We start from the raw sequence: 71,919 nt of genomic DNA, 5'->3' as shown, positions 1-71,919 counted from the left end.
AGGCAGACCTGACAAAAATGGCAGGATTGTGGCAGGTGGGGAAAAGAAGGAAATGCACGGGTTGGAGGAAGAATGTACGTGACTTGTTGCCCTGCAGGAGATGGGGAGAAACAAAGGTGAAACAGCTGTAGGTAAGCAGGAGATAGCTGAGTCGGAAAGTTCGGCTTTGGACAAGTTAAGTCTGAAGTGACCAAGGGACAGTATGACAGGCCTAGGCTGCTGACCTACTCCAGGATCCACTCCTCCCTTCATTTTAGTAACAGAAGCCACCCTGTTCTAGCTGGACAAATGGCTACCCAACTAGAGATGACATCTGGTCACTTTCCTGGCAGGCAGCTGTGGCCAGATGACCAACCTTTAGCTAATGAGATGTGAGCAGAAGTGATGTATGCTACTCCCAGATCATTTTTTTAAACAGAAAGCTGCTTGCCTTTCAATCTATCTTTCTCCCTTGCTGTTGGCTGAGGGATCAGCAGTCATAGATCCAGAGATGGAAGTCACATGCTGAAGATGCTAGAGTCACCCACCAGCCTGAGTCTGGAATGACCTTGTGGCACTGAGATGGCCCCCATTCTGGTCCACCTGCCCACATTGAGATTGGCACAAATTAATCTCAACCTTGTTGAACAACTCTGGAACTCTCTCTGCTACAGCTGTTGTAACCTGTACTCAGACTGGTACAGTATTAGGCTAGCTTTTGTGAATTTGGGGAGTACATTATATTATTAGGTCAATAATTAACATAATTTCATCTCAAGATTTTAAATAATTTTAAAATTAAAATAAGTTTCCCTTATTAGGCAGAAAAAAAAAAACCACCTAAGACAGAATCTGTCAAAGCCACCTCCTCTGTCAATCTTGGGCTTCATGGGCTTGCTTCATGAGGGCAAGAGAAAGAACCCCAAACCAAACTAAGAAAGCATGTAATTTAGCTATTAATGAAATCAACTCTCTCTTGAGATTGTATTTCAACAAAATGGACCTCAACCTGGTTTCAGAAGACAATTTACAAATTGAGAGGTGTTAAGAATTCTTCATGCAACCACATTACCAACACATTAAGAATTCTTCATGCAAACCACATTACCAACACACAGAAGGTGCAGTCCCTGCCTTAACTTCCCTCACCAGAAGATGCTGGTTCCTCACCTCGGTTCCCAGCAGTGGGACTCAGTGCCTACCGTGTTCACTGTCACTCAGCTTCTGCAGGTCTGCCTCTGCCTCCCTCTGCCAGGTCAGGAGCTCCTCAAAAGCAGCGAGGGCCTGTCTTCCCTCTCATGAGACATTGTTCAATGCCCACCAATTTTCCACTGAAAAAGCTCCTAGAAGAACACACTCTGCTCCTACAGACCTAACTGTGGTGAGTGGGTGCCTTGAGGTTAGGAATTGGCACGGCCTTTGCTAAAGGCATCTGGCTCATGTCCACACTCTCCCCACTTACCATGCTGCTTTGATGAATGCTTGTTTAATGAAATGCTCTAATCGAAAATCTCTATTTCTCCAAGACTGGAGACCTGTAAAATCTACCCACTCTATAAATAAACATTGGGCAGGAGAAACATTCCTACCTGTTTAGAGCCTAGAGTAAGAAATGCTTCAAAAATTTTTTCTCTACCTCTAGTATTCTAAATATAAGCAATTCAGGTACTATAAATATTAAATCTGATTAACTTTTCTAAATAGAAAAATTAGCTCTAACTACAGTTTTACATAGTTATAAAATTTTAAAGTGGGAAAGAACAGTGGAGAGCATACAGTCTGAGTCTTGTGGGGATGACAGCTACCATTTACTGAGTTCTCCTAACAAACTTCTGACGGCCTCCTGTATGCCAAGCATGAGGTAGCAGCTGTCAATGGAGTACTAATTGGATAGTCCCTTCCCTCAAACCACCAACTGAATATTTATCACACCACGTAGGAGGTGTCCTAGGGGAATGCACAGGCTGCATGGCAGAAGCCCAGCAGAGTAGTGTCCAGAGGGCAGAGTGAGAGAACAAGTGGAATGTGTGAGTGAGAGATGGATGTAAAGGAAGGCTTCCTGGAGGAGGCAAGACCTGCGTGCAAGTTAAGTATCAACCTAGGTGTGACGAAACAGGTACTTTCACACATGATGGTGAGAACTATAAATTGATAAAACATTTTTTGGAAGCAAAATAGGTAATACCTAAGGAAAAATTTAAATGCACAAGACTCCTAACCTGGCAACTACAATTCTATAAATGTATCTGACAAATACATGTGTACAAATATTCAAAGATATTTGTGCAAGGATGTTTGTAGCACTGCTTGTAATAGGCAAAAAACTAGAAATAACCTAAAAAGTACCCTTGGAATGACTGAATAAATTACGGCACAAAAGCATAATAAAGCCATTAAAAACAATGCAGGGACTTTATGCATTGATATGGAAAGATGTCTAAGATATATAAGGAAATAAAGCAAGTTAAAGAAGAGTGCATACAGTAAATTCCAATGTATGGAAAAATACACAAACACATGCACACACACACACACACAATATGCTAGCAAGTGCAGAGAAACAGTGGGAAATGAGACTTTCATTCTTGCCATTATAACTTTCTGTTCTTTTTTTTAAAACTATGCACATATTTCACATTTTAAAAACTAAACAAACACTTTTAAATGAAAAGCTGCAAAATGGTCACTCTGACACCTTTACAGAGAATGGATTTGAGGCAGATGAGACTAGAGGCAGGAAGGCAAGTGGGCCAGGCTCTGAGTACACAGTTATACACCTTCTCCTAACAGCCTGTGAGGTGCGTGGTACTGTCCTCACTCTGCAAATGAGGAAACAACTCGGAGACAGTAAGGAACTTGCCCAAATTCTCAGCTGGAAAGTGGCACGGCCTGGATTTGAATTGAGGTGTATTTGACTACTATATCCATGTTTTTCCCAATATATTACTGTAATATCTCTAATTTTACTTAGAAAGTAAAGTGACTGTCCAAGGGCTGGTCAAGACCAGGCCAGAATAACACAGATCTTCACATCTCATCTTGCTGTCTTCACCCCACTAAGACACTTTCTTCTGATGATGAAGATAATTCAGTGATCCATAAACTCAAACCTTTAATCACACTGATGTTTCAGAATACCCAGGACATTCAATATTTAAATTAACTGACTGCTGTGATTAAAAGCAGATTTTCACAATCACCCTCTTTGTTTCAATGCTTGCTGCTGAAAGTTTTAATCAAATTGTTTTTTTCTACTTTAATTCATATTAAAAATAGCATAGCACAACAACTTAATCTTTCTTGGATAACCAAAATCTTCACAGCACCTCAGGGCCATTCTTCTGAACATCAGTTCTTAAGTTACAGTACATACTATGATACAGAATTGGTTATTATGTCACTCACAGGGACGTGAGTGACTCCAACAAGGATTCTTCCTGCCGGCTCCTTGTAGTCGTCAGTCTCCCCATCTCCAGGCCCGATGCCCGATACCCAGTGTTGTGAGTAAAGGCCTCATTGCTCCCCAGACATACCAATAGCCAAAGTGCTCTCCCAGCCTCCATTCCTGATACCTCCAAACCAATGTATATATACCACATTAGAAAGAAAGATCTGTCCACTTGAAAACCTTTACATGAATGCTTATAGCAGCTATATTTGTAATAGTTCAAAACTGGAAACAATCCAGATGTCCTTCAGTGGGTGGGTGGTTAAACAAATTGCTGTATGTCAATACCATGGACCATCACCCAGCAATAAAAATGATCGAACTACTGATATACATTACAACTTGGGTGGGTCATAAGGGTATTATGGAATGATAGTGACAATTTTTAGTGATAAAAGCCAATTTCACAAGGTCCATAGGATATAATTCCATTTATACAACATTCTTGAAATGAAAATTCTCTATATTATAGAGATATAGAACAGGTTAGTGGTCACCAGGGGTTATGGATGGTGGGGGGCAAGGCGGGTGGTGTGGTTATAAACGGGTAGTACAAGGGAGATCTTTGGGATGATGAAATAGTTCTGTATCTTGATGGCGAAGGTGGTGATTATATGAACCTCCACATGTGATAAAATGACATAGAACTGTACAAGCATTGTACCAATGCTAACTGCCTGATGCTGGTATTATACTATAGTTACATAAATATACAACCATTGGTGGAAACTGGGTGAAGAGTGTACAGGACCTCTCTGCTATTTTTGCAACCTCTTGTGAATCTATAATTATTTCAAAATAAGGAATTAAAAGAGATTTGTTGAAAATATGCAGTGATCATACTGCTCTCCTGTTTAAACTCCTTCAGTAGTGACCGACTGCCTTGACAGTAAAATTCTAATTCTTATAACAGCAGAGGAGTTCTGCAGGGCCTCTGGCCCACTCTTCGGCACTATCAAACCACCTGGGAGCAGCAGACCCCAGCTACTGCATACCTCAGGCCTCTGCCTGAGCTGTCCCATCTGCCTGAGATGACTTCCCTCCCCCTTTTGCTCTCCTGGCCAAATTTCATCCTCCAAAGTCTAGTGCAAGCACCTGCTTCTCCTGCAAGTTCTCCTCTATAGCCTTTCCTTTCAAACTGTGCAGGGCATGTCCCTTTTTTGGCACCACATCATGTATTCATTTGCATTGCAAGTCTATCTCTACTTCTACCTGTGAGCTCCTCAAGGGCAGAAAATTGTCTGATCTATTTCTCAATCCTTTACTAAGTACACAGTGGGTGCCCAGGAAATATATGTTAAGGCAAAACTAAGCAGGAGAGTAAATGTGGTAAGGCAGCTTCGTGCAATGGCTAAGATTAGGACTCTGGAGTCAGAGAGCAGTGGGTCTGCCATTTATCTGGGTGAGTGAACTTGGGCAAGCAATTACACTCATGTGTAGAACGGGAATAACTGAAGAATCAACCTCAGAGGAAAACTAGCACAGTGCCTAGCACAGGGCAAGGTCTCAACGTCAGCTGACCTTAAGACACCCATTCTACTTATCCCAACAAATGTCTGCATTCTGCAAATATGAATTAAAATCTGGTAAGTGCAAAAGCTGATGACATGGTTAATACTGGTGAGCACCTCAGTGAAAGACACAATAGACAGGAGGCAATGCACAGAATTTACTTTTCATTCTAGCGTGTGGTAGGCAGATGATGTTTCAGGAAATTTTTGAATTTTTTTTTTATACAGCAGGTTCTTATTAGTTATCTATTTTATATATATTAGTATATATATGTCAATCACAATCTTCCAGTTCATCCCACAACCATCACTCCCCCTTCCCTGCTTTCCCCCCTTGGTGTCCATATATTTGTTCTCTACATCTGTGTCTCTATTTCTGTCTTGCAAACGGGTTCATCTGTACCATTTTTCTAGATTCCACATATATGTGTTAATATACGATATTTGTTTTCCTCTTTCTCACTTACTTCACTCTGTACGACAGTCCCTATGTCCATCCATGTCTCTACAAATGACACAATTTCGTTCCTTCCATTGTATATATGTACCACATCTTCTTTAACCATTCGTCTGTCAATGGGCATTTAGGTTGCTTCAATGACCTGGCTATTGTAAATAGTGCTGGAATAAACATTGAGGTGCATGTGTCTTTTTGAATTATGTTTTTCTCTGGGTATATGCCCAGTAGTGGGACTGCTGGGTCATATGGTAATTCTATTTTTAGTTTGTTAAGGAACCTCCATACTGCTCTCCATAGTGGCTGTATCAATTGACATTCCCACCAACAGTACAAGAGGGTTCCCTTTTCTACACACCCTCTCCAGCATTTGTTGCTTGTAAATTTTCTGATGATGCCCATTCTAACTGGTGTGAGGTGATACTTTATCGTAGTATTGATTTGCATTTCTCTAATAATTAGTGATGTTGAGCACCCTTTCATGTGTTTGTTGGCAATTTGTTTATTTTCTTTGGAGAAATGTCTACTTAGGTCCTCTGCCTATTTTTTTATTGTGTTGTTTGTTTTTTTAATATTGAGCTGCATGAGCTGTTTATATATTTTGGAGAATAATCCTTTGTTGATTCGTTTGCAAATATTTTCTCCCATTCTGAGGGTTGTCTTTTCGTCTTGTTTATAGTTTCCTTTGCTGTGCAAAAGCTTTTAAATTTCATTTGGTCCCATTTGTTTATTTTTGTTTTTATTTCCATTAATCTGGGAGGTTGGTCAGAAAAGGTCTTGCTGTGATTTAAGTCAAAGAGTATTCTGCCTATGTTTTTCTCTAAGAGTTTCATAGTGCCTGGTCTTACATTTAGGTCTTTAATCCATTTTGAGTTTATTTTTGTGTATGGTGTTAGGGGGTGTTCTAATTTCATTCTTTTACATGTAGCTGTCCAGTTTGCCCAGAACCACTTATTGAACAGGCTGTCTATTCTCCATTGTATATTCTTGCCTCCTTTATCAAAGATAAGGTGACCATATGTGTGTGGGTTTATCTCTGGGCTTTCTATCCTGTTCCATTGATCTATATTTCTGTTTTGGTGCCAGTACCATACTGTCTTGATTACTGTAGCTTTGTAGTATAGTCTGAAGTCAGGGAGCCTGATTCCTCCAGCTCTGTTTTTCCTTCTCAAGATTGCTTTGGCTATTCAGGGTCTTTTGTGTTTCCATACAAATTGTGAAATTTTTTGTTCTGGTTTTGTGAAAAATGCCAGTGGTAGTTTGATAGGGATTGCATGGAATCTGTAGGTAGCTTTGGGTAGCATAGTCATTTTCACAATATTGATTCTTCCCATCCAAGAACATGGTATATCTCTCCATTTGTTTGTGTCATCTTTGATTTCTTTCATCAGTGTTTTACAGTTTTCTGAGTACAGGTCTTTTACCTCCTTAGGTAGGTTTATTCCTAGGTATTTTACTCTTTTTGTTGCAATGGTGAATGGGGCTACTTCCTTAATTTCTTTCTTATCTTTCATTGTTAGTGTATAGAAATGCAAGAGATTTCTGTGCATTAATTTTGTATCCTGCAACTTTACCAAATTCATTGATTAGCTCTAGTAGAGTTCTGGCGGCATCTTTAGGGTTCTCTACATATAGTATCATGTCATCTGCAAACAATGACAGTTTTACTTCTTTTCCAACTTGTATTCCTTTTATTTCTTTTTCCTCTCTGATTGCTGTGGCTAGGACTTCCAAAACTATGTTGAATAAAAGTGGCGAGAGTGGATATCCTTGTCTTGTTCCTGATCTTAGAGGAAATGCTTTCAGTTTTTCACCATTGAGAATGATGTTTGCTGTGAGTTTGTCCCCTATGCCCTTTATTATGTTGAGGTAGGTTCCCTCTATGCCCACTTTCTGGAGAGTTTTTTTTATCATAAATTGGTGTTGAATTTTGGCGAAAGCTTTCTCTGCATCTATTGAGATGATCATATGGTTTTTATTCTTTAATTTGTTAATATAGTGTATCACATTGACTTGCATATATTGAAGAATCCTTGCATCCCTGGGATAAATCCCACTTGATCATGGTGTATGATCCTTTTAACTGCTGTTGGATTTGGTTTGCTAGTATTTTGTTGAGGATTTTTGCATCTATATTCATCAGTGATATTGGTCTGTAATTTTCTTTTTTTGTAGTACCTTAGTCTAGTTTTGGTATCAGGATGATGGTGGCCTAATAGAATGAGTTTGGGATTGTTCCTTCCTCTGCATTTTTTTGGAAGAGTTTGAGAAGGATGGGTGTTAGCTCTTCTCTAAATGTTTGATAGAATTCACGTGTGAAGCCATCTGGTCCTCGACTTTTGTCTGTTGGAAGATTTTTTTTTTTTTTTTTTGCAGTACGCAGGCCTCTCACTGCCGTGGCCTCTCCCGTTGCGGAGCAACAGGCTCCGGACACGCAGCCTCAGTGGCCATGGCTCACGGGCGCAGCCGCTCCGTGGCATGTGGGATCTTCCCGGACCAGGGCACGAGCCCGTGTCCCCTGCATCAGCAGGCAGACTCTCAACCACTGCGCCACCAGGGAAGCCCTGTTGGAAGATTTTTACTCAGTTTCAATTTCATTACTTGTGATTGGTCTGTTCATATTTTCTATTTCTTCCTGGTTCAGTCTTGGAAGGTTATACCTTTCTAAGAATTTGTCCACTTCTTCCAGGTTGTCCATTTTATTGGCATAGAGTTGCTTGTAGTAGTCTCTTATGATGCTTTGCATTTCTGCGATGCCTGTTGTAACTTCTCCTTTTTCATTTCTAATTTTATTGCTTTCAGTCCTCTCCCTCTTTTTCTTGATGACTCTGGCTAAAGGTTTATCAATTTTGTTTATCTTCTCAAAGAACCAGCTTTTAGTTTCATTGATTTTTTGCAATTGTTTTCTTCATTTCTATTTCATTTATTTCTGCTTTGATTTTTATGATTTCTTTCCTTCTACTAACTTTGGGTTCTGTTTGTTCTTCTTTAATTGCTTTAGGTGTAAGGTTAGGTTGTTTATTTGAGATGTTTCTTGTTTCTTGAGGTAGGATTGTATTGCTATAAACTTCCCTCTTAGAACTGCTTTTGCTGCATCCCATAGGTTTTGGATCGTTGTATTTTCATTGTCATTTGTTTCTGGGTATTTTTTGATTTCTTCAGTTATCTCTTGGTTATTTAGTAACGTATTGTTTAGCCTCCATGTGTTTGTGTTTTTTACGTTTTTTTCCCTGTAATTTATTTCTAATCTCATATTGTTGTGGTCAGAAAAGATGCTTGATATGATTTCAGTTTTTTTAATTTACCAAGGCTTGATTTGTGAACCAATATATGATCTATCCTGGAGAATGCTCTGTGTGCACTTGAGAAGAAGTGTAATCTGCTGTTTTAGATGCAATGTCTTATAAATATCAATTAAATCTATCTGGTCTATTGTGTCATTTAAAGCTTGTGTTTCCGTATTCATTTTCTGTCTGGATGATCTGCCCATTGGTGTAAGTGAGGCGCTAAAGGCCCCCACTATTATTGTCTTCCTGTTGATTTCCTCTTTCATAGCTGTTAGCATTTGCCTTATGTATTGAGGTGCTCCAATGTTGGGTGTATATGTAATTGTTATACCTTCTTCTTGGATTGATCCCTTGATCATTATGTAGTGTCCTTCCTTGTCTCTTATAACATGCTTCATTTTAAAGTCTATTTTATCTGATATGAGTATTGCTACTCCAGGTTTCTTTTGATTTCCATCTGCATGGAACATCTTTTTCCACCCCCTCACTTTCAGTCTGTATGTGTCCCTAGGTCTGAAGTGGTTCTCTTGTAGACAGCATATATATGGGTCTTGTTTTTGTATCCATTCAGCGAGACTGTGTCTTTTGGTTGGGGCATTTAATCCATTCACATTTAAGGTAATTATCGATATGTATGCTCCTATTACCATTTTCTTAACCGTTTTGGGTTTGTTTTTGTAGGTCCTTTTCTTATCTTGTGTTTCCCAGTTAGAGGAGTTACTTTAGCATCTGTTACAAAGCTGGTCTGGTGGTGCTGAATTCTCTTAGCTTTTGCTTGTCTGTAAAGTTTTTGATTTCTCCATCAAATCTGAATGAGATCCTTGCTGGGTAGAGTAATCTTGGTTGTAGGTTCTTCCGTTTCATCACTTTAAATATATTGTGCCACTCCCTTCTGGCTTGTAGAGTTTCTGCTGAGAAATCAGCTGTTAACCTTATGGGAGTTCCCTTATATGTTATTTGTCGTTTTTTCCTTGTTGCTTTTAATAATTTTTCTTGTCTTTAATTTTTGTCAGTTTGATTACTATGTGTCTCAGTGTGTTTCTCCTTGGGTTTACCCTGCCTGGGACTCTCTGCACTTCCTGGACTTGGATGGCTATTTCCTTTCCCATGTTCGGGAAGTTTTTGACTATAATCTCTTCAAATATTTTCTCAGGTCCTTTCCCTCTTTCTTCCCCTTCTGGGACCCCTATAATGCGAATGTTGGTGCGTTTAATGTCCCAGAGGTCTCTTAGGCTGTCTTCATTTATTTTCATTCTCTTTTCTTCATTCTGTTCTGCAGCAGTGAATTCCATCATTCTATCTTTCAGGTCACCGATCCATTCTACTGCCTTAGTTTTCTGCTATTGATTCCTTCTAGTGCATTTTTCATTTCAGTTACTGTATTGTTCATCTCTGTTTGTTTGTTCTTTAATTCTTCAAGGTGTTTGCTCTTTAATTCTTCTAGGTCTTTGTTACACATTTCTTGCATCTTCTCGATCTTTGCCTCCATTCTTTTTCAGAGCTCCTGGATCATCTTCACTATCGTTATTCTGATTTCTTTTTCTGGAAGTTGCCTATCTCCACTTTACTTAGTTGTTTTTCTGGGGTTTTACCTTGTTCCTTCACCTGGTACACAGTCCTCTGCCTTTTCATTTTGTCTGCCTTTCTGTGAATGTGGTTTATGTTCCACAGGCTGCAGGATTGTAGTTCTTCTTGCTTCTGCTGTCTGCCCTCTGGTGGATGAGATTATCTAAGAGGCTTGTGCAAGCTTCCTGATGGGAGGGACTGGTGGTGGGTAGAGCTGGGTGTTGCTCTGGTGGGCAGAGCTCAGTAAAACTTTAATCTGCTTGATGGATGGGGCTGAGTTCCCTCCCTATTAGTTGTTTGGCCTGAGGCAACCCAGCACTGGAACCTACAGGCTTGAACTTCTGCTGCCAGGTCCTTGTCCCTGTGGTGAGCCAAAGCTGCTCACTGCCTCTGCAGGAGACCCTCCAACACTAGCAGGTAGGTCTCGTTCAGTCTGCTATAGGGTCATTGCTTCTTCCCCCTGGGTCTTGATGCACACACTACTTTGTGTGTGTCCTCCAAGAGTGGAGTCTCTGCTTCCCCCAGTCCTGTTGAAGTGCTGCAATCAAATCCCGGTAGCCTTCAAAGTCTGATTCTCTGGGAATTCCTCCTCCTGTTGCCGGACCACCAGGTTAGAAAGAAAGCCTGATGTTGGGCTCAGAACCTTCACTCCCGTGGGTGGACTTCTGTGGTATAATTGTCCTCCAGTTTGTGAGTCACCCACCCAGCAGTTACGGGATTTGATTTTATTGTGATTGCACCCCTCCTACCATCTCACTGTGGCTTCTCCTTTGTCTTCGGATGTGGGGTATCTTTTTTGGTGAGTTCCACTGTCTTCCTGTCAATGACTGTTCAGCAGTTAGTTGTGATGCCAGTGCTCTCGCTAGAGGGAGTGAGCACACGTCCTTCTACTCTGCCATCTTCTCAGGAAATTTTTAGAAGACACCCACTTTCCAACATATAATAGTAGTTATGTTTCTGAGAGTTAAGAATTGGAAAAATGGATTTTCTTTCTTTCAGTATGCGGGCCTCTCACTGTTGTGGCCTCTCCCGTTGCGGAGCACAGGCTCTGGACGCGCAGGCTCAGCAGCCATGGCTCACGGGCCCAGCCGCTCCGCGGCATGTGGGATTTTCCCAGACCGGGGCACGAACCTGTGTCCCCTGCATCAGCAGGCGGACTCTCAACCACTGCGCCACCAGGGAAACCCGGAAAAATGGATTTGATTCTAGAATCAGAGCTGGAGGATTTACTACCTGGGTTGCACCCTCATGCTTAGATATGCTGAAATCAAACTAGTAGCAGCATCAGTTTAGATATACAATATTTAAATAGGCAAACAAATTAAATCATTTACAGTTCTGTAGAAATACATGTGTGTGTATGTTTATGTGTGTGTATATATATATTTTTTTCTTTTTTAAGGAAAAGGAGTTTTTTAAAAGCAATCATTCTCAATTATTCTTTCTCTTAAAATCATTGTAGGGGAGTGGAGATATGTTTTTTAAACAAATTGTTCTAAAAAAACCATATGTTTTTAAAACGAATCCCCAAGTTTTTCCTACACTGGCCTATGGAAAGACAAAGTAACAGGTGGTTTTCACACTGTTCATTCTCCTAATAGCCAAATAATTCAGTTATAGAAATATTCAAATAACAACTTCACAACAGGCAAGAACCCATTTTTTTTTTTTTTTTTTTTGCAGTACGTGGGCCTCTCATTGCCGTGGCCTCTCCCGTTGCGGAGCACAGGCTCCGGATGCGCAGGCTCAGCGGCCACGGCTCACGGGCCCAGCCGCTCTGCGGCATGTGGGATCCTCCCAGACCAGGGCATGAACCCATGTCCCCTGCATCGGCAGGCGGACTCTCAATGACTGTTGCACCACCAGGGAAGCCCAATGCCTCTCTTTTAAGGGGGAAAAAAAACTGCCTCACTTGTAATCCATATATCCTTAGAATCTATTTTTACTATTCCTGAAATGTTTCAGTGTATGTAGTCTTTGCTTAAGAAAGGGTCTAAGGCAAAATTAGCTGGGGAGAAAAAAAGGAGTAGAATACTTTATAGAATCCAAAAACAAAAAAAGAACCAAGAAACCAAATGACATTAAATAAAATCAAATCTGTTGAATTTCACCATCAAATGTTTAGTAAATTTCCTTAGCTGTAAGGAATTCCTATGCTAAAATGGAGACAATTCTTGCTCTTTTGTTTTTTTTTTTTTTTGCAGTATGCAGGCCTCTCACTGCTGTGGCCTCTCCCGTTGCGGAGCACAGGCTTCCAGACACGCAGGCTCAGTGGCCATGTGAGATCCTCCTGGACCAGGGCACGAACCCGTGTCCCCTGCATCGGCAGGCGGACTCTCAACCACTGCGCCACCAGGGAAGCCCTGCTCATTATTTTTATATCTATTAATTTACACCCCAACATTTTCCAAAGAGGATTTGAGGCACCTTTTAACAATACTTTAACTGGCAATCCAAAGGCCAATAAAAAATGTGAAAAGATCCACAGTCCTTTCTAAAAAATGAGTTCTTGCTGGGCAAAAGATATACAAACTTGTCCCCGAAATAATATGCCCTCTTAATGAATCAATGGGTCCAGGCACTGAGCATCAACAGCGGCTAACATCATAGTGTAAGCCAACCAGGACTACTTGCCTCTAGAGGAAGCGTGTACCCCCTTAGGAAGGCACCCTGGATCCAACCAAACCTCACCTAGATCCAACTACAACTTTTCAAGAAATACAGAGAAACAAGAAATTACATTGGAGAGGTACAATCAGTAAAATCCCAATAATGGAAAAGCTATTGCTTCAACAAATAAACTACAAGGAAAAGAAAAAAAGAAATAAAGGGGGATCTACAGATTAAAAGAAATTTAAAAGACATATGAACTTATCATAATGTATTGACCTTATCTGGATCCTGATTCCAATGAAGAAATTATTAAAGAAACTATAAAATTTATGAGACAACTAGAAATTTGAATGCTGACTGGCTATTTGATGATATTAAGGAATTATTGCTTTTCAAAGTTTAAAAGACTCCTTATCCTTTAGAACATAAACTGAAAAATTCATGGATGAAATGACATCATAGTTAGGATTTGCTTGAAAATAATAGGTGAGGTGAGGTGTATGGATGGGATTAGGGACAAACAAGATTGGCCATGAGTTGGTAATCGTTAAAGCCAGATACTACTCTGTCTACTTCTGTATATGTTTGAAATTCCTCATAATAAACAGTTAAAATAAAGACTGATGTTGAAACTAGTTCATACAATCACAGAAGGCCAAATACAAATTTAATTTTCCTTAATTCTTAGGGAAAATTATGTAAAAATGTCACCTTCTTAACCAAGTATAACTACATATTTAGATTGGAAATAGCTGCCCTACTGCCAAATCAATAGTCTTAAGAAAAAAATGTGGTTTTGTTTTACCTTAGGCATCATGAAATAAATTGGTTTACTCACTGTTAATTGCTTCATCTGGCACTTTTCTCTATCCAGAAAATTAAGAAATTTGATTTTAAATAGACAAATTGAGGTGTATCCTCTAACATTTATTTAGGGAGGCCAAATAAACACATTTTAATCTGTCAACAAATTATTTAAAGTGGTATCCTGAAAATTAAATCCTCAGGAGTGGATTCTCCTCAGGAGACTCAGGAGAATCAAAACTTTTCAGAGAAGACTATGCCAGAATAGTATTATTTTTAACCCTGCAGAATCCTTTTGAAGGGGAAAAAAAAGGGTTAAATGAAGGGAAACATCTAAATTGGATGTTGTTCTTCCAGAACAAATGAAGAGCCAAAAGAGAATACTCAGAGCTGAGGGACCCAGGAAAGAATGCTGATCTGGGGGATACCTGGGTTCAAATTTCACTTTCCAGCTGCTTGCTATGAAACAAGACTGCTGAAACTCTGGGAGCCTCTGTTTCCTCCTCTGCAGAAATGGGCTTCATAGCTGCTATCACAGAGCTCCAGTGACAATTAAATGAGAGTACCTGGACAAATAGGGCCTAGCTCCTCTGGCCTTGGGCTACCTTTCCAGCTCATTGCAACTCTTCCCTCCTATACAACCTGCACTGGAGGTCGACAATCCTGCAACAAAGCTGAATGAGGTCTGTATTTTACTTGTTTCACAGCATTTAAAACATTTTAAAATTAGCTACTGCCAACATTTCAAAATCAAGAGAGTGTAGATACAAATGTCGAGTCCTGACTTCTTTCTAAAAATTGCTGGGTGAGCTGGGTCTGGTTCTCCAGGGTCCCCACTACTCCAAGCTCTCTTACACCTGGCCCAACAGGCTGATTTTGACCCCACATTGATCTAAAGTTCTTCCTTCACCCTGCCCTTTCCCACTTCTTGCCTCCCCCACCTGACAAGTTTCTCATCACCATTCAAGGCTCAACTCCAGCACCAGCCATCACCTCCTCCAAGTTTCCAAGGCACAGCCCCCCCTCTACAGCCAGCTGTCCTAATACTCTCTACATGTCTGCCTTCCCTACTGGGCTCTTGGGCTCTCTAGAGGAAGGGACCCTGTTGCTATTGCCTTTGTGTCCCCAGGGCCGAGCAGAAAGCCTGACCTAGATAATGTAGAATTCAGTAAATGTCTCCTGAATGTGTGGAAGGAAGTTACAGCTAAAACATTACAAAAATGTAAGATTTTATATCACAGCTTGTTCTGACAGTTACCAAATAAAGGGGTCAAGGACATTAAAATGTTTCACAAAATGAAAGCAAGTTTCCATCTGCATACTAGTTTCACAAGTTAGTCAGAAGTCACTAAACAAACATAAAGGAAAAGCAACAGGCGGGCAGGGTCATTCATTCATTCACTGGACTGATATTACTGAGTACTTACTGTGTGCTTTCTAAGCACTGGGGATAAAGCAGTGGACAAATCAGACAACTACCTGTTTTCATAAGCTACATCCTAGTGGGAGAGACAGAAAATAAACAGGCAAATCAATAGAATAGTTTCAAACCAGATACTAGGAAGAAAATTAAACAATTACTAAGGGAAGAAAGAGGGTGGTCAAGGAAGGCATTGTGTAAAGTGAGACATCTGACCAGAAGAAGAACCAGAAGGAATCAGCTGTGCAAAGATCCGGGAGACAACTCCAATCACTGGACACAGCAAGTGCAAAGGTCCTGAGGTAAACAGAACGTTCAAGGCAAGTAAGGTGGGTGGGACAGGAGAACGGTGCTCTGGGTTGGGGGGGTGCTGGGGGGTTGGCGGGGTGGGTTGGGCAGGGCCTGCTCTGGCGTTGCTGGGCACTGAGTGTGCAATGACAAGGCATTGGAGCAGCGTTAGTATGGGGGACTATGGGCGAATGGGGAGGGGGTTCCTGCCACACTCAAACCAGCAAGGAGCAGTATGCCGCCCAATTTTTCACAAATGTGCACTGGGCTCCTGCCCAGGCGCTTTCACACACATTCATATAGCCTGACAACAACACTGTCCCAAAGGGCAGGCATTTCTCCCACTTTGCTGAGAGGAAAACCGAGAAACATCAAGTGTCAGTGCCTTTGCTAAGGTCGCAGGAACCAAATCCCAGGCTTCTGAGCATCCCGGAGCAGGTGTGCTGCTGTGTGCCAAACAATCGGGGGGGGGGGGGCGCCCACAGACCCTACGGTAGGTCTGCCAAGGCCAGACTAGGGAGCGGGCCCTCAGCTTTGGGGTGCTGACAGCCGGGCGGGAGGGGTGACTGCGGCAGCCCGGGGGACGAGGGGCTGCGGCCGGGGTCACCAGCACCCCGCAGACCCCGGTCGGCCCCACAGAACCCGGTCCTCCAGCCCCGCGCTCCCCCTTCCCCGCGGATCCCGGCCGCGCGGCCCTCCCGCCGTCCCTCCCCAGCGAGGCTCGGCCCGAGAGTCCCCGCTGGGCCTAACCCGCCCGCCGGGCTCACCTCGCCTCCCCGCCGCCGCGCCAAGAGGAGAGGGCAGGCGGGCGGACTGGCGGCGCTGCGTGCTGGCGGCTCGCGGCTCCGCTGCCCGGGGCTCGGCCGGCCGCCCCGCCCCGCTCTGCTCCGCTCCGCCCCGCCCCGCCGCCGCCGCCGCCGCCGCCGCCGCCGCCGCCGCCGCCGCCGCCGCCGCCGCCGTCGTCGTCGTCGTCGTCGTCGTCGCCGCCGCAGCCGCCGCCGCCGCCGCCGCCGCCACCGCCCGCAGTGGGTGTGAGGGGCGCCGGAGCGCTTAGATCCCTTCCGGTCTGGCTCCCTTCTCCTCCGCCGCCGCCGCCGCAGCGGCGCTCGGCCTGACCGACCCGCGCGCCGACCAATCGGCGCGCGGTAAGCCGGACTGGTGCAGCCAATCGCGCGCGGGGTGGTGGGGACGAACTACTGCCGGGCGGCTCGGGCGGGGCGGCCGGCGGAGCCAGGGCCCTCAGTGACTGGTGAGCGGCGCTCGAAGGTAGCGCAGCAGATCGGATCCGCGCCTTATTGACGCAGGCACCGTTGGGCGAGCTAGCTGAGCTCGTTGCCCCCACAGGGGCCCACGGCGCGGCGGCCGAACACGGAGCCGGGAGACGGCGGAGAGGGCGGGCTGGCGGGACCGAAAACCAGGCCACAGGGCTGCAGGTGCAGACTGGCAGCGGCGAGTCGGCCTGGAGGGAGACGGAGCCGGTCCACTTGGGGGAAACCCGGGGTGAGGGTGAGGGTGAGGGCGAGGGCCAGGGCGAGGGGAAGCTGGAGCCTTGGCGTCCAGGACCGGGAGGCGGAGGCGGCGAGGGAGTGGGGACGAGAGGAGAGGACCTTGGATTCCTCTGCTCACCGTGAACGAGTTTGTAGGGGTGCTCCCAGAAGTCGGGGACGGAGATGCGAGGAGGTGGCCATGTGCAGACAAGTATCCTCGGCAGGTCAGCGACAGGGCAGGAGAGGACAGGCTGGTGCGCCTGGGGCAGAGTTCAAGCTTCTGTCTCAGAGGAGAATGGCAGAGTCGTAAATGGAGGGAAGGGAATGCAGTGCTGAGGGCCCCTAGGACCTGGGGTTTGTTGACACTGACCTTTTTTTTTTCCTTATCCTGATCACTTCATTTATTTATTTTTTAAACATCTTTATTGGAGTATAATTGCTTTACAATGTTGTGTTAGTTTCTGCTGTATAACAAAGTGAATGGAATCTTTAAAAAAAAATGGTTCTGATGAACCTAGGGGCGGGACAGGATTAAACACGCAGACGTAGAGAATGGACTTGAGGACACGGGGAGGAGGAAGGGTAAGCTGGGACGAAGAGAGAGAGTAGCATTGACATATAGACACTGACCTTCTTTTGAGGCATCTCCCACAGCCCTCTAGCCTCTGGATCTGGTTCCAGCATGTCTGGAGTCATGTGAAATGATGGGAGAGGTGTTGTCGGATCTGTGTTTGGATGAGCAAGGCTGGAAGTGAGGCAAGGACGCTGGACACAGTGGGGAAAAGCTCAGAGGTCCGTGGATGGGGTGAGGGGAATTGGACTTTGCGGATGGGGAGACTGGTGGACTGTGAAGGAGGAACAGCCCTCACAGCGTGGCCAGGACCACAGGGTGGCCAGGGCAGGGGCCAAACTTGGGGGAAGGAGCAGGACTCTGCAGGGGGGGAGGTTAAGGGGCTGAAGGGCATGGAGCAGGGTGGCAGAACTGGGGGAAGCTGGCAAGCCTGTGACCCATGGCCAGGCTGGGGGCACCAGGACCTCAGAAGAGAGGTAGGGTAGAGGAAGGGATCCAGGTGCGGTGCCCCCCTTAGGCCACCCCTACCTTGGGTACCAGAACAAGTTTTCTAAAACTGAGTATGGCCCATCCCTGCTTGAAATTGTAACTCCTGAGTGTTGCCTGATTGAGGAGGGCCCACCTGATAGGCTCATGCCCACACTCAATCTTACTGCCACCTGCCCCAGGTGCACAACAGAAAACAGGGAGCAAAAATTGCCACCATCAAGGATTATGGGAGACCATCGGAGCTGTGGTTTTACGATGGAGCACTCATGGGTGCTTCTCCTCAGATTAGGAAGGAGCACCCATTCTCACACACACTCCAGCCCTGACTTTGCAGCACTCACCCCATGGAAAGTGAGTACCAAAAATCATTGTACACACATACAAACCTATATGTATTTCCTGCTGAGTTTTCTGAAAGGATTCTGCTTTTTCTGGCTTATGAAGTACAGGGAACATTTATGGACATAGAGCTGAGGTTACAGGGTGGGGGCCAGGGAGCTATTCTGTGCTTGGAAGAGTGCACAGGATTCCGGTTGAAGCCAACAAGAGAGATCCTGTCACAAGTGTGGTGAGAACTGCAGGGGTGGGGGAAGGGGGAACACATGAGCACTGACAGCTGATCTAGCCTGCCAGGTGGAGAGGAGCAGTTGAAGAAGGCCTCCTGGACAGGAGGAAGCCCCAGCTGAGGCTGGAAAGCCAGCAGGAATGTTCTGGGCCAGTGCTTTAGGCAGAAAGTGCACTCAGACTCAGGGGTTCAGAAGTGAGGACATGCATGCTATATTCAGGAACATATATCACCTAGTCTTGCTGGAGATGGAGAAGGGGGACTGGAGAGTTTTGAGGGCTTTGAGGTGCGTGGACTGGCACAGCTGACCGGAGGCCCATAGGCTGGTTTCAGCTCACTGATATGCCTTGTTTAACCCTGAGAGTTGTTTGTTTCTTTGTTTTTTAAGTTTTTTAGTTGCCAACATTTAAAAATTGGGAGCTTTCACCTTGGAAACACTCAATTGTTGGTTTCTCTTGAATAGTTAAAGCTCTGGCAACATGGGGCCCACATTCGCATAGTAGTCAGCTGGAACTGAGTGGCAGCTGCCCCTTTAGGTGAGACCCCTAGTTCACCACAGTCTCCACAACTCCCTATTATCCACATCTGCCTGCAACTTCACTCACCCCTTACCTAATAGGCCTTGAGGCATCGCAGGGTGGAGACCTGGCTGTGGAGGTAAAGGGCAGCTGTTGTGGAGTATTAAGAAAGGAAGTGAGCAGAGTGATTAGATGTTTATTTTGGAAAGATCACTAGGGCACATGAAGTTTCAGGGATGAGGGACTTAAGACCACAAGACCAATTAGGGAGCTATTGCAAAGGTCCCTGTAAGAGAAGATGAAGTCTGGTCTGGGGCCAAGGCAGCAGGTGTCAAAAGGAAAGATCTGATTTTAAAACTGTTTCAAGACTTTAGGGAAATTCAAATTAAATTACAACCCACTATCACTACACACCGCACTAGGATGGCTGTATGAAAAAAGACAATAGCAAGTGTTGATGGTGATGTGGAGCAAATGGAACTCCCAGACACTGCTGGTGGAAAAGCAAAATGGTTTATCCACTTTGGAAACAGTTTGATAGTTTCAGATAACAAACACATAGCTGTCATACCACCCAGCAATCCCATTCCTCGATATATACCCTAGAGAAATAAAAGCATGTTCACACAAAGAGCTTACGTGAATGTTCATACCAGCCTTACTCAAAACAGTTAAAAACTAGAAACAACCCATGTGTCCATAATTCAGTGAATGGAAAGACAAACTGTGGTACATCCATGCAACAGGATATTACCTGACACAGAAAGGACTGGCCTGGTGGCGAGTGCACAGCACAGCATGGATAAGTATTAAAAACATGGTAAGTGAAAGAAGCCAAACATAAAACTATACATGATTCCATTTATATGACCTTCTGGAAAAAGGAGAGTCACATCAGTGGTTGCCAAAGGTCAAGTGTGGGGAGGGGAATGACTCCCAGGGGCCACGAGTGAATTTTTTGGGATGATGGGCATACTCTGTTGTATTTTAATTATGGTGGTCCTCATATGACTATATATGTGTCAAAACTCAGAATTGTGCACCTAAGAAAGGATGACTTTTTTTTTTTTTTTTTTTTTTTTTTTTTTTTTTTTTTTTAATGCGTTACGCGGGCCTCTCACTGTTGTGGCCTCTCCCGTTGCGGAGGACAGGCTCCGGACGCGCAGGCTCAGCGGCCATGGCTCACGGGCCCAGCCGCTCCGCGGCATGTGGGATCTTCCCAGACCGGGGCACGAACCCGTGTCCCCTGCATCGGCAGGCGGACTCTCAACCACTGCGCCACCAGGGAAGCCCTAGGATGACTTTTAATGTGTGTAAATTATACAAAACAAACTTGATGTAAAGGAAAAAAAAAAACTGTTCAAGAGGTGGAATTGTCAGGTCTTACAGGTAGGATGTAGGGGTGAGAGAGGAGGAGTAGTCAGAGAGAAAAACCTGGCTTGGTTCTTGGCTGGGGACTTCTGCCCTTGGCCTGCTCGTGCTTCTGCCAAGGCTCATTAGAGCGTTTCTGGCTGCCCTTCCCTGCCCTTGATGCTGCTGCTGGCAGACACTGCCCACCTCCGCATCCCATGTGGGCCTCTTCACCTGGGTTCCAGTCAGGCTCTCCACTTAGTTGTGCTCCTCTGGGCAAGGGATTAGGCTCAGAGAGCCTCAGTTCAATGGGGAATGGGCATCGGTGGTGACCCCAACCTGATGGGGGCGCTGCGAGGACTCAAGGAGCAAAGTACCAAACGCGGGCTGCCGACCTTACACATGGGGTATGTGAGTGTTCTCATTCTGGCTGCTTTCGCCCCCTCCCTCGACTTTGCCTGCTCTCCCCACAGTCCTTTAACCCCTCCTCTCTCTTCTCCCTAGCCCTTACCAGGACCAGAGATGTGCCAAAGGATTCAAGTTAGGACTGTTTTAGTTGTGTGTTATAGAAAGCCACATTGCACTTAAACCAATGGGGACAATTTGGGGGAGTTTCCTGCATTGTTGCACCTGAGGGAGAGCAGGGGTAGAGCTGGCTTCAGTACTGCAGGCTTGAGAGCCAGGCTGAGGCCTTGAAAGCCAGAGGCAAGCTCTCTACCCATCCCATTCCTCTGTGTCAGCTTCCTTCTCTCCATGTCACCTTCTTCTCTTCCACCACCCAAGGGGAGTGACCCTCTGTCTCAAGTCAAGTTTGAAAACCCCCATAGGAGGACTCTGATGGCGCCCCCTTGCAGGGCTCCCACCCTTTGCTGGTCAGTCAGGCTCATGTGAGGACATGGCAGGCAAAAGGACAGAAAACAGCTGGGAAAGACAGAAGTCTGGGTTTTATTCTCTGGTAATAAGAAACAGGGTGTCTTATATACACTACCAAATGTAAAATAGATAGCTAGTGGGAAGCAGCCACATAGCACAGGGAGATCAGCTCATGCTTTGTGACCACCTAGAGGGGTGGGATAGGGAAGGTGGGAGGTAGACACAAGAGGGAGGGGATATGGGGATATATGTATACATACAGCTGATTCACTTTGTTATACAGCAGCAACTAACACAACAATGTAAAGTAATTATACTCCAATAAAGGTGTTAAAGAAAAAAAAACAGCATGTCTGAGCTGGGGGCACAGCTGAAGACATGGGAGCTGTATGAAAATGGGGTTGATCCGTGACTATATGACTGAATGCAGTGACCCTCAGCCCTCCTCTTCCAGGTTTCTCCCAGAGCACCAGCCATTGGACCCTTGCTCAAAGGCAAGGGACTGGAAAGCTCTTCTCTGGGAGTCTGACCAGCCCTGAAGCCTAAAGTAAAGGCCTGACCTCCATCCCCCCCACAAGCCCCCTTCCAGATTGACTGGCAGTGAATCTTGGCATCAAAATAAGCCCCACTGTGTGCTCAGGACTTTCCACCTACCTTGAATCTGACTGGACAGCCCAAGGTCACATGGCAAAGAAAATTAAGACAATCAAACAGAAAACTGCATCTTGAAAGAAACAGAGACTACGTAGAGAAGAAAATTCCAAAGGCAAAAAAAATCATTGCAGGCTTCAAAGAGTATGAAAAAATATTGCATCCTAGTAACAAGAACCACCATTAAAAAATTCAGCACACAAGTTATGTCTTGCTCTCTCAGCTGAGATGGCCTAGAAGCAGTGACATCCCAGGAGTGAAAACACAGCCAGAGCCCAGGTCTTGTTTTTTAATGCCATTCTCAAATAAAGGAAACCAGGGGTCCTTGGAGCAATGGCTGATTCTAGGGCAGGGGCAGGGAATATACAAGATGAGCCTAGCGCAAGTTGTAGTGCAAGAAAGGGAAGTGCTTACAAAGTACACACATAAACGAGGGGTCATGTCACAAGAGCCAACTGAAAGAGCTCCCAATAGCCATAGCTGGAACAATTCAAACAACAAAATAAGTAACATAGCACTGGATTATGACTCAAAGTGTAAAATAAATATCCATGAGTTTCATAGTAACAGAAATAAATGATTTAACAAAAAGATGGAGAACAGACAAATCTGTACTGAGTTCCAAATAATTTATGTGGATACTCCCCTCATGGAGGTGAAGCATAACTCCCTACTCTTTAAGTGTGGGATAGGCATGATGGCTTCCCTCCAAAAAGTTCAGTACGGAAAGGGGGGAAAAATAGAGTACCCGACAAACACTACCTCAGTCAGGGGTCACCTGACATAACCGTGATAAGACATGTTGATAGTATGTACCCTTGATATGAAGTGATGAGAATGGCATTTTACTTCTGGGGTCTTCCTCCCCAAAACACAGAGCGCCAGTCTAACCACAATAGCACCAGGCAAATCCAAATGCAGGGCATTCTATCAATACAAAATACCCAGCAACAGTCCTTAAAACTGTCAAGGTGGGCTTCCCTGGTGGCGCAGTGGTTGAGAGTCCGCCTGATGATGCAGGGGACACGGGTTCGTGCCCCGGTTCGGGAAGATCCCACATGCCGCGGAGCGGCTGGGCCCGTGAGCCATGGCCGCTGAGCCTGCGCATCCGGAGCCTGTGCTCCGCAACGGGAGAGGCCACAACAGTGAGAGGCCCGCGTATTGCAAAAAAAAAAAAAAAAACAAACTGTCAAGGTAATCGAAAACAAGGAAGATCTGAGAAACTGGCACAGCCAAAAGGAGCCCAAGGAGACATGTGATGTCCTTGAATAGGAAAAGGGAATTAGATACAAATTAAGAAGATATGAATAAATTATGGGCTTTAGTTAATTTAAAATATTTTATATATATATATATATATATTCAGAGCCAAAAAAAGAGTTCTTGGAAATTAAATCATTTGGCAGAAATGGAAAATCTTGATAGTAGACAGGTTGGGAGAGAAAATTGAAGAAATCTCCCAATTAGTAGAGAAAAAAGATAAGATGAACAATAGAAAGGATAAGAAATTACAGGCCATTCCAGCAGCTTCACCTCTGCAGTCAAATGCTCTACCCCTGAGCTATAACCCTCAGCAGCTTCACCTCTGAATAACGGAGAGGCTAGAGAAACAAAAAGAAATCCATAAAAAAGTAACTCAAGAAAACATCCCAGACTTGAAGATCATGAGTAACCAGACTGAAATCAACACGAAATGAAAAGAGATCCAAGGCACCTTTGTTGTGATATTTCAGAACACAGGGAACAAAAAGAAGGAAATAAAGAGGTCACTGACAAAGGCACACCAGAGTGACTTTGGACTCCTCAACTGCAATACTGGGAACAAGGTAAGGGAGCATTACCTTTATGATTCTGAAAGAAACATTTTTATCTGACCTAGAATTCTATAATTAGCTAAACCCTCAATCAAGTGTGAGTCATAAAGTCATTTCCAGACATGCAAGGTCTCAAAACATTTATCTCCCAGCATCTTTACTCAAGAAGTATGTGCTCCACCAAAACAAAAAAGGAAACTCAGAAGAAGGAAGACACAGAGACAGGAAGCAAGAGACATGAGAGATGAGGAATCCCCTGGAGGATGGTGAAAGGTGATCCCAAGGTGACAGCTCTGCAGCAGTTGTGGAGGGCAACTGAGCCACACTGCAGCAGTGTGACCTGGCACATAGACTGTCATCACCAAGACTCCCCTTTCATCAGTCCATCTTCTTAACCTGAGGACAGAAAGCCCAGGAGAACTTGGCCCAGATTCTCATCAGTACTTGGCTTGTCTTGACCATGTGCTGATGAGGGTCTCTCCCCTCAGGCTCTGATGAGGACACGCATATAACTCACAGAAGTTTCCAACTTTTCCCTGAGAGCGGGAGGTAGACCACGATGGGCTCAGATATAGAAAGGACAGAGCAGCCCACTCTCACTGACTGGACTTCTGCTGCATGTCCAGCTCCTGGTCTACACTTCAGTCTTGCCAGGCTCCTGACTGTGGAGAGCCCAGTGTTTTCCAAGACTCACTTGTGACCTTGCTCGTGAGTTCCCCAGAAAGGGCCTTGTCACCTCCCAGAGAAGCGGAGGTCAGACCATGACCGAAGACTGCTCCACTCACCTCCTCCTGGAGCCTCTGCCCAGCGGGGACAGTGCTGCCCACTCCTTGCATGAATGGTGTGTGCTTGCCCTCCGATTTCAAGACTAGGCAGTATTATTGTTTGAGTATTATTGTATGGGATAGATACACAGGTAGAACTATAAAGAAAAGCAAAGGAACAATGAGCACAGAAGCCAGGATGGTCATCACCTCTCAGGTGTTAAGGATGAAATACATTTTTCTGGTTCTTGTTCAGATAAAAATGTTCTGGCTAGTTTGTAGTCTCCTAACCTGAAGTTGTATTGGTCATTGTTTGGTCAGGAAGACAGAAACCAGAGCAGGCATTTCCAACAAGACTTACACACTTGTTAATTTGTGAGAAGGGCAGGAGGAAGGTCAGAGAATGCCATCACAGCCCCTTGGGTTCCTGCCAACTCTCCAGAATTAGGATTTTGGAGGAGCCACAGGAAAGCTCTGCTGGTGGCCACCACAGCCTGGAGCACTGAGTGATGGGTAAGTTGTAGGGAGCCCCACCATAGAGGATATTTTGGTGCCAAGGGCCACAACAGGACCTCCTGTCTGCCTCTGCCAGCACAGAAATAAGTTATATGAATAAGTGATACGAATTTCTCATTGAATAATATAATTTCTAAACTGTCTTTCAAATCTACCAGAAGTGTCTCTCACTGGTGGAATTTAACCTGGAAATGTAGTTCCCAGGTTTCCAACCCCTGTGATACAGAGGAGAGCATAGAATAGGATGAAAAAGTTCACTGAATAGCCCACGGGTAATCCAGAACAAAGATCTGATGGGATTCTAGAGCTACACATACCAATTAGTTGCCATGAAGACACCACTCGAGCTGTCTGGGGTAGCACTTTCATAGGGAGCCAAACTCCAACTCCACAAGAATTCTGTCTCTGGCTTTCTATCTTCCTGCCTGATTCTATTAATAAAATTGGTGACTTTATAGGCTTACTGGGGGAAAAAAGTACAAATTTGAGTTTCACCTCTGTATGCTTCATTCAGGCTCTGGGCAACCCCCTCCAACAGCTATTCAGTGGATTCTCATTCCAGAGTCCCAAATCTCCTGCATTTTGTTCCATTCTGTTAAAATAGTCCTCATTTTCATCCTAGAAGCACATAGGTCACGGGTGTGGCTACCAACAAACAGGGCTGCCCCCACGAGACACTGCTGAGTTTGTTTTGAGGAGCCCTCAAAAGCATGCGAAAAAAATGAGATTAACAAAAATCCACACACACAAGACAAAAAAATTGTACTGTATTTATTGTCTTAAAATTGCATAGTACTTTGATTGTGCATGCTTTTAAATAGAGGGCAAGTTAGCCCTCTTGAAACTACTCTCTTGCATGGGATTTTTCAGGCTGTTTTACTATGGGCAGGAGCAGGGACCAAAATACTGCCTGATCTTAAAAAGAACCATGATCAGAGAGAAGTTGTCGGAGAGATTTAGATGAGAAGACACTGATGAAGGGAGTTGAGATTTGACAGGACTTATAAGAGGCATAGGAAGATGGTGGGAGGGGGCTTCCCTGAAGTCAGGGGACAGGACTCAGGAGCAGCCAAGAGAGGATGGGAAAGGAGAAAGGAGTCCAGAGGGGCAATGCCTGGTGCTCAAATCTGAGATGAATGCTCCCTGCCAGGACACTGGGTGCACTGGGTAGCCTGAGGGTATGGTCTGGGCGTTACCTTGGCTACAGAAAGCCACATACTAGAAAAATAACTTAAAAGCTATACAATTGTCATTATAAATATTTTGTCTTTAAAACTAACTAGTGTTGGTTAAAAAAGGTTCACAGTTACTCTGAAGAGAGCTGTATCTCTATTGCACGGTATTGGAAAAGTCCACTCAGATCCCATGTGTAAACAATGATTCCCTTCTCCTCTGGCAACTTCAGGACACAGAGAAACACTATCTGCTGTAAGCAAAGCACTTGGGTACAAGGCACGTCAAAGCTGTCAAGCTCTACTGGAATCTACTCAGAACACGCAGAATGCCAGCTTTTCTTCCCACTTGGTGTCACTGGGACAGGTCTTGAATCAGATTAAAGGTGGTGATGGTCTTCTCACACTCTTGTTCTCATTCCACGGTTACAGACTTGGCCAGGTTTCTGGGGAAGTCAACCTAAAATGACAGAAAGTAGCTGCTCAGGATCCCACAAGTCTCAGCAACACACTGTGTTTATAAAGCCTACTCTCAAGAGTACTTGACGACAAGGAGACAGGTGTTCCTGGGCACCTCCAACCATGAGCTCCTTGAGACCTGCATCTTGGAAGCAGTTCCTTATTCCAGAAACTTCACTGAACTGTACAATGTTTAGTTTATGCAATAAATATTTATGGGGCACCTGTGTCACGCAGTGTTAACACTATTAAAAGGATATGATTCATGCTGTTAAAAACAGCTAGCTCAATTTGTACTGTTAAAAATTCACTTTTCTTGGAAGTAGATGCACTAAATTATTGGTTAAGGGTGGGGACTGGGAAGGAAATGTGACTGAGGATGGTTGATAAAGTAGCCTTCAACTTTATCTACAGGGTCTTATTTCATTTACAATAACATTAAAAAAGAGAAGAAACAAAAATGACAAAATGTTGGCAAATGTCAATGCTGGATGGTACATATACCATCGGATGTTTGTTATATTGTTTTTGGTATTGATATATATTTTTTAAAGCTTCTCAAAATTGTAATAAAACTATTTCTTTGCACACACACTTTCTGGTGAGATCATAAACTGGTTCTTTTCTGGAACAGAAATCGACAATATAGGAGTTCCAAAATGTTGAATGATTTGCTAGACTGAGGATAAATCTTCTAATGTGGGAGGAAGATGTATATACAAAGATAATTCACTGCAATTGTTATTTATACAGATATTCCAAAAAATTAGAAACAGTTTAAATAATAGAAGACTGGTTAAGTAATTGTTAAAATCTGTGTTGTAAGACTGCAGTGAAATACTGTGCAATGATCAAATGTTGCTTACAAGTTCAAGATGTGAGAAAATATTTGTAATATGTTAAAAAGAAAGTTATAAAAGTTCATCCTTGATATTATCTCAAAAAAATCTTTAAAAATGCACAGGCACAAGGAAAAGACTGGAATAAAATATTAAATTTGCTAATTAACATTGCCTCTGGGTGAGAAGCTTATGGTTTAATATGGCCTTCATACATCTTGCAGTTCCCATCTTGTTTTCAGGGGGTATAAGTTACTTTAAAAACAGTTGTTTTAAATGTAAATATTTCTCTTATGAATTTTTATGCCAAATAAGTATTTAAGAACCAAATGGAACTCTGGGTTATGTCTCTCCCCTTTGCTGGGTGATGTGCAATTTTTAGACGTACGTCATATCCTCGGAGTACAGCCAGGTGGAAGGAGAGGAGCTGTAGTGGAATCACACTCAGGATGCCCTGGAGGCAGTCCACGGTGTGGGGCAGCTCGATGGTTTTATATGCAAACTTGGAACTTTCAGTGTCGTCCTTGGAGCACAGTATGATTGGGCGACCCTAAGACAGAGAAATGTGATCACAAGATGCAGATCATCTCTGAAAGAAGCAATCCCTCACACACAGCAGAGTTTCTGAGATAAACATATTGCAATCATAACAGTGATCTTTTGCTTTTGCTGGAGTTATGGATGAGGTGATGTATCCGATTTGTGTAAAGGACAAAGAGTTTGGAGGCTTTTTTGGTGAGGTTCGTATGCTTCCCTGGTAGGGGGTCACCTTCTGCTACGTTCATGCAAGCACCCATTTGTTGAGTGGCTCCAATGTGCTTTGCAAAGAGCAGGAGCTCTTACCCCTTACTCCAGGGGCTCATAGTCAAGTGGTAAGAAAACAAAAATGTAAATAAGCAAACCGATAAATAACAATGAATTTCAGATAAAAGCCACCTGGGTGGTAAAACCCCGTAACATGATTGGGAGACAGTGGTGAGGTCCGAGGAGCTCTCTAAAAAGGAGACATTTGTATTGAGACCTGAATGATGAGAGGCCAACTCCCCGAAGAAGTGTGGGAAGAATGTTCGGGGCAGAGAGAGCAGCCTGTGTTCTACAAGTTCTAGTGAATTATTGAAACTGAGGGGGTGGTGGGAACTCCTGAATTTGGATCCAGTTGGTCAGAAGTGTGGGTGGCCTAGGAAGCCCAAAGATTGTAGCTAGTGGCTAAAGTGAGGGCAGTCTTGTGGAGGACAGTGCCCTTCACCTGTGAAATCTGACTAACTCTGGGTGGCCAATATCAGAACTATCCCCAGGGCTCTCCACCAGACCTCCTCTGGTCTCCACGCCTGGGATCCAGGACCCCTCTGGGCAATCTGGATCACTGGGCCTCACCTAAGAGCTTCTGTGGGCATGGCCGCAGGCTGGCCAGTCCCTTTCTGAATGTGCACCACGCATGAGGGGCCCCAGGAGAGAGTGTGTGCTCACGCCTACTCCCCAGCAGGAACACCCATAGCTGGTGCCGGCAGACGGTGGGTGAGGTGGGCATGTGTGGAAGAGAACAGGAGGCATGTGTGGCAGAGAGCCCTCACCTGGCGGGCTGTGACCTGCTGCAGGGCATTCTGGCATTTGGCAAAGCAAGGATCCTTCATGATGACCATGATGACGGGCATCTGCTTGTCAATCAGTGCCAGGGGTCCGTGCTTCAGCTCCCCAGCTAGGATGCCTTCTGAGTGCATGTAGGTTATCTCTTTAATTTTCTGGGGAAACACGAGGTGGGATCAGTGTCACACTGGGAAGACAGGGAGCAGATCAGCCAGAGGGGAGAAAGGGGAGCCGGGAAGGAATGATTCCAGGAAGCAGGGAGCTGAGGGCCAAGAGGCAGATGGACACATGGAGCGGTCAACAGCACTGAGGGCAGCTGAAAAGGCCAGGGCCAGGGGAGAGGGCTGGCTGCTGTCCAGAGCATGCACAAAGCCCAGCACACAGCCTGTGAACCCAGACCAGCTCTGGGACACAGTCACCCGCCTTGGATGGACAAGTCAGTGTCAATCTAGCTTTCCCCCTTCCCCTCTGTAGCCAGCCCCATGGGCCTCCCTAACAGTTATAATTTGTAATGATGGCATTTTATTCTACACCTTCATTCAATTATCTGATTAATCACTCCCCCAATTCTAGATCATTAATAACTTCCAAAGGGTTGCTCCAACTTAACTATCAAGCAAAATCACACACACACTGGGGTGTTAATGGAGTTTTCCCCCTATGTTTAGAGAGACACATTTTTTTTCAGTTACCATTAAACCCATGTCATTGAACTGGTGAGAGTGTTGAAGAAAACATTTCTCAACTCCCTAGAACTATTTATTTGGGTCAGGGAAACATTGTCAGGAGTGTGGCTCCATCCTGGATGCCACAGATGGCTGAAGTGCTGGTACCCAAGTCACCACAGAGGGGCCACTGACTTGTGCCAGCAGCAGCGTAAAAGCTTCTTTCTTTCCCCCAAGACTAACTTGGAGACACAGCTGAATATTCATCTTTCACCAGCACACTCAGGAGCTGCAGCTGAGCACCCCACACCAGATGGCAGAGGCACGGGGCTGGGGCGCCGAAAGTGTGCCCCACCAAGGCATTGCCTCTATTACCCCTGAGAAGCAGTGTGCCTGGCCCCTCACTTCCTTTGACAGGGGTCAGAATATCCACTGGAAGGATGTGGGAGTTGAATCTCACTGCAGTCAGGCAATTCATGGCTTGTACCCCACACCCACTCCCCACTTCCTGTAATACTGTGAATGTTTCCCACAACTGGCATCGTTCTTCCAAATGGGGGTGGTGGTGGGGAGCAGCCACTTGTTCCCATGGGGAAAGAAGGGCAGCCAAGCTGAGTTATAGATGATACCCATGTGTGGGTACCAAATGCTGCCTCGCCCTCCCCTCCCCTAGCACAATGCCCTGCCCTCCTTCCTGCTGGTTTCTCGGGGTGTCTCCTGTGACAGTCTCCCATTTACCTTGATTGTTGATCCATAAACAGCAGGTGGATAGTGAGTAAAGGGCAAGCACTAGGCTCGGGTCCCTGGACATCACTTCCCACCCTCTCAGTAGCCCTGTGGTCCTGGCATCTTACCCCTACTCCAACGGCTTTCTCTCAAGCTGGTATGGATCTTTATAGCTGCAGTGAGCAAAACAGCCAATCACTGATATAAAAAATACAGGAATTTCAATGCTCATTCCTGAAGGATCCCAGCTCCCCTTGGAAGTTTGAGAAGTAACAGGGACACTTTACAGAGACCCAACCCTGCAACTCTGGTCTGCCCAAATCCTCCCATGCAGACTGCTTGTGGCAGTGGAAAAAAGCAAAGTCCAAATGGACCTGATTTCGAATCTTAGGCTGATCACTTCCACTATGTAATTTTGAGCAAGATGAATTTTTTGGAGGCTCAGTTTCCTCCTGGGTAAAATGTAAACAATAACTGCCAGCCTCTCAGAAGATACTCATGAGGTAAGAATGAGCTATTCCAGATGGAGCCTGGTGCAGGTTGACACCTCAGGGGCTCTCATAAGGTTGCCCTGCCCCTTTGTCTTCAGGAGATCAGGAGCCCTCATCTCCGTGTGGCCAGAGCTAGAATACCTGGTCAGTGAGCGAAACCCTCCCCTCCCCTAGCACAATGCCCTGCCCTCCTTCCTGCTGGTTTCTTGGGGTGTCTCCCATGCCTGCCATCATGCAGGGGCCAGTGGAGGTGGGGGTTGGTCAGAGGGGGCTCACCAAGGCTCCTTCCAGGCATGTGGCATAGTTATAGCCCCGCCCCATGACCAGGAGCGACCTCTGTGTGTAGAGCTCCAGGGCCAGGTCGTGGATCTTCTCATCCAGTGACAACACTTCCTTGATCAGCTCTAAGTGAAGCACATAGCAGAGGGGGAGAGCCAGTCACACCAATTATAAAACAAGATTCACAAAGAAAAGTCATGGTGTATAAGACAAGGTTTTAGAACTCACATCACTTACACACTTGCCTTCCTTGTATTAGTTTCAAAGGACTTTAAATGCAGATTATGGGAAATAGCTTGTGTTATCGGCCAGGATTTTATTGTGATGGTGATTCGTATTTGTGTTTATACTTTCCTGAGCACATAAGTAAGTAGGGAAGTGTTATTTCTAGCTCCATTTTACAGGCAAGGCAACAGAGGTTCAGAGAGGCTAAATCCCCAGCTGACCAGCCACACAGCTGACACTCCATATTAATGCCCCTCATCTGGGCCACATGCCATGTCTGGAAACAAAGCCAGTGTAGGTTGGACCAGCACTTCTCAAATTTTTTGGTCTCAGGACTCCCTTATGCTCTTAACATTTACTGTGAATTTCTAAAAGACTTTATTTTGTGGGTTATAGCTATCAATATTTACCAGAATAGAAGCTGAGAAAATTAAAGATACTTATTCATTCATTTAAAAATAACAATAAACCCATGAAATGAAAAAAATCAGTGAGAAGAGTGGCACTATTTTACATTTTTGCAAATCTTTAATGCCTGACTTTCAATCTGTTGTGATATGTTTTTTGGTTGAAGTACAGGAAGAAAATCTGGCCTCACAGAGATTTGTAGTTGGAGAAAGAAGGCATATTTAAACAACTTTTTCAAATAATTGTGAATGTTCTTTGATAGCACACCAAACTTAAGAAGTGACAATTTCTTAAAAGGGTAGGTGTAAATGTGGAATCTGAGATCATATCAACAAACTTTTCCTACCTTGTTACATTAAAATATATTTGTCTATCTTGCACTTACCTAAATGGGTCTTTTACATGTGCATAATTTTATAACACTGCATTGGCCATTTGCAAAATATTGGTTCACTGAGTTACGCAAATCTTCTAAAAATGGACACATTTCATTATAAAATATTTTTTAAAAAAATCATATTTGTTAAAATCACTGTGATCTCATTAGAGATGTTTCTGAGTATTGGGAGGAGGTCAAACTCGAGCTGACAGCTACAAGTATTCCAGATCATGTTTCGGTTGAAAGCTCGAAGGTTATCATTAGCAACAAAAACTGTTATCAGGGGCTTCCCTGGTGGCGCAGTGGTTGAGAGTCCGCCTGCCGATGCAGGGGACACAGGTTTGTGCCCCGGTCTGGGAAGACCCCACATGCCGCGGAGCAGCTGGGCCCGTGAACCATGGCCGCTGAGCCTGCGCGTCCGGAGCCTGTGCTCCGCAACGAAAAAAAAAAACAAAAAAAAAAACCCCAAAACTGTTATCAGTTGTTTTTCTCAAAGTGTCAGGATAACTTGGTTCACTTTTGAGAAAATGTCTGCCAAGTACCAACTCAGCTTGCTAATCAATCATAGGGCGTTTTTCTCTGGAACAACCTCAGGGTGCTGCATACCTTCCATTTGTCACATAGAATATTAAAAAGTGTTGCAGTTTAATAAGACTAATGCATTTTACCGTATCATCAAAGACATTCCTAAGTGAAGCTATGTGCATTTCTGTCATGGGAACAGTGTGGTGCCTCTGCCTTGAAATGTGCTAAAGTGCCAGCGGCGGCCACCATTGCCTTTGCAGATGTTCACACAGAGAGAAAGGCAAAAGCATCTTATTAACTATAAATAACATATTACTAAGAAAATAGTTTTGACTGAAAGGGACCCCAGGACCTTTGGGTTTACATCTTGGTAACTGCCTAGCAGAATAGAGTCCTATTTTTGCAGGATTATTATCTGGCTTAAAGTTAAGAAAGTTTTTCTTGTCAATAAATTTTCAGCATGTTGTCTTGGTCAGATTCAGACCCCTAGAGCTTGTATGGTTACATGGTGGCTTTCCCTCACTGCCTTCTCTGGGGTTTGCCCTTGGTTCCAGAATAAAGTCTGGTGAGACTGTGAAGGAGCAGTTTGGGCCAGGAAGAGGTGTGAGGCCATTCACTCCTTCTTATGTATTTCCTGAGCAACTACTGAATGTCTGCCCTGGCTGGACACCTGGCATCCAGCAGTGACTCTGACAGACACGGTTGTGTGCTCACTGAGCAGACACGGTTGGGGAAGACAAGCCAATTCACAGGAGGACAGGTAATTTCAGATCATGGTATGTGCTATAAAGAAAAGAAATGGGCTAATGTTTTTTAGAGAGCTGGGCAGGGGATTAGTGCCCCTATTAGGGTGGCCAGGGAGGGTCCCGGAGGTGACATCTGAGCTGAGACTTGGGTGATGGGAGGCGTCAGTCATATGAAGAGCTGGAGGAAGAGGGTTTTGGTAGAGGAAAGAGCCAGTGCAAAAGCCCTGTGGTGGAAAGAGCTTGGCATTGCTGAGGATCAGAAGGTCAGTGAGGCAGCTCAGTGAGGGGGAGGGAGCTTGATGAGGTCAGAGGCACAGGGGCCCAGAGTGCAGGGCTCCGTGGCCTCGTCACAAGTGTGGACTTTAATCTTGGCCCTGTGGGGGCTGCTTCAGGGATTCAGTGGTAAGTAAAAGTTTTGAGGAGAAGGGAATGATTAACAGCATTGTTTATGGGCGAGAGTCAAGTAAGAGAGCAGCCAGGAACAGTCCACAGGATTTGATAATGAGCAGTTTAGCTCTGGAACATACCAGGTAAAGATCTCAGGCCATGGATGATCTCTCGCCTTCTGTTTTGTAGTGAAATGCGGTCTTCGGACATCATCAAACCAAACATCACCAGGGAGATGAACTGACTGGTGTAAGCCTGAGGACAAAACAGTGGTGCTAGCAGAGCTGGGGTGATGTACATGTGGTGACCACTCAAGACGAGACAGATTCCTGGGCTCCCCTCTTGGCCCCCTGTCCACCCACCCAGCAGAGGCCCTCCTGCGGGTGCCCACATGGCTCCTTCTACCTTGGTGCTGGCCACGCCGATCTCCGGTCCTGCATTGATGTGGACTCCACAGTCAGTCTCTCGGGAGATGGAGCTGCCCACAGTGTTGGTGACACCCACGGTCAGGGCCCGGCGGTCCTTACAGTAGCGCAGTGCCAGGAGGGTGTCTGCGGTCTCACCTGCCACACAGGTCCTTCTTTTCAGCTCACAGGTATGTGGGCTCTGCCAGCCTTAACCCCCAGCCCCCAACTCATTTACTTCTGGCCTTTAGGCAGAAATTGATGTCCAGACACAGTTGGTGTGTGCTCAGAAAGGAAAATGCATGCTCAACAATTTTTCTGGTTGATTCTTTTTTTTTTTTTTAATGTAAGATGCTCTTTATTCAAGGGCTATGAATACCAAAAACACAGTTAGCACTTAAATCTTGAAAAAGGAGAGTTCTTTAGGTTTAAAAGTAAATAGGAAAATAAAACATTCATAGGGATTTGAATTTGAAGGTTGAAATTAATTTATCACTTCTCATTTTACCACTCAGTGTGAAGTGCACGTTCTAGGGGATGTTAAGACCTTTCTCATGAAAGTTGGTAAACTGTTCAACTGGATGGGGCCTCCATGTGGGGACTCTGACAGCACAGACATATGGGAGTCACTCGATCACTTGGGTGTTTAGTAATGCAATTAATGTGGTTCATTGTGATCATTTATGTAACTAGAAGATGAAAGCTGATTAGTAAGTGGAACTAATTTGGAAGGAACTTATTAAAAGTTTGTTCATGATTAAGTGTTGAATAGAACATTTAAGTTCTACAATTGATGTTTTCATGAAAAATATGTGAGATTATTTTTTCTAAAAATGGCTCAAGATTCTCTTGTCCCAGCTCTTCTCTAATCTAATTTCTCTTGAATATTAAGACAGAGTGGTTTATAAATACTCCTCCACTTTCTCACTTCCCATTTCCTATTCAACACACTACAGCCTGGCCTTGTGCCCTGGTTGATTCTCAGATTCACGATTTTGCTACTATTTATGTGGCGAGTGCTTGCTCATCCACTGTCTCACTGAACTCTCATGACAACTCTGTAGGGGGCATCATCCCCATTTTCCCTTGAGGATGAGGTACTCAGAGATGGAGCAAATCAATGCCTCACTCACTCAAGGCCAAGTAGCTGTGGGTGATAGTGTGGGCCTGGCTCCCAGTGCCCTTTCTCGGACTCTAAACTGCCTTATTCAGAATGGGCTGAGATTTAAGTTAAAAAGCAAGAATGCCCCTAAATGGTGTTTCTCAAACAGATCTTGTTTTAAAGGAAAACATTTCTTGTCCTAGTGTGTACTCAAATTATTTTTATAAAAAAGTTTAAATAGGTTCATGCACAAACCAGCACAAACTTCCTATGTTTGTAAGTCCTAAAGAACTCAAGCTAAATTAAATATGATCCAGAACATAAAACCAAACATTCAATGTTCACAGAGCCACCACTCTTGGCTGTGCTGTCCTAACTTCTCTGCAGTGCAGGCTGGTGCTACTATGGCCCAATTCTCCTCTCCTGTTTCTGCTCAGACTTGCGTTTAGTGCACTGGGGTGCTACAAGGCCTTCCCTTAGTGCCTATGGGAGCAAGGGAGCTCTATCTTCATCGGCAACGTCCCCATTTTTGATACAGTTAAAAAAATTTAATGTAAAGGGGTGAACAAAGTGAAACTTTAAACCCCTTCTATGAAGTCACTCAGGAGGTGCCACTGCATTATTTTCACATTAAAACCACTTCTGTTCTTTGGTTAGTGGCTTCCACCAATTCATGAAACATTTTTAGGCTCTGATGGGATTGTAAACCCAAAGGTAACAGTGGCAACTGAAGTCAGAGGGCAGCACCTGGGTACGAGGTGGTCAGCTAGATGGTGGGTGTGTCTGTGTTAGTTTTTCTTAGCTTGTTACTGAAATGGAAATGGTATTGAAAATTCATAATGAAAGCAGTATAAAAAGATATTAGGGTATTGCTGTTAATGCTTCAATTGCGATAATGACATTGGTGTTATATTTTTTCTTTTATCATTTAGAGATACGTTCTGCAATATTTATGGATGAAATAACATGATGTCTGAGACTGACTTTAAAATAACCCAGTGAAGGGGAGGGGTTAAAGTAGATATGATGACACAAGATGGGTGAGTTATTCCATAACGTAACTGCTGAGCCTAGGTGCTTCTTTATGCAAGTCTCTCTTTTATAAAAGTTTGGGATTTTCCATAATTCAGTGTTATAAAAATCCTCCTAGAGCTCATGGGGACTCCAAGCATATGGCCATGGATCATCTCCCTGACCCTCCGTCCTGCCTTGAGCTGGAGCAAACACCCAAGCCTAGTGTTAGAATGCCACCCAGGCAGGGTTTCCTGAGCTGAGGGCAGCCTGGGCTCTCTACACCTGAGTAGTGTCTCTCCATGCCTCCCACTGTTGGGTTGTGTGAGCACTGTTTGGTGCCCACACAGTTCTTGAAGTGACTCTCAACTAGCAGAATTAAACTTTGCTCTAATTTAAACCCAGCACACATTTCTGAGTATCTCGCTGAGTGGTCCCTTAAGTCCTGGACTTGGAACAGCAGGAGGAGGGAGAACCTGGCTGCATGGCCCTCCCCATAAAATGGGACAGTAGCTGATGGCTCTGAGGGTTGAATGACCCTGGGCATGAGAGAGTGTGGCACATGGTCTATGTGCAAAGAGCTTCATGGGATGAAGGAGGGAGGGAGCTGCATGGTGTGTCACTGATTCCTGAGCCCTGAGATGAACTAGTGAAAACCTGTAACCCTTACCTGACTGGCTTATGAAAAAGCAAACGTCATCCCTGAACACAGGTGTGTTCCTGTCCAGAAAATCACTAGCAAGTTCAACCATCACCGGGAGCTCGGTCAGTTCCTCCAAAACTTGCCGTGTCTGAAGCCAACAAGAATGGGGACTAAAGTCAGTTATGAACACTACAGGGACAAAGGTGGCTGGGCTTCTAGGACAGTTGATGAAATGGCACCTCTGCGTCCAGGTGAGCAGGGAACTTCAGGCATTCACAGGCCAAACTGCTGGAGAAAGGGCTCCATGCCAGTTCTCATACTGGCTCATGGCACCAAATTTGGAAGGCCAAATGCATGACAGCATTTAAGACTCATATTGTCCTAGCCAACACTGCCTCCCAGGCACTATCAAGGGCCCAGCATGTTGCACTTACGGCCACAGCAGCATGGTAGCTAGTTCCACAGCCAATCACAATGAGCCGGCGACATCGTCTGATCTCCTTCAAGTGGTCCTTCAAGCCGCCCAGAAGCACTGCAGGACACATGCGTGTGTTAATGCTGACATGACACAGGGATTGTGCATTGGCCCAGGGTTCGGACGAGGGATTACCTGTGTTGGTCTCAAAATTCACCCGACCTCTCATGGTATTGAAAACTGATTCTGGCTGTTCAAATATCTCCTTCTGCATAAATGCACTGAAGTTACCTGGTCAAACAAACATCAACAGGATGTCAATTTTAATGTCATTACACTTTCACTGCTTAGCTTTTAATCAAGAAGAACAGTTGTTATGCAGTTAGTCACAGTGACACATGTAAAGGCTACTGCAGATTACAAAAGGTGTCTCCAGGTATTGTCCCACCTGATACTCATGGTGACAAGCCAGATAAGGTATGATTATTATCTTCAATGTGCGTATCAGACCCTGCAACTTGAGGGAGGGAGGGATGTAAGTAACAAATGCATGGCTGGCCTTCCTGGGCCACGCTCCTCTTAACAAGGCCAGAGGAAAGTAAAATGCTTTACTTCCTAACACCCACCTACTTAGGGAAGTACAAATTAAGCGAGCCTAAGGAAATAGGCAATTTTTTTTAAACCAAATTCCCTCCTATACACTGTATTAAAACAAAAAACAAAAAATCTTTTTAGCCACATATTTCTAGGGCTCTGATGTGAATGAAACCGGATGACATCTAAGACCCCCGACAGGTGCTGTGCCTGATGCCTGTCGACAGGTGTCCACAGACAGGGCGGGAGTGTCCTCTGGGATACACACACGCATGATGCCAAGCATCACAGTGTCCCTGTCTGCTGCCCTCAGCAGAGAACTTGTAGAAAGAGTGCCACGAAGCAAACAGAGCAAGTGAGGAGGGGTCGGGCCATTGCAGATATGGATCAGGGAAGGGCTCTCTGAGGGGGTGACGTTTCAGGGGAGATGATCAAAAGGAGCTGGTCCTGTGCGAAGCTGAGTGAGTGCGATGACCCCCGGGGGGCAAGCACTCCGCCTGTCTGAGTAACAGTGAGGCAGCCAGGGTGGGCAGGGAGGGGCACGGTGGAGAAGGGTTGTGCAAGGTGGGGCCAGGCTGCGTGTGGATGGCTGTGGGCTGTGGCAGGGAGTGTGGGTTTTATGCTGAGAACAGTGGGAAGCTATTGGAGGGCTTTACACAGCATGATAAGAGGGTATGATTCACGTTCTTAAACGTTTACCCAGGCTGCCCTGTGGAGAGGAGGGTGTAGGGAGACAAGTGTGGGTGCAGGAAGATAGGCTCCCCTCGCAAGAAGTAGTCCACAGTCCCCCGTTACTGCAGGCCTCTCATCCAGAGAAGAAATGATGCCTGAGGTGTAGGAATGTATCCCAGAGAATCTGTAAAGGGAGGTAGTTGATGGACTGGGGTCAGTTCAAGCAGGGAGACCTGGTGCCAGGGCATGGTCAGAAGCCCCTTTGGAGTAGCCAGGCCAGGCGCCCCACATCCCCTGAGATGTATGAACCACAGACCACCTGCAGCCCCAATCCGGTGCTCACAGCAGGCAGGAAGGCTGTAGTACCCACCCATAACAGGGCAAAGAGTCTCAGGAGCTCCCCCACAGAGCACCTGCCCCATGAGGCTGCTGCACAGGGACCCTCAGAGGACACCTGCCTTTCATGATTTGCTGCAATTCCATCTGCAAGGTCTGTATGGCTCGAGATGGGTCATCACTAGCCGAACGCTTGACCCGGTGAATAGAGAGTTTCCCATCAGCCACTGCAGCAATGTCATCATCCTCAAGGAAGATGACCCGGTTGGTGTGTTCTATGATAGCGCTGGAGCAAGGAAAATATGGGTGTCAGAGATGGGGCCTGTCCTTGACAGTTACAAGATGTGGGTCCATATCAGTGACACTGAATAGCATTTTAGGATATGGCATATAAACATTGATTCATACCTCCCGCCCCTCCCCTCCACCCAGAATTATTTTGAAGCCAGTCCAGACATCAAATCATGTGTAAACATTTTAGCTTATAGCTCTAAAAGACAAGGATTATTTTTCACCCTACTATAATACCATTATCACATCTAAGGGCAATAGTTTTTCCTTCATATCATCAAGTATCCAGTATGTTCAATTTTCCCCAGTAATCTCATAGATGTCCTTTTATAATTGCTTTCCTCGAATCAGGATCCAAACAATGTCACCTTTGGAGAATGCTCAGGAACCAACACATTCTGAATCATAAAGGGAAAGAATGAAACATTTATCTTGCCTTTCCAATGACCTTTCAGAATAACCAGTTTACAAAGGCAAGTTTCTCTTTATAGGAGAAATATAGCTAATAAAGAAGGAATGATAGAATTATAATAATCAACTTATGAATTCCTAATCATTAATAGCCCTAATCAAGGTCCATCAGTGGCTACTGAAATGAAGAAATGAGAAGCTAAGAGCAGCTTTATAATGGATGGATAAGGCTCCTGATCTTTGAACCCCCTGATCAATTTTAACAGTACTACAAAAAGACAATGAGACATAGTGCCTCCTGATGGAAGGACACACTACCTATTAAATAGTCTTGCCAAAAAAAAAAAAAAAAAGCAAACCTGAAGATCAAGCTTCTAGACACCTATAAACGTCTGTTTGCAGGAAATATGGCGAACAGAAGAACATGGAGGAGGCACTCAACAAAATCCATATAGTGGGAAACTCATTAGGACAGATGACTCCTTTTCTTACACACACACACACACACACACACACACACAAAGCAAGAAAAAGCGGGGGGACTTAAAAGCAAACTATAAGATCTATCCACTAATGAAATGTGCAGTCATTGTGTTTATTTTTATAGTAACTTTCTCTGTGTGGAAATAACAATTTTTCCCTTGAGATGGAAACAGAAAGTTTATTTTAAAAATAAAATTGTTAATAAATAAATAAATAAAATTGTTAGAAAAGTTGGTAAATGAAAAAGAAAGTTAGGTAATCAATAGTACAGGTGGTACATAGATATGGTAAAAACCATGAAGGTGGTACCTGAAGGACCATGGGAGAAAAAAACCCTCATTCTACCAGGTGCTACACCAACATGTACCCTGTGCAGAAAAAGGAGCATTTAAAACTCCTGATGCAAAGTTAAAAAGAGAAATAATCAAGTTCTATGGTTCTAAGAGAGGTGTCTCCAGATCCTAGGGAAGAAAGACAAAGAAGGATGGAAAGCCACTGCACTGGAAAAAATATTTTAAACAATATACATTCTTTGAATAAAAAGCGAAAACACAGGCAACAAGAGGAAGAAGTAAAAACGGCCCGATTTAATCTCCAGTAGATAAATGCTACTTACATTGTATTGTCCTTCAGACAGTGCTTAATACGTGTGTTTGTATTCACATGTGTGTGTACATCTGCATGTTTAAATATAATTACTGTTTTAATTTACAAAATGGATGGCAGTCATCAAAATTACTGGCCCAGGAATTAGACCTGAGGTGGAATCCTCATCCCTGTCTCTTACCAGCCTGTGCCCTTGGGCAACACAGACATGACCCCTCTGAGCCCATCTCGGGTTCTTCTGCTTTAAACTGGGAGATGACCCCTGTGCCTTCACCAGAGGTTTGTTGTGATTATTAAATGGGACAGTCTTGGTGAAGCCCTCAGCACAGTGTCCAGCCATAAGTGCACAGCAATGCTGGCCACTGTTGTCACGAGAGCTCTATGTGCCTTCGTACCTGAAAGGGTCACCTTGGTCACTCTTATTTTTCAATATATGCTTTTTCATCTACACACAATACATTATAGAATCACTTTATTAAGTTCCAAAAACCTAAACAAACAAAATAATGTCAAGGATTTTAATTACAGCATCGAATTTACAGATTAAGAAGAGTCAATATCTTTAAAAATAATTTTTAATTATTAAATTAACTTTAAACCAATTAACGTTTTCAGAATAATATTAAGGCTTCCTACCAAGGAATGTGGAATCTTTCCCTTTATTCAAATCTCTTCTTATTTCTCATGGTAAACTTCCGTAGTCTTCTCCAAACAGGTTCTTGGACTATTTTTATTTAAATTTATTTTAAGGGATTAAAACTTTTTTTTCAGCTGTGGTAAATAGATTACTTTTTTAGTTCAACAAAAGTTTGCTGAGAGCCTACTGTGCCAGTCACTTGTGGAGACATGAGGGGGAACAGGGTAGATATGGTCCCCTACCACCCACCTCACTGAGCTGACAGCAAAGTGACTACTGCTGGAATGTCGAATTTCTACACCTTTATACTCTGACCAGCCACTAGTATTACTTCTAACAGCCTTTCAGGTGGATTTTTTTTTTTTTTTTTTTTTGCGGTACGCGGGCCTCTCACTGTTGTGGCCTCTCCCGTTGCGGAGCACAGGCTCCAGACGCGCAGGCTCAGCGGCCATGGCTCACGGGCCCAGCTGCTCCACGGCATGTGGGATCTTCCCGGACCGGGGCACGAACCCATGTCCCCTGCATCGGCAGGCGGACTCTCAACCACTGCACCACCAGGGAAGCCCAAAGAATGCTTAGCTTTGTTTTTGTTTTTGTTTTTTTTTTGCGGTACGCAGGCCTCTCACTGCTGCGGCCTCTCCCATTGCGGAGCACAGGCTCTGGACGTGCAGGCTCAGTGGCCATGGCTCACGGGCCCAGCCACTCCGAGCATGTGGGATCTTCGCGGACAGGGGCACGAACCTGTGTCCCCTGCATCGGCAGGCGGACTCTCAACCACAGCGCCACCAGGGAAGCCCTGGATTTTTAAAGTATATAATTGTATTGCCTACAAATAATTCTTTAATCTCCTTTCAAGCATTTGTCTTTTTTTTTTTGAGAAACATCTACCATACTTCATTGAATATAAGGTAACATTGTTTTTTTTTTTTACATAACAATTTTTCAATTTAATCAAATCTCATTTTTATAACTAACTACTTCACAACAAGTTAACATGCTAAGGCAACATCAATAGATGAAAAAAGGTAGTCCCTGGCCCCAAGGAATGTTGCCCAGGAGAAGACAGAGATATGTAAAAAATACAATTACAATACAGTGTAGCGAGTGCAACAATCAGGCATGCAGAAGTGCAAGGGTAGCAGAAAGGAGCGTGTGATCACAACACTAAAAAGAAGTCTGCACAAAAGACATAACATGTAAACTGAGTTTTGAAAAATGAAGTGGGTTTCCCAGATGCCCCATAGGGAGAAAGGAATTCTTGGAGGAGGGAAAAGCATAATTCAATTCATATAATCCTAGAAGTGAAGTAGGCTATGGCAGGAGAAATGATTGGACACAGGCATCATGAATACTTGTATGTCTGCATTTTACCAAGTCCATTCTAAAGGAAACTTTGAGGATCAACTCGGGGGTGGGGGGCCACGGGGGGACAGAACTAGTCATTCCTGCAAGAAACACTGGAACCAGTTTCTACCAGCCCACCAAAAAAACTACTTCAAAGGCAACATGGTATCACAGAAAGGGCTTGTTTTTGTTTGTTTTTAGTTCATTAGGCCTCACTTAAAATTCTGACTCCACAATGCACTTGCTTTGGGATCTTGAACAACACTCATAACCTCTGCAAATTTCAGTATAGTAAGTTTATGTGATTACCTTCATCTGTAATATCCCTGCATTGCAATCTTAATGGAAACTCAAGTTCAGGTCAAAGACAAGTTTCTCTGTGACTTCTCCTCTAAATTTTTTTTTTAACATCTTTATTGGAGTATAATTGCTTTATAATGGTGTGTCAGTTTCTGCTTTATAACAAAGTGAATCAGTTATACATATACATATGTTCCCATATCTTTTCCTTCTTGCGTCTCCCTCCCTCCCACCCTCCCTATCACACCCTTCTAGGTGGTCACAAACCACTGAGCTGATCTCCCTGTGCTATGCGGCTGCTTCCCACTAGCTATATATTTTACATTTGGTAGTGTATATATGTCCATGCCACTCTCTCACTTTGTCACAGCTCACCCTTCCCCCTCCCCATATCCTCAAGTCCATTCTCTAGTAGGTCTGTGTCTTTATTCCCATCTTACCCCTAGGTTCTTCATGACCTTTTTTTTTTCTTAGATTCCATATATATGTGTTAGCATATGGTATTTGTTTTTCTCTTTCTGACTTACTTCACTCTGTATGACAGACTCTAGGTCCATCCACCTCACTACAAATAACTCAGTTGCGTTTCTTTTTATGGCTGAGTAATATTCCATTGTATATACGTGCCACATCTTCTTTATCCATTCATCTGTTGATGGACACTTAGGTTGCTTCCATGTCCTGGCTATTGTAAATAGAGCTGCAATGAACATTTTGGTACATAACTCTTTTTGAATTATGGTTTTCTCAGGGTATATGCCCAGTAGTGGGATTGCTGGGTCATATGGTAATTCTATTTTTAGTTTTTTAAGGAACCTCCATACTGTTCTCCATAGTGGCTGTACCTATTCACATTCCCACCAGCAGTGCAAGAGTGTTCCCTTTTCATCACACCCTCTCCAGCATTTATTGTTTGTAGATTTTTTGATGATGGCCATTCTGACTGGTGTGAGATGATATCTCATTGTTGTTTTGATTTGCATTTCTCTAATGATTAATGATGTTGAGTATTCTTTCATGTGTTTGTTGGCAATCTGTATATCTTCTTTGGAGAAATGTCTGTTTAGGTCTTCTGCCCATTTTTGGATTGGGTTGTTTGTTTTTTTGTTATTGAGCTGCATGAGCTGCTTGTAAATTTTGGAGATTAATCCTTTGTCAGTTGCTTCATTTGCAAATATTTTCTCCCATTCTGAGGGTTGTCTTTTGGTCTTGTTTATGGTTTCCTTTGCTGTGCAAAAGCTTTGAAGTTTCATTAGGTCCCATTTGTTTATTTTTGTTTTTATTTCCATTTCTCTAGGAGGTGGGTCAAAAAGGATCTTGCTGTGATTTATGTCATAGAGTGGTAACATTGATCTTAAGATCATGATTATTTTATATACTTCTAAGAAGTATATAAAAACTGTAGCAAATTATAATTCCCAGATGCCACTTACAGATGCTAAAATCTATAGAATAATTGCATGTCTTAGAATCATTGAAATAATATTAGCTTCTCATTGAAATGGTGCCCTAAGGAACACAGGTTTGGGAAATGCTGACCTTTCATATCAGCATTAAGTACAATGCTGGCTGTGGGCTGAAACAGGCCTTGCAGCCTGGGCTGTAGGTTCCTGTTACTTCACGTGTCCCAGGAGACCTCACCTGGTGTCCTCCCTGCTTCACAGCAAGGCCTTACCAGAGGCTGGTGGGAAAGAGGCATAATAAAGGTTTGGATAAAGGAGGTAGTAATGGTGGTGTTTATGGTGGTTTTCTATTTCAACTAGCAGGAAAGTGTTTTGGTCTTTTCTAAGTGTATGTGTGTGTATACATTTTTTGTACTAAAATGGGCATGAAGCCTACTTTCTCAAATTGCAGAATTACTGTTTGGTGTATTGATGAGAACATGGACTTTGGACCAAAACCCTCAGTCTTGGCTCTGTCTTTTATGAATGGTCAGACTCTGGCAAAGGCAGGCAAGGTTCAGGAAGGACCAAAGGTCTGGAGACACTTGCCCCATCTAAAGGGAGCAGACTTTGAATGGCCCCAAAGAGGGTTGGGGGGAGCAGTCTGGTGTGCTCAGATCTCCTGGTTTTTTAGAAAAGCTAGAAATTCAGATTTTTATGGGAAATTTCCCAGTTTTAAAATGTTGGCAACAAATTCATTTATTCTGTACAGGCCCAAAACATTGTGTAGATCAGTAGACCTTGCCTTTGGCCACCGGGGCTGCTGATGACAGCCATGTAAAAAGTGCTCAGTGGGCAAGGATTCCCTCAGGAGGGCCACCGAGAGCTGAAATCTACCATCACCGCTTCACCTTGCTGACCCTTGAGAAAACAGCTCAAACGGGGGAGTAAGTAAGAAATGGGGGTGTTTAGCCAGTCATTCTTGATTACATAATCCTAGGAAAGACAGGAAACAAGGTGTAGCTACCTTGCATCAGAAGCAAAGAAGAATTCCACTGCTTTATCGCCTACAGCATGAAGGCAGGTCGAGCTGTCCAGCCTCTTCATCCTTGTTTTACAGATATTCTTCACATTCTCAATATTGCCTAGCAAATGAAGGAAAGGATCACAAATCCCATTAGACTATTTTCTTGGAACAACACGAAGAAGCCAATTTCCCCTTTGAATATGTGTGGGAGAAATGTGCAATTTTTAGCTTTGGCTGCATCAGCCAAATTGTGTAAAAGATCCCCAAATAGTAAGAGCACTGAATTGGCTATTAACAAAACAAACCAAATCAACACTCCAATCAGGGCACAGGTGCCTTTATATAACAGAACCACAGCAGCAGCTCCCTCAACTTGGGTATGTGCTTGAAAATATCCACAAGAAAAAGCTTTTGAAAAAATGGAGCCAAGTCCCAGTTGCATGAAAACCTTTTGGACCTGGCCCTAGCAGAGTGAAGGAAGGCATCCTGCCTCTGAAGGGAGCTGCTGGCACCAGAACAGTGCTGTGCTGTTCAAGTCCTTCTCAAGAAACTTACGTGTCCTGTATAAGACGGGGATCTGTTCTGTGGAGAGTTTATATTTGCTCCTCACTCCAATGAGCAGGGGGCTGCCTCTCCTGTAGGGACAAGAGGGAATCGAGTTACCCATTGCCTTGACACCCTGGGCCTGGCTGGATGTCCTCTGAGCACTGAAGAGAGGTCCCCGCATCTAGCCCTCTCCCCAGTGCAAAGTGCTCCCAAGACATCCCAAAGTTTGTCCCAGAATTTATAGAGCCACTAATTATAGACATTTTAGAAAAGTAAAGCTTTACTGCTTCTTCACGCTATCTTCTTCTGCAAACTAGTAGTAACATGGTAATAAATTTTAAAAGGAGTTTCAAAATTTGATAGGGACCAACTGGCATTTTATAATTCACTGATTTGAAAGACTTAAATTCCAAATGGTAAATTAGTTCCTGTCCCAGAAAAAAATAAAATCGTAATATATTCACATAATTTCCTGCCTAGATACTATGACAGTCTGGTCCACAGGTGCATTCTCAATGGCTCCCCAGTGCCTTCACAATGAAGCCTGCAACCACAGGGCAACCTAGATCCTGCAGAGCTGGGCCTCTGCCCACCTCCCCACTCCCCACCAGCTCTCGAGTTTCATAGGGCAGTGTCCCTACAATCTTGTTCGCTCTTGTCACCCATGCCTGGCACACAAAAGGTGTCAGTAAGCACACACTGAGACTAGAAGAGCCTCAAGTCCCACCAGTGCCCCTCCCCATCACCATCCTGGCCTAACTGCAGATCCCTAAAGCGCCACAATCACTCTGGGCTCCTTGTCTTTGCTCACGCTGGTTTCTCTGCCTGCCTTCCCCAGGCCGACACCTGCTTCCCCTTAGGCCCCGCGTGCACTGCCTCCCAACCCCCATCACAGAGCATCACCATCTTCTGCCCTGCTCTGTCCTCCTGCACAACTGTCCAGTCCTTAAGGCAGGGGTCCCCAACCCCCGGGCCACAGTATTGATCGGTGGCCTGTTAGGAACCAGGCCACACAGCAGGAGGTGAGTGGTGGGCGGGCAAGTGAGCGAAGCTTCATCTATATTTACAGCCGCTCCCCATCGCTCGCATTACTGCCTGAGCTCTGCCTCCTGTCAGATCATCAGTGGCATTAGATTCTCATAGGAGCACAAACCCTACTATGAACTGCGCATGTGAGGGATCTAGGTTGCCCGCTCCTTATGAGAATCTAATGCCTGATGATCTGAGGTGGAGCTGAGGCAGTGAGGCTAGCACTGGCGAGTGGCTGCAAATACAGATCATCATTAGCAGAGAGGTTTGACTGCACAGAGACTGTAATAAATCAACTGCTACAGACTCATATCAAAATCCTATTGGTCACACAGAAACGAAGACCCAACACAGCCATAAATAAACAAATAAATTTAAAAAAACAAAACAAAACAAAAAAACCTTATTGGTGACTGGCAAGCGAAAACAAGCTCAGGGCTCCCACTGATTCTGCATTATGGTGAGTTGTATAATTATTTCATTATATATTACAATGTAATAATAATAGAAATAAAATGCACAATAAATGTAATGTGCTTGAATCATCCTGAAATCATCCCCCCTGCCACTGGTCCGTGAAAAAACTGTCTTCCATGAAACTGGTCCCTGGTGCCAAAAATGTTGGGGACTGCTACCTTAAGGGTAGGACCAGGTTGGGTGTCACTAGGTCCCCAGGGCTCAGTACACAGTAAATACTCAACAAATATTAGTTGGGTGGATGGATAGATAGATGGGTAGATAGATGGTCAGATTGATTGATGGATGGATAGACAGATGGATAGATAGATGGACAGATAAATGGGTAGATAGACAAATGAGTGGATGGACAGATGGACGGATGGGTGGATAATCCACCCATCTGAATATAAAATTATAGGATGGCACTCACATGCCCACTTGTGTGAATCCACACATTGCTGGGGGTCACAGGGCTCTAACAGAAGGACATGTGGGCTGACTCAGGCCCTCTCAGCTGATTCCTGGATCACACCTGGCATGAAGGTGATGAAGCTTGAGCTCTTGGCCTTCAAGCCGTCTTCTTTACTGGATTCAAATCAACATTCATTTTTGTTCCTAATTTCATGTTCATAATTTTGCATGCTTTTTCTAAAGGGAATCTCTGAAGTTGACCTGAAACCTGGACCTGCCCTTGCTATACAACTTTATTTTTAGTTTGAATGTGTTGTCAATTTCTAAAAAAAAGTCTAGAGATTTCAAATAAAAATCCAACTTTCTAGTTTCTCTTTAAAAAAATCAGAAGCTCCAGCCACAGAGATGGTGGGGTACATTCTCTGTGGCTAAGCCACAGTTGTCCCTTAGATAGAGTGAGCACCTTCTGTTTTGCCAGAGGCCCTTGTGCCTCAAGCTAAGTGATTTTATTTTATTTATTTGTTACTGGAAATGTCAATGAGTTCTGCCTCACCTTGTGGCCACGGCTTCTCCGGGGTAGTGGATGCTCTTGAAAACCAATGCAAATGCGCCTTCCTGAAAAGACGGGAAAGGAGAGTGAGGAACAACTTACTCTGGCTAAGCTAGGTTGCTGCAGCTCAGTCCACTACCCCAGACAGCTCTCCCTGGGAGCCTCTTCACTGCGGGCAGTCCTGGGGTCACTCACTCAGGGTGCTGAATGTAGGACAGCTTGCGCAGAGTGATGTCAGGAGGGGAAAGTGAAACAGGTGGTACCACAATCAAGTATCAAAGACCAGAACTTGTGGATTTCATTGTAAGCAATATAAATCTCCCTGTCCAGGCCCACAAGGAACAGTTCCCAGCTCTGTGATGACCTGGGTGGACTGCTGCAGTTAGAACCTCAGGAAATGAGAACCGTAGTCAGGGGTCCTGCCCTGGGCCTCAGGGATGGTACCTACTCAGGGAGTAATTGTGAGGATTAAAGGGGCTAATCCACGACCTAAGTTTAGCTCAACACACGTTAGTGTCTGGGTTCAAATCATGGCTCCACCCCTTAACTGGGCAATCACTGCAGCCTTCTTTGTGTCTCATGGTGAATGGAAATGAGAATAGTCCTACCTTGTATGGCTTCTGTGAGCTAATGCATTTTAAATGCTTAGAACAGTGCCTGACATATAGAGACACACCAGAAGTATGAGTTGTTACAATTATTTCTATGGCAACGACTGCCATTTGTGCTCTGTGCCTCAGCTTGTTGGTTTGTGCAAACCAGAGTTAGAATATAGTTCTCCTAACTCAAGACTCCAAATGCTCTTCCTATTTAAAAGTTCAATGCAAAATTCTCTCCTACATTCTGACCATCCTGTACTAATCATGACCCTACTTGACTTTATGTACAGCCAGCTATAAATCTGGATTTACAAGGTTTGGAAAACTTGGCAGACTTCATGGCCTCATGCTATGGCCAGTTTGCCAACTCAGTAACACAACCAGAGAGACCCCAGGGCCAGCATCTCCAGGTCCCTAAAGGCCTTTCAAACTGCCCAAAATGAAGGGGCTTTAGACAGAACCTGAGGAGCCTGACATTCACCCTGCTGGTTTTGTCAGCAATGAAGTAGGACTAAATAGAAAAACTCTTCCCGTTCTCTGCCAAAAAGAGCCCTGTGTTGCTTCAGATAAATCACTGAAGTTTAAAAGTGCCATCACTGAGAGACATTTCCAAAATTTAAAATTACAAATGGAAAAGAGAAAGTACTATGCTGCAAAACTATACTGTACATTAGTTATGGGACAGGCTTTTATTTATAAATATGTCCTCTAAATTAAGGTCCCCCAAAATGGGAGTCATAGGGCAAAGGGTTTGACTTACTTTTAAAAAAAGACTGAAAACACCAAAGGGTCATATATTTTAAACCACAGTGTTGTACCCAAAGCAGCCTCTGACCCCAGATGTTCTAGATTCTCGGCCCTGAACAGTCTCCAAGCTGTCTCCATCTCAGGGGAGCTATTGGACAGCTTTGATGCTCAGAAGGATGGATTCTAGTAAGTCTGGAGCCCTCTCCTCCTCCCTCCACCGTCCCATGGCGGGCCTGGGTCTGCTCTACCTCTTCCTCCAACGAGCTGTCTCTCTTGGACAATCCCTCCACAATGTGCCTCTTTGCAGGGACCTTGTTCCATGGGTCCAGCCCTCCGGGACATCACCAATCTCTTTCTCCCACCTGGATCATTCATTTCAGCACACAGACATGATCTGATATCTCCTACCACAAAAATACAATCCTGCCTCAGAACTGCAACCCTCTCCCTTCACTGGGCCATTTCTTTGCACCCTTAATCTTCTACAACCAAACTTCTCAAAAGTCTACACCTGCTGTCTTTATTGCCTCTTCCTTCCTTCTAACTCCACTCAGTAAGGACTTGTGGGCATTTCTCCCACATGACGAATAACAGCTTTACTGAAACAGGAGGAAAGACTACAATTCTAAGTCTCCAACATCAGTTAAATTCATCTTGGGTATGTATGCACACAAGTCAATAATGCACACAAGTCAACTGATAAGATGACAACATGAACTGCCACAATCAAGGTCCCTTGTGCAACACACCATTGGTAGAAGCCATAGATCAGAAGGCCTATCACCATTTCAGAGATGTTAAAACGAAGCAAAGCAGTTTCTATTTGATGTTTACCACCAAAACCTCAGAACTTCTCCCAATTCTACAAGGATGTAACATTTTAAGGCCAGGCACTGTAGATGAGCCATCTTTAATCCTCAGGTACTTGGTGCAAGTTTGCCTAATAAATGTTTGTAAAAACTGGAGGAATGAAGGGATGATTTAGATAAGTGAGACTTGTAACTCACCAACTGCTGAATGACTCTCTCGACCAGTGTTGAAAATGTAATGTCCTCAGTTTCTCTGTTGTCGAACACATATTTAATCAGCTTGGCGATGGTCTCTGTATCTGTTTCTGACTCAAACTCATAGCCTTTGCTTTCCTGTAATATTTGGTTGGACAGAGTGTCAGATAATGATTGTTGTGCAATGCTGGCCTGGCCAGCTCCCTCTCCTCCCTTATGACTTGTCCTTGGAGTGACTTAAGGCAAGAACAAGGAAAAACGGGGAAGGGATGAGAAATGTTTGCCTGAATCCCACAGCCTAACACAGCTGAGTCATTGTAGTCTTCCCTGAGATCATCCCGCCTCAGAAGCTTGTCCTTGCCATTAATCTGGACATTGCAAAATAACAGCAATCAAAATGATCAAATACATTGAGTCAAATCCACCCACCTCCCAACCAATACCACAACCTCTTCATACTTGAAACTCTCGCCGCCTGCATTCCCACCCCACATTCCATTTGGTGTATGAGTTGGTATGTTATTCAGTGCAGATACTTTAATAAAAAGAAGTTCATGTTCTTTTGATTCTGCTCTGACTCTGCAACGGCCTTTGAGGTAAATGAGAATGCCCTGCTCTCTCCTCCAGCAAGATCTGGGGAGGAGCCTGAGCTGGGGATGAGCTTTGGGTCTAATGTGGTGACGTGGCCAAGAGTGGACCTCAATCAGCTTCTGCCTTTTTTTCTGGAGGGAAATGAGCTGGTTGGAAAGTTTCTGGGAAAGACCAGTACCACTTGACTTAGATGTTACCCAGGGGAAGTATCTTACCAGAAATTTCCTCAGGTCTTTGTAATTTGTAATGATCCCATTATGGATGACCACGAATTCTGGAAGAAAAGTTTAGTCAAGAGAGAAATGCTATGAAGAAATGAAGTTCAAGTCAGATGTGAAGAAAGACAATTTGACAGCTTGAAACCTACAAACTCTGCTCATACAGACACTTGTGTTAAGCAAACTGCATTTACAGGGATTAGAGCTGACATCTGCCATGACTGCAATTTAAACCCAAGGAAATAACACATTTCTCTTTTGATAAAAAGCATCCACCAACCTGGCCACGCACTGAGCTCTGACTTGTGGCCTACAGTAGCATGAAATAGGCTCTGGTATTTATGTCAAAAGGGATCATTAACCCTTCATTATCTATTAACTGTCTTCACAACCATCCCATTCTCCATTGTTTTCATATCTATTGTGACTTTGTTTCTTCACATTGTTTTCTTAACCCTGTCACATTTTCTTTCATCTCAGCCTATTGTCTTAACTTCTCATCATTAATTTGTTTCCTAGAATCTGTATTTTCTTTGTGAATACTTCTTTGTGTAATTTTCATACGCAGTGTAGTTGCTGGGTATAAGTCTTCCTTAAAAGTATGCTCTGGGCTTCCCTGGTGGCACAGTGGTTGAGAGTCCGCCTGCCGATGCAGGGGATGCGGGTTCATGCCCCGGTTCGGGAAGATCCCACATGCCGCGGAGCAGCTGGGCCTGTGGGCCATGGCTGCTGGGCCTGCGGGTCCAGAGCCTGTGCTCCGCAGCGGGAGGGGCTACAACTGTGAGAGGCCCGCGTGCCGCAAAAAAAAAAGTATGCTCTTCAGATATCACTGATAAGTCGTTAGAGAAATTTTACAAATCTTTTCTTATTTCCCATGTTGTTTTATTTTCAATTACTCATCCTGAGTCATGGCAGGCATTTCCAAATTTGGGTGTGGGGGCAATCTCCTTGGAGCCTAGCTGCTTTGGGGACACAGAATCATTGTCTGCAGTGAAGCGGGGGTTCACCCTATCATCTCAGTGGGCAGGAGGCTGAGGTTGAGGTGGCGACATTTCAGGGCACATGGTCTCGGTACAGTGTGTTACCTCAGCCAACACTGTTGCTCCAGGGACCAGCCTCTGCATCTGGCTTGGGGTTTGGCTGGATGTATATCCTAGGTCCTCAGCGCCGTGGGGTCTATTGTCCCCCTCCTGAGTGTAGGGTGCCTGACCCTGTAGTGGGGCGTCTCATGGCTCAGGGCATGTACCAGATGCAAGGAATGGTCCCCAGCAAAGAAACCTCACTACCCAAGTCTCTGACCATGTAGGTGTATGTATAGCCTGGTCCCTGTGCTACCTCTGGCTGCTCTGATGAGAGAGGTGCATGGGGCCCTCCTGTTCTCTCCAGGAGGCTTTCCTTTCCAAATCGGGCAAGGTGAGCTGCCTCCAGGCACTGCAGTGCCCACAGGGGCAAAGGACACTGACCAGGGAGGTGCTGCTCTCTCCTGTGGCCTGACTTCCAAGACAGTTAATGGCAGTGAGGCTTGTCAAGTGTTTAGCTAATAGTAAATACCCTACAACTACTCTTACGTGTCTGATCCTTACTCTAATATGAGGCTTGGCAAGAACCTGCATTATGCCACATTCTGGAGTCAGCTTGGGGTGGAGGATCCCAGCTGACTCCAGAAATCATTCTCTCCACTGGACACCCTCTCGCATCATGCCCAGGTGTGGGTCATGGGTGCTTCTGACCTGACCAGGCCCAACCCAGAGTGGAGACCCACTAGAAGGCCCAGTCTCCATCTCATATGCCCATGTGTCCTACTGCCAGAGGCCTGACACCCCTGGGTGCTGACCACAGAGTCCCTGAGAGCCACCAGTGGGAACTGCAGACCTACCAGTCCTTCCCCCATGAGAGGAGACTGGGACATCATTTAAGAGAACCACCACATAAAGAATTGTCCTGGGGGCTCAGGCAAGTGATGTGGACCCATGAGCTGGGGCTGACATGGTGAGGGGGGAATTAGGAGAACTGGGTGGCCCTCGTTACAGGGACCAGGATTGGAGCAGGCACCTCAGATGTTAAACAAGATCAGCACTGCCACCTGCCCTGGCTCAGGACCACTCTCTTCAGGGGCAGGGATGGGTATAGCTGGACGAGGAAGGAACCCCAATCTTTCCTCAAGTGCCCAGCCCTCTGGAACACTCTGGTCCCTAACTGAGGAGCAGTGCCCAGGCCTTCAACCCTTTACACCACCAAGTCCCACTCAGGCTGGGTCCCCAGAGCCAAAGGCATTCATGGGAAGTGCCACTGTTTTCCTGTGGATGCCTGCAAGGTCAGCACTACCAGGGTCCAGGTTGAATTTGCCTCCTTTCTAGGGCCCAGTGCCAACAGTTTGGATACTCGGGGAAGACAGGGATGCTGAGAAGCCAGTTGGTGGTGGGTGTGGATCAACCCTGGCACAGGTCAGGGCCAGGCACAACCACTAGGACAGGGGAGCAAGGCTATACTACATACCGTTGCCTTTGTCTGAGCGCTGTGGGTGGCTGTTGACAGCATTGGGGACCCCGTGGGTGGCCCAGCGTGTGTGGGCAATGCCAAAGTGGGTCTCAAACTCCACTTTTAAGTCCATGCTGTCCTGTTCTAGATGAAGGAAAAATAAGTTTGCCACACTTTAAGCATTGACATGGTACTGTTACATGAGGTGACTTCATTACATGAAGACACATCAGCTACACCAAAAGTACATCCCACCATCAACCACAAAGGCCCCATTCTGGAGAATTCTGCCAGACCCTTGCTTTAGTTAGTACTTATCAGTAACCTAACTCACTTAACTGAAATAAACTTACTTTAAAAAGAAAATTACAGGTCCCTACCATAAATGGAAAAGCAGTATCATTTGCCAGAAACATTAAAATACATTAAGTACTAAATATTGAAAAGAAAATTCTCAGCGCACCATCACCTGAAATAAACCATCCCACATTCTGGGAAACAGTTTTGCAACATGGACTTAACCCTCCTATTTTTCCATGCTTGGGTAGGTTAATATATTTAGTCTCCAATGCTGTTGGAATTAAAGATTTTAAAGTGATCCAGGCTGTGATTATTACTCTGACTTGGAATGTCTTTCACATACTGTAAAGTTCTTCATCAAGAGCCTTGACATTTCCTCTTTTCTTGACTAGCTGGATATGTCTTTCTTTGGCTTCGTTATTATTTCCATCGATTGCCACACCTGTAACATAAACATGATTTTTTGTACTGGAATTTAAGTTTTGTCTCCCACGCTTCATTACAGGGAATGACCCTGGGTGAGGGCTATACAGAACTGTGGATTTATTAGTTCTTATTCCCCAGGCTTGCTGCCCAGAAGAGAACTAGACAGTGTTAGGATATTGACTTGGAAAGAGGAGGCTGTGACTGTGACAGTGCTAACCAGCAATCAGGGAACACGTGCCTAGAACCCAGGCTGTGGCTGCCTCACCCCGGCTTCTAACCAGGGTAATTCTCGGAGTTTGCCTGCAGGAGAGGTGCCACCACGTCTGCCACCAAGGGCAGTGGGCTCATTTAAGGACATTTGTGCACTTTGCATTCTGCTACTTTAGCTGGTGTTTCCATTGCACTAGTGTTCCTGCAATCTTTCATCTGACTTGCTTTCTATTAAGAATTTATAGGAATATATAATTATCTGGCTCTCCTTTTTCTCCTAAGGCTGCTTAATTAAAAATGGGAAACAGACTAAATATCCACCTATTATGTGGATGAAGGAGTAAACTCTGAGATAGGCATCCAGTGGAGGACTGTGCAGCCACTTAGAAAGATTATGTTAGGAAGTGTTTAGGATAATGGAAAGAAACAATGTAAGTGCAAGAAGAACACAAAATTACAGAATTGCATAATTATAATTAGATAAAACAATAAATATCTGCATGACACCTCTACCGTCCCCAGACCCCAGACAACCACAGGAGGGACACAGATATTGATGGGGGGTGCTTGTGATGGATATTTTTTTACCTTTGCTTTTTCTTTCTACTTTTCTACAGAAATTTTCAAATTTCTTTAATGAACAAGTATTATGTTTATATGGCAGCAGCCTGCAGAGCCTACCTGCTGAGTCATAGCCTCTATACTCAAGCCGCTGCAGTCCCTTGATGAGGGTTTCAAAAATCTCCTTCCTTGTCCGGGGGACTCTGTAGTTCATGTAGGCGAAGATTCCTGTTAAAAGAGGGAAAACCATATGTTTATAAAACACTTGGTTCGTGTTTAGAAGAAAACACTTCTGGGGAAACAGATACCAGTGGAGGCGCATTGCTGAAGGGCTTCCAGGCTGTCTGCAGAGGAAGGTGTGGCCTTCCCCAGACATAATGGAAGAAGAGCAGAACTCCCTTCCTGCTTCTAGAAGGACATTGTATGCAGCCCTCCTGCAGTGACAAAAGGACTCACAAAGCATGTGAAGAACACACTCACACACCATGGCCTTGCAATTCCACTGTGGAGAGTTTCTCCTATGGACATACTCGAAGAAGATGCCTTTCATTGTGGCAACATTTATAATAGAAAAGATCAGCAAAACAAAGCAACCACCTAGGGCCATCTGGAAGTCCCCGCTATGTGTACTCCTTGGTTTGCACAGAACACACCTGAGAAGAGTCAAAAGGAGGTCACCCCAGCCTCCTGTGACAGGTAGGAACAGGGGCTGGGGCCTTTGCTCCACTTTCCACTTGGCCCTACTGCTTGGAGCATTACCATAAATAAGCACTACTTTTACGATAGCAAGCATAAAATCATCTCTTGGCCTCATAGAGAATCCTTATCTTCAAGGGAGGCCCACCAGCCTAGAAGATTTTGTTTGGCTTTATTTTCTGCATTCATATATTAAAATAATATTTTCCCAAATAGGAAGAAACAGTCATCATGTTGGTTCTTTCCAAACTCCTCCACTTCCCTGCTTGAGACTACAGACCCTTGGTCTGTCTCTATCCTGCTCTGTGAGTGTCCCATCCCATTACCCCTCTGTCCTTTTGCCCTACACAGGAAAACCTTCCCTTCTCAAAGTTCAGCTCCAACCCCACCTCCCAGGGCAGGCTTGTCCAGGCCCTGGCCAGAAGTGTTCACCTGCTCGTACATCCTGAGACATCTACATCCCCTGACAAGGTCACAGGCGTTTTGGCACATGGTCCTTGTTCAATAAATGTATGTGGATAGAATGACCATGAATCTGTATTAAGCAGGGAAGCAACAGTATGGATCGTGAAAAGGGATTCATCTTATTGAGAACTCACTATATGCTGGGCACTGGGCTAAGCATTGCTACACAGGTATCAATCAAAGCTTGAAGCAGTCTTAGAGGTTGGACCTGCCATTACCCTCCCCTTACCTTCTGGAACTGGGCCAGAGTCAGGAGTGGAAACAAAGAGACCTGATTTTAGGACTTAAATGATCCTAACCTCTGGGCAGCACTGCCTCGGGGATGAATAGGGTTAAAAGAAGGTTTAATTTCTCAATTTTAATTTTTAAATTTTATTATTTTTAAATTTTCTCAACATTTTTCTGGGATGACAGAAAGGTCTGAGCAAAATTTTAAAATTTCCAGATACCTGTACCTGCACCCCCATGTTCATTGCAGCATTATTTACAATAGCCAAGACATGGAAACAACTTAAGTGTCCATTGATGGATGAATGGATAAAGTAGCCATGGAATATATATGTAGTATTATTTTTATTAATTAATTTTATTTATTTATTTTTGGCTGCGTTGGGTCTTGATGTGCGCGGGCTTTCTCTAGTTGTAGCGAGTGCGGGCTACTCTTGGTTGCGGGCTTCTCATTGCAGGGGCTTCTCTTGTTGCGGAGCACGGGCTCTAGGCGCACAGGCTTCAGTAGTTGTAGCACGTGGGCTCTGGAGCGCAGGCTCAGTAGTTGTGGCACATGGGCTTAGTTGCTCCACGGCATGTGGGATCTTCCTGGACCAGGGCTCAAACCCATGTGCCCTGCATTGGCAGGCGGATTCTTAACCACTGAGCCACCAGGGAAGCCCTATATATGTAATATTAATGGAATATCATCCAGCCATAAAAAAGGAGGAAATCCTGATGTTTGTGACAACATGGATGAATCTTGAGGGCAATACGCTAAGTGAAATAAGTCAGACAGAGAAAGACAAATACTGTATGATCTCACTTTTATATAGAATCTAACCAAAAAACTAACTCATAGATAAAGAAATCAGATTGGTGGTTGCCAGAGATGGGGGATGAGAGGTGAGCGAATTAGGTGAAGGTGGTCAAAAGGTACAAACTTCCAGTTATAAGATAAATTCTGGTGATGTAATGTACAGCATGGTGGCTATAGTTAATATTCTATTGTATATTTGAAAGTTGCTAAGAGAGTAGATCTTAAAAGTTCTCATCACAGTGAAAAACTTTTAACTACGTGAGGTGATGAATGTTAACTAATCTTATTGGGGTAATCATTTTGCAATATGTATATACATATACACATACATATGTAACATATACCAATACATATATACATATACAAATCATTATGTTGTATATCTTAAATTTATACAATGTTATACATCAATTATATCTCAATAAAACTGGGAAAAATATTTGCCAGATATAAACCTTGGAGAGGGCAACCTGCCTGCAGATAACTAAGGGATGATCGTGATTATAGAGCAAACCACATGTCATATCTCTGTAATATCTGTAATGACTCTAGGTTATATTCAAGTCAATATAGTATTTTTGAATGAATGATTAATCTAAATGATTTAAACTAAATGATTAAAGTAAATATTATATTCCTAAGCAGTAAGTAGGGTCACATCATAGAAATTTAACTTGCTAAAATTAATCTAGACAGTCAAAAAATAGGCGATGAGATTATACAGTGCTAAAAATTATATTTTGCATTCTTAGGTACTGTATGCTACTGTACACAGGATATATTTGCACACAAGTATTAAGGGGCAGGGTTTATATTTAAAAACATGCACACTGTGGTTTCTGAGCAGTTACAGACGTTTTCTTTTAAAAATGGCCAAGGATAATTTTGGCAGTCAGCTATTTTTGTCTTCTAGGTCAGGTGAGAAGCGCTTTCCCAGCTTAGCATCTGTGCTTCAAGAGCTCACAATTTACCCTACGCTTCAAACCTAAACACTTCTGGTCAGAGGATGTATTTTTGTCACCTTACATATATATAAAAAAAAAGACAGCTACTTTTTAATGTAAATTTTTAACAGCTTCATTGGGATACAAGTCACATACCATAATATTATCCCATTTAAAGTGTACAATGCAATGGTTTTTGAGTATATTCACAGAGTTGTGTAGCCATCACCATAATCTATGCTTAGGTAAAACTTTCTATAACATTAATTTTTCTGCAAAAAAATCAGGAAGTTCCCTGGAGGGATATGGTCAAATTCCAGTCAATGTAAAGAGCACATAGCTATGGGAGGTGGCTATATGAAGGATGCAGCAACTCACAAACCATTTTTGTAGTCTTTTAAACTGCAAAACTCTCCTGGCACCTTGGGAATTATTCTAGAATTATACCTGCACCCTCACAAAGGGGAGCTAACAGGCATTGCAGATGACACAAAGGCCCATACACCAACTCTTGTTTTTTTTTTGGTGGGGGGGCTGGGTAGAGACAATGTATATTTCCAAAAGTCAAATTATTGTCTATTTTCCTCCCATAAGCATGGAATAAAAGATATATATTTTTTTATTCTAATTTGTTCAGTGGCCTTGTCTTCTTTGTTGGCTTTATGCCTTAAAAAAATAATACACAGTTTTATATACAATCTACTGTGTTCTTCAACTTCTTTTTATTTATTTGTTTGGCCAGAATTCATCCTCTTATTCATTCTTTTGAAAATATCTAGAGCCTTTTTCCTACATGGCATTCACTCTGTTAGGTCTTACAAATATCAAGGAAAATAAAACATACATGATCCTTATAGCCAGAATGAGAGGTGGTCATCAAACAAATATATGCATAAATTGTTTTAAATGTTTTGAAAGGAAAAACACCAACTCTTTCAAATCCGAAATTCTTTTACAAGAGCGCTGTATGTTTGCCGATTCTCCCCTGCAATTCCCCGTCCTCTGAGCCAAACTTCACTTCTGTGTTTATTTTTTTATTTGTTATTTATTTATTTTTTAATCTTTATTGGAGTATAATTGCTTTACAATGGTGTGTTAGTTTCTGCTTTATAACAAAGTGAATCAGTTATACATATACATATGTTCCCATATCTCTTCCCTCTTGCGTCTCCCTCCCTCCCACCCTCCCTATCCCACCCCTCCAGGCGGTCACAAAGCACCGAGCTGATCTCCCTGTGCTATGCAACTGCTTCCCACTAGCTATCTACATTACGTTTGGTAGTGTATATATGTCCATGCCTCTCTCTCGCTTTGTCACAGCTTACCCTTCCCGCTCCCCATATCCTCAAGTCCATTCTCTAGTAGGTCTGTGTCTTTATTCCTGTCTTACCCCTAGGTTCTTCATGATATTTTTTTTTCCTTAAATTCCATATATATGTGTTAGCATACGGTATTTGTCTTTCTCTTTCTGACTTACTTCACTCTGTATGACAGACTCTAGGTCTACCCACCTCATTAAAAATAGCTCAATTTCGTTTCTTTTTATGGCTGAGTAATATTCCATTGTATATATGTGCCACATCTTTTTTATCCATTCATCCGATGATGGGCACTTAGGTTGTTTCCATCTCTGGGATATTGTAAATAGAGCTGCAATGAACATTTTGGTACATGACTCTTTTTGAATTATGGTTTTCTCAGGGTATATGCCCAGTAGTGGGATTGCTGGGTCATATGGTAGTTCTATTTGTAGTTTTTTAAGGAACCTCCATACTGTTCTCCATAGTGGCTGTACCTATTCACATTCCCACCAGCAGTGCAAGAGTGTTCCCTTTTCTCCACACCCTCTCCAGCATTTATTGTTTGTAGATTTTTTGATGATGGCCATTCTGACTGGTGTGAGATGATATCTCATTGTAGTTTTGATTTGCATTTCTCTGATGATTAATAATGTTGAGCATTCTTTCATCTGTTTGTTGGCAGTCTGTATATCTTCTTTGGAGAAATGTCTATTTAGGTCTTCTGCCCATTTTTGGATTGGGTTGTTTGTTTTTTTGTTATTGAGCTGCATGAGCTGCTTGTAAATTTTGGAGATTAATCCTTTGTCAGTTGCTTCATTTGCAAATATTTTCTCCCATTCTGAGGGTTGTCTTTTGGTCTTGTTTATGGTTTCCTTTGCTGTGCAAAAGCTTTGAAGTTTCATTAGGTACCATTTGTTTATTTTTGTTTCCATTTCTCTAGGAGGTGGGTCAAAAAGGATCTTGCTGTGATTTATGCCATAGAGTGTTCTGCCTATGTTTTCCTCTAAGAGTTTGATAGTTGGAAACACAAAAGGCCCTGAATAGCCAAAGCAGTCTTGAGAAGGAAAAACGGAGCTGGAGGAATCAGGCTCCCTGACTTCAGACTATACTACAAAGCTACAGTAATCAAGACAGTATGGTACTGGCACAAAAACAGAAATATAGATCAATGGAACAGGATAGAAAGCCCAGAGATAAACCCACGCACATATGGTCACCTTATCTTTGATAAAGGAGGCAGGAATGTACAGTGGAGAAAGGACAGCCTCTTCAATAAGTGGTGCTGGGAAAACTGGACTGGTACATGTAAAAGTATGAGATTAGAACACTCCCTAACACCATACACAAACTTAACTTCTGAACTCACGTCAGGCACTTATGCATCTCTGGCTCTGAGACCCAGAACAGCCCCCTTGGTGGGAGGTGCTGCTGCCAGAGCCCCTGGTGGGCTGGAACTGGCTGGAACGGCTAAAGGTCCTTGCCATCAGGACCACCAGCTGTGTCCACACCCAGCTGGGAGGCTTGGCAGCCACTCAAGCACCGTTTGGTTGATTACTGTGGTGAGAGGGGCTGCCAAGAAGTGGTTTTCAAGGTCTTTGTGCAAGAAGGCATAAATCTAATTTTTAACATGAAATCTCTTGCATACCAACCTCTTTTCAGTAAATTCTTTTAAGCACTGTCTCTCTCCTCTCTCTTGGCTGGATTCTCCCTGCACACCACCACATGAAAGTGAATAAAACAGCACCTATACTGTGCTCTTATTATTTAAAAAAATAATGGAATAGAATAAAGCTGCTTTCCCAGGAATTTTGTTTGCTATTCATATCAGAATTCCCTTCTGGAATCCCATTCATCTGCAATAAAAGCTGCAGTGAGAATCCATTTTTTACCTATGAAATCAGTAAAGATCCACCAGTTTGACAACAAGTGAGAGTTTATATTTGTACACTCTCTTTGGAAGGCAATTTGGCAATCTCTCAAATTAAAATGTACACATCTGTTGCACAAAGCTTCTGCACTTCTAGGAATGTATCCAACAGATATCTGTGCAGAGATTCAACTGTGCATGCATTAGGATAGTTGCTCAGCGCTGTCTGTGGTAGCTGAAGACTGGGGACAGCCTGATGCCTGGCAGGGCCCAGGTAAGTGGTGGCACGGCCACACGTGGCCACTGTAGGGCCACATGCAGGCAGCCCTATACAGAGAACAAGGTGAAGCTGTGTGTTCTCTTGGAAAACAGGCTACATCTCCAAGATGTGTCAAAGAAAAAAAGTGGCCTGCAGAACATCTGTAAATTACCCAAGGTGGGGCAGGGAGACACATAGCGTGTTTCTGGAAGACCCAAGGAGCAGTGGTTGCCACTGACGAGGGTGCTGGACAGGAGGCAGAAACTCCTCTCCCACTGCATGTGTCCTTTTTGTACAGTCAGGATATTTTGCCACGTGCCTGTATGTAGTATGTTACCATGTACCGCTCTATGAATTAGAGAGTGGTGGGTACAGGATTGTCAGCTAGCCCAATAAACTTCACCGTGGCTCCCCAGCTCTGCTCATCTGGAGGGACAACAGCCATGAGAAGGCAGAAAGCAGTCTGAGCACACGGTCCAGTGCGTAAAAAGACAGGGTCAGGGTCACCCCGCCTGGGTTCCTCCTCCCTCGCCTGCTCACTAGTCTGTGACAGCAAGAAGCACAGAGGGTGGCAGCTATGGCCTACCACCTTCGCCAAATATCCATTTCAAATCCCAGCCCACTCCTTGCTTCTGCGTGGCCTGGAGCAAGTCACTGAACTCCCAGTGGAGCGTGGTGATGGCAGCACCTACTTCCTAGGGTTGTTGTGAGAATTCATGGGAATCTTTGTAAAGCAAGAGGAACAGTGCCTGCTGCATAGTAAGTGTCTGTATCTGTGAAAATGGAGCAGGCAAAGAGCTTCCTCCTCCTGGGGAGCATGCGGCACAAATGCAGGTATGTATACAGCACAAGGGAAGCCCTTGAGAAATTATCATTAAATAAAACCACAAGGAAAATAGTACCAGTTTACTGGTATTTATTTTTGGCTTTCTACTTGGGGAAATGATGATTAAACCAAATGTGTGATCTGGTTACAGACTGATTAAGATGTAAATCATCCCATAAACATTTCACTGGCCCACAGGGGCTTCATCACTGTGCTGTGTGCTGCGAAGTGCCAAGATAGACCAGTCAGGGGGCCTTGCAAGGCGAGTCATGAGAGGACATGATGCACAGGGACCACCCGACCCCTCAGGAGACTTGCAGGCAGAGAGGCTGAGAGCTGAGAAGTGGGAAAGGGGCAGAAGGCTCCTGGACCGACTCTCTGCAAAGGTGGCCGACAGCTCACCCACAGGCCTTCTCCTCTCCCGATTTTTAAAAAGTTACATGGCCCTGTTTATTTCCTATATAGCACTTCCCTTCTTGTCTGTTGTCTGACTCCCCACTGGATTGTAACCTTCATGAGGATGGAGACCACACGTGTCTTGTTTACCTGTCTTATTCCTTGCTATATTCCCAGAGCCCAGCGCAGAGCCTGGCACATTTTAGGTGCTCAGTAACTACTTTTTGAATGAATGAATACATGAATAAATGAATGGATTTGGTGGGGCGGGGGTTGATCAGAGAAGGTGACCTTTGAGCTGGGCTGGAGACAACCACCCTCAACCACGGACAAGCAGAGAGAACCCCCAAGTGTAAGCACGAGGGACAGAAAGGCAAGAGAGGTGGGTAGTGCTGAGTCTGGTGTCCCTGAGTGTTAGCTCCATTCACCAGGGCAGTGAGGCACTGCTCTAAGGGTAACCCTAAGACACTCAAGCACAAAGGCGTATATGCCCCAGCATTACCCATCCCCAACCATCATGCACTGTGAGGACCCTAGGAATAGAGTGGAGAGCCTTCTAGATAAATGAACCAGGTCCTGGGGAAGGATCCCGGAACTCCACTGGGTGGGATTGCAAAGTAAATCACAATCACCACTATCACCACTCATGAAGTCTTTCCATGTGCCAATACTTTCATAACCTCATCTTGTCTAATCCTCACAATGCCTATATCCAGGCTGTGGTTCCCATGGACAGACAGGGCGTCTCTGGCTCCAAGTCCAAAGAGTTGAGTAAATCACAACCAGGTCTACCTGATTGCAGGGGGCTCATCACTGCTGCCCCCCAAATTAGCATAAGATGTCTTAGAATCCTACTCCAAGGGATGAGAAATAGCTTGCAGAGGGGGCCTGGCCCGTGGGGAGATGCCCATCTGGCCTCTGATGGACACCCTCAGATCTCCCCTGGTGAGGTCCAGGCCACGTTGATACACCCTTCCCTGACCCCTGGGAGGTCACTCCTTCCCTGGGACATTCCTGCTTCTAACTCCACCTTTCTCTTCCCATCTAGGCCCCTCCTCACAGGGCAGAGGCAACCACAGCAAGGCTGGCTCCCACTATACACCTCCCTTGACCAAGAGGGATGGCGAAATACCTCCAAGCTGGTTGGAGAGATGCCCAGCCCTGGGGCAGAGGCTGCCTTGGCCCAACCACTGCAGCTCAGCGTATACCCCTTGCCTACACTGCCATCCTAGCATCCAGAGCTTCGAAACAGCTTTTCAGGGTCCCACTCTTAAAACTGATGGGAAAAGTGAGTGAGAAAAGGTTCCAAAGGTAGAAAAACCCAGATAAATTCAGAGGGACTCCAGAAGAGACTGTAGATGTGATGCAGGATGGACACGAGCCCTTTAAGAAGGGACTGTGGCTCCTTAGTCCAGCCCACCTTGGGGGGTCTGGGAATTCTAATGTTCCCTCCAAATATGGCTTGAGAGATCATGTAGGAACTCAGGACCAAATGCACCACAGAGGTCCATCCATGCAGGTAGGGGAGCTTCGACCTTCAAGTGACAGATAATGACAATGACAAGATGGAGGGGTAATGTCTCTGGATTCCCAGCCAGAACTAGGATCACTGAACTCCTGGAACCTTCTCTACAACCCCTGGGGTGCTTGGGGTATTGGATGGGGGGAGGGGTTGTTTGGGGCCTAGAGGATGAGGGAAGAAGGTCTAAGTTTACAGTGGGTGGGCTAGGGTCCATATTATGATTCTGTGGCTATCGTTTTGGAAAACTTCTCCATCTTTCCAAGGATCAGCTTCCCAATGAAAGACATTGCCCTCACTGTGATTGAGGGTGAACAGTCCCAGGCAGAGATACCACGTGTACCTCATACAGAGTAAGGCTCACTCCACTGGAGCTATGTCACCCCCCAGCCAGGATGGGACCCTCTCCAGACCAAGGTCACTCTTTCCACCACCATCCAGTGCTTCTCAGAACTGAAGAGGTTGACCTCCTTAGTCCACGAGTCTACTAGAGATTAGATAATATTCTAAGTCCCAAATTGGAAGACATGGCCAGTTGGATTTATGCCTCATAAAATTCCTGAGTGTGTGTGTGGCATGCCAGGGGAGGCGGGCAGTATACCCTTCCAGGTGAGGCCCCGGGGAAAGGGAGGCCACTGGGCCAGGAGCAAGGGCTGCAAAAGGAGGCTGTGGCCTCTCTGGATGTCCAGGCCTCCCTTGTGCAGACTGGGGAAGGCCACTTTATTCATGAAGTGAGAAGGACAATTTCTGCTGCTTCCTCACAGAAGTGAGAGTAAAGGTGGAGATCGCACAGCTGGGTCCTCTCACAAAGGCAAGAGGAGTCCCCAGGCCTGGCTCAGGGTCAGGAGGGGGTTGGCTCTTCTGGGGACAGCCTTACCCTGTTTCAGGCCTCCTTGGGACTCCAAGGGTTCAAGTTACCACAACACTCTAATCCCTGAGATAACAGGGGACTCTGCTTCCTGCAGTAAATGTGGGAAAGGCATTTTTCTTTTTAATAGAAAATTCCTGGTGTCCCTGTCCCGTTAGGGCTTCACCAAAACAAAGGGGAAGCAACATACAAATACTCTTAATTGTACTTAAAAAAAAACTTTCAAGAAAAAAAAAAAGTTCAAACTGCCAAATTCAGCTATGAAAAAGCCAGACTTTTTTTTTCCAGTGAAATATTTCCTTTGAAAATTAAAAAGAGGCAGATGACTAGATTAAATTACTTGGCTTTGCACCTAATGAATCTTCAGAACGTTCTCCCAAGAGTGTTTGTAATCTCAAGTTACTACTCCTTTATAAGCAAATTTTGCTAAATATAAAAATAACTCCTCAATTTAAAAGCACTATTTACTAATCTTATATCACAAAATGTCCAGAAGGTTTCTCAGAACTCGGGAAACCCCTGATGAATAAGACTGATGGGGAAATGGCATGATGATGCAGCGGGGAGAAGGAGGATGTGGAGGAGGGTGGAGGCCACGCTGAGCCCCTGCCTGGCTGGCCGCCCAGCTGGCCTCTCTGCAGCCCTCCAGAGAGTGCCACAAAAGTCCCATAAGTAGGGGCAGGGGTGTTAAAGAGCTGCTAAGACTGGCTCCGAAGAGCCAACTGTGTGCATCTCTTCCCAACTCCATGCTCAAGGACCTCATGCTGGTGACCTGAAATTAGCCACGGTGAGAGTATTCACACCATAGAAACTGGCAAACCAAAGAGCCGGTTGTTAAACATTTATCTGCACACTACTGTGTAGGGGGCTCCGTTTCTCAAGGCTCCTATGGCTTGGAGAGGCAACAAGCTAGGCGTCCTGACCCCAGAGTCTGTGCCCCATCAACTCCAGTCCAGTCTCTTCTGAGGCATCCATCCATGAACAGAACTGTTATAAGGAGGAAGGGAGTGTCAAATATGACAGGGTTCTGAGAGCCAAAAGAAGTTTGGGACAAAAGGATGAGCTTTCCCGAGCCAAGTAATCTCCCTGGATTGCTGTTTCCTCACCTAAGACGAGAGGCAAGCGAGTCCCCGTAAGCATTTGACAAGTTCTCCTGAAAGACTGCTGTGCAGTAAACACACTGTGTGTGGGTGTCGGTGTGTGTCCTGGCCCCTCTTGATTCTGGGGAATAAAACCATGCCTGTTTCTTGCAGAGAAGAGATGAGTGGGAAGGGTATCACGTACACACATAGAGAGCAAGATGCAAGATATTTATATGACATGGGAACTGACTTTTAGAGAAAGTATGAACACTATTTGGTCCATCTGGGTGTGTGGCATGATGCCAGTGAAGGAAGGGGTATTTAACTGATGCCTACATTCACCTTCTGACTGGGACCAGAGGAGTTGGGTGTGTGTGGTACAGATGCTGGTAGCCCTCTGGTCAACATTCTTGTAGCCATCTGGGATTGGCAACACTGGACTATTCTTGCAGAAGGCATCTGAAAGCAAGAACCCAACTGTAGCTGGATGAATAGTCGTCCTCAAAAATATTAGGTCTTAACTCCTAGAATCTATCTGTAAATGGAAAAGCATCTTTATAGATGTGATTAAGTTAAGGATCTTGATATGGGAGATTATTCTGAATTATACAGATGGGCCCTAAATGAAATCACAAGTGTCCTTATAAAAGGAAAGCAGAAGGAGATTTAATATGGAAGAGGAGAAAGTGATGTTACCATGGAAGAGGAGACTGGAATGAGTAGCCACAAGCCAAAGAATGCCAGCAACCACCAGAAGCTGGAAGAGTCAAGGAACAGATTCTCCCCTAGAGCTTCTGGAGGAAGTGGGGCCCTGTTGGCACCTCCATTTTGGCCCAGTAAAACTGACTGTTGGACAACTAGTCTTCAGAACTGTGAGAAAATAGATTTATGTTGTTTTAAATCAGCAAGTTTGTGGCAATTTGTTACAGCAGTCAGAGGATCTAATACAAATGATGAATTCAAGGCAAGGGCTTTACCTTCTAGCAAAAACTAAGCATTTTTTCTTCTTCAAGTCTTTTATTCCCGCCTCATAGATGACTAAGTGTAGTAATGAAGGACAGGGAAGATTTAAGAATTCATAGACGGGACATGCAATCCTTTTTGTCACATCCCCAAGCACGCATGCCGCCATGCCTTTTCATATGCTGTGCCCTCAGCCTGGCACACCTATCACCCTCTTCTCTCTGTAGAGCTCATACTTGAAATCAGGCCTGTGACACTGTCCCAGGTCCCTCTCTCTCTTTTGGGGAAAGTCAGTGTCTCTGCCTCCACTGTGCTGGGGTCCCAACCTCAGACTGCATGGGGGCCATCAGGTACCATCAGTGAGTGGGGCAGCTGGGTCAGGGTGGGAGAAATGGGAAGCTTGCACCTGTCATCCCAGGGATCACTGTAAACTATTCAGAAACATGGACTCAGAGTTGCTCATCTTCGGATTTTTTCAAGAGAAGCCAAAATCCTACCTATTTAATGTGAAATCTCCCAATTGTGTTATTCGGTAACTACAATAATTTTTTTAAAAAAAGTTTAAATTCTGTGCACCAAACAGAAAGATGTCTGGCTGCCGGTTTGATATGGGGCTGCCAGGCTGCAGCTTGTGCCCTAGGTCTTCCCTCTATGGCAACATTTACCTCATAAGTTACTCTGTCCCTGGTCAGCCTCTGGACTGCCCCTCCAACTACCTGCCCCTTCTCTGAGGGGAGGACCATGCCCACAGAGCCCCAGGGCCTGGAAAACAGGGCCTCTCCAGGAGCTGTTATTCTCTAGAGTGGGGAAAGTAGGGAGGGAGAGGGAATATAGTAACATTTTCATCAGCAGAAAGTCAGCAAAATGCCAGCAATTCCCAGATGTCAACAAAACCACCCATGAGTACCTATGTGTTGCTTCAGATAAACTCTCAGTTCATTAAAACTTTGAGGGTGATCTGCTTAGTGTGTGGAGAATCAACTAGAACTGGGTCCAGCTTCCTGTGGGAGAAGCAGCAAAGACAAGGGAGAGCAGGAGGCACTGTGAGCCCAGTCATCAGGAACTGATAAGGAAAGGCCTTTAGCTCAACCCCTGCTGACCACTGCGGAACCAGCCCCAGAGATCTGAGCTCTGAGGTGGCTTCAAGCCCAGCAGGGCTACAGCCAGTCCAGAGAAAAGACCTAAAACAACTGCTCAGACAAAGGTATGCACAGACCTCTCTGGGCCTCAATTTCCCCAAATGTAAAGTGAAGAGGTAAGTGGTTTATTCCAGGAGCACCTTCACAATTTTTGCACTATCCTTGTACCAAAAGCACAATCATTTCTTTAATATTTTTCTATAAAACTGACCAAAGTTTTTAAAACTTAAATAAATTCATTACAAAAGAAAACATAAAGGAAAACTAATATCACTTGCCATATATACACAGATCATAATCCAAAAAAAAAAAAAAAACCCACAAACAAACCACACCAATGGGTTCAATTTTAGCCATCTGCTGCTCTGAGCTCTGAGCCCAGGACAGCTTCCTCTGTGCAAGGGCTGCTCCAGCAAGTGTCAGAAAGATGTTAAAGGCACATTAGCACCCAGCTGAGACTTTCTCTTGGCTACTTGAAAAGGAAATAACTTTCCCAGGCAGGAATTCCACAAGACTAGCAGACTTCACTGAGGACTAGAGGGTGGGGTGTGCCAGCAGGGAGCCCTGTTGGGAGGACACAGGTAGTTACAAACCAAAGCTCATCCTTTCCCTAGGGGCCAAAAACACAGCAGCCCTTTAAGAAAGCAGAACAAACTCAGAATTGAGAGTCTGAGCGCCCCCAGGCTCAGAAGGACAACAGAGAAAGGTGGGTATACATAGGAAGCAGGATGGCTAGGGTGGTGGTAGGGGCAGAAGGGCATCTGAGAGGAGGAAGAAGGGAAGCTGCTCATGCTGGAGGGGCAGACCCAGTGGGAGGGTCTTGGTGCACCAGTCTGGCTCTAAGACCACCAGGTGGCCAAGGGCCTTGAATGCTGCACTAAGGAGTTTGGAACCCAAAGCTTCTTGGCAAAATTGCCACCTTTGCCTTATCTCTCTCCCCAGGAATGCCTACCGGCAGCCCTATATGTACATTACCAATGACACCCAGGAGTACTGACATTTTTGCTGAGGGTTCAGGAATTTAAATTGATGTCTGCTTGGCCTGCGGGAGGCTGCACCCCAAAAGTCAGCTGCCTGCTCCTTGGTCAGTCTGTCCTTTTTCACTTTTTCAGGAGTGCCTGGCCTCAGAAACAAGGCCTGTACAGACCTTGGCCCACGGCTCACTGCTGGCACACCCGACCCCAGCAGCCCTGAGAACGGTCAGACAGAGGCCTTTCATGGCTTCAAAAGTTCCACCAGGTCCTCCAGCCACAGGAGGCTGGAATGGGAAACTGAATCCCACTCAAGGAAAAAAAAAAAAAAAAAATGCACAGTGACCTTTTGTCCCAGCAGAAGTTCTCGGCCCTCTCCCCAGCCAGCGGAGGCGGTCCAGCAAGGAGAGTAAGGAATTGCAGATGTGCGCTCAGGGCCGGGCCGCCCTCCCCACCATCCCGCAGCCTTGAGGGACCGCGCCCAGTCACCGCGGTATTCGAGACGCCGGGGCCCGACCCCGCTCCCAGTCCAGGGCTCCCTCTCCCAGATTCCGCCCGAAGCTCGGCGGTAGGTGCTGCTTCTTCCCGCGCCTCGCCGAGAGCTTTTCCAGCGAAGAGGCGGCAATCCGGAATCAACCCTTCTAGGGACAAGAAGTTCATTTTGGGACGCGAAGAGGACGCACAGGCCCTTCCCGAGCGCACCAGGAGCTGCTCCCGACACCACGGGGACGGTGCAGGTGTGGTCGCCTCTCATCGGTGTTCACGATGGGCTAAGAGTCGCGTTGGGCACCCGGCGCCCGGGATGCGCGCTAGCTTGCGCCTGGCCGCCTTGTGGGCGACTCGGGGGCGCTTTCCTCACTGGACATGGGGTGCGGACACACCTCTGTGTTTCGAGGGTCCAGGCCTAGGACAGGACCAACTCCCTCCCCTCTGTGCGTTCGAGAACGGGGTTGAGCACCCTCCCCTTCACCCCTCCTTGGGACACCCACTCGGCGGCCGGGGCAAGGGGAGGCAGGCCCAGCCCGTGAAAGCCCCTCTGTCGGGGACCAGGGCAAATCGACGCCCCCATCTCGCGCCGTCTCCAGTCACCAGGGCCCGGCTCTTGGGCCCAGGCTCTGAGAGGCCGGGGCGCCGGAACCCGCGGCCGCCACGGAGGGGGCCGCAGGTGGGCGCTGCACTCACCACACATCTTGGCCGCTCCTCACACCCTTCCCAGCTCCGGGCCTCTACGCTCAGCTGACACTGGACAGCCCTGTGCGCACCTCGCGCTCCTGGACTCTAGCTCCCGCCGCTCGGCCTCTGGCCCTTATAGCTCATAGCCCTCCTCCAGGGGCGGGGTCGAGGCGTGGCCTCCTCCCGCCTGCCCGCTTCCCATTGGACCCCGGTTGTCGTGACAACGGCGGGCACTTGGCCCCCAGGAGTCTGGGCAGCGGGCTAGGGGCGGCTCCCAGGCGCAAGTCCCGGCTGTAGCACGTGGGCATCCGGCGTTAGATTCTGGAAACGGGCTGGTGGGGGCAGCACGCTTCCTGAGTTCAGACCCAGACTCAACCAGTGAGTAGACGTGGGACCTTGGGCAGGGGACTGAATCGCTCTGCGCTTCAGCCTTCCTGTCTGTAGAATAGGGATAACAATGGAACCTACCTCCCGGGTCGTAATGTTGTTTAAAGCAGTCTGTGTAAGTCACAGAGTACAATGTCGGGCATAATAATACGTGTTCCGGGTGTGCACCCCTCTGTGTGCCAGACTCCTCTCAGGGCGCCAGAGACGCAGCACAAGGTAGGCTCAGAGATGGAAAGGGACTTTGCCAAAATTGGGCAGCCGAGGCGGTGTCAGAACTCGAACCTGGGATTTATTGCAGAGCCGGAAGTCGGAGGCCGGGATTCCCCAAGTATTGAGCAAAGCTGGGGGAACCCAGGAAGCCGCCTCCTCCCAGAGGGGCGCTGGTTGACTTCT

At 45.1% G+C, this 71,919-nt stretch overlaps 1 protein-coding gene across 2 annotated transcripts; it reads right to left on the bottom strand.

Annotated features, from left to right (window-relative positions):
* Positions 1-25,729: 25,729 nt before the first annotated feature.
* On the bottom strand, positions 25,730-71,200 carry GFPT2 (glutamine-fructose-6-phosphate transaminase 2). Of its 2 annotated transcripts, XM_065873301.1 has the most exons (19): positions 71,149-71,200; positions 55,764-55,871; positions 54,790-54,888; positions 54,165-54,290; positions 51,666-51,724; positions 50,863-50,997; positions 48,513-48,574; positions 46,070-46,149; positions 45,515-45,632; positions 39,156-39,319; positions 37,627-37,722; positions 37,451-37,548; positions 37,044-37,164; positions 34,262-34,419; positions 33,997-34,111; positions 31,184-31,311; positions 29,013-29,180; positions 27,830-27,991; positions 25,730-26,603 (listed from the first exon to the last, which is right to left on the bottom strand). In XM_065873301.1, exons 1-19 carry the CDS (start codon positions 71,153-71,155, stop codon positions 26,559-26,561), a joined length of 2,049 nt encoding a protein of 682 aa, XP_065729373.1. In that variant the 5' UTR covers positions 71,156-71,200; the 3' UTR covers positions 25,730-26,558. The 2 variants fall into 2 exon arrangements, with proteins under 2 accessions (XP_065729373.1, XP_065729374.1); XM_065873302.1 differs by lacking the exon at positions 71,149-71,200 and having other exon boundaries at positions 26,559-26,603; positions 55,764-55,872.
* Positions 71,201-71,919: the final 719 nt, after the last annotated feature.

The sequence above is a fragment of the Phocoena phocoena genome, chromosome 3, assembly GCF_963924675.1.
Source record: "Phocoena phocoena chromosome 3, mPhoPho1.1, whole genome shotgun sequence".
Taxonomy (NCBI): Eukaryota; Metazoa; Chordata; class Mammalia; order Artiodactyla; family Phocoenidae; genus Phocoena; species Phocoena phocoena.
Note: the sequence above shows the minus strand (reverse complement) of the source record. Positions and strands in the feature narration are given on the sequence as shown.

What these genes read in the sequence shown, in the direction of transcription:
- GFPT2 (XM_065873301.1), bottom strand. An exon ending in AAGACCTGAGGAAATTTCTG is followed by an intron (nt 50,998 to 51,665) that starts GTAAGATACTTC and finishes CAAATATTACAG; the next exon opens with GAAAGCAAAGGCTATGAGTT. An exon ending in AGAGAGTCATTCAGCAGTTG is followed by an intron (nt 48,575 to 50,862) that starts GTGAGTTACAAG and finishes CCGTCTTTTCAG; the next exon opens with GAAGGCGCATTTGCATTGGT.